The sequence below is a fragment of the Bos indicus genome, chromosome 4 (assembly GCF_029378745.1).
Source record: "Bos indicus isolate NIAB-ARS_2022 breed Sahiwal x Tharparkar chromosome 4, NIAB-ARS_B.indTharparkar_mat_pri_1.0, whole genome shotgun sequence".
Classification (NCBI taxonomy): Eukaryota; Metazoa; Chordata; class Mammalia; order Artiodactyla; family Bovidae; genus Bos; species Bos indicus.
The window spans coordinates 30,244,467-30,305,414 of NC_091763.1; the positions used below are offsets into that span (position 1 = coordinate 30,244,467).

Below are 60,948 nucleotides of genomic sequence, written 5' to 3' on the forward strand. Positions count from 1 at the left end.
TTGTTTAAATGTTAATCTAAGAATATATATTTGACAGCTTCTGGGGTGCTTCTGTCTCTGGTATTATTTAAGCAGACCAAAATAATTCCCTTTCCCTGAATTAAGCAGCACAAAGGCATAAAATATATATAGCTGTTTACTCCAGGAAATGCTTACTCTCAGAAGATAAGCTGATGATCTAACCAAAGCAACTTGCTTCAAGACCCTCTCCTAGGTATAGCCATCAGTCCAAAGTGATTGTGTTATAATCTATTCCCAATGCCAGTGGGGCCTCACTTTGCAAGTTCCACGCGGAAATCACTCAGCTCAGACCCTAAAATCCTGTAAATATCCCTCCTTTAACTTTGCTTGATTAAAACAAATCAGGCCTGGGTGTGCTTTCCTTGTGTTGGAGTAGTGTTCTAGGTTGTAGTTTTAGTTGCTCAGTTGTGTCCTACTCTTTGCAACCTCCACCAGACTCCTCTGTCCATGGGATTTCCCAGGCAAGAATACTGGAGAGGGTAGCCATTCCCTTCTCCAGAGGATCTTCCCGACTGGGAATCAAACCCATATCTCCTGCATTGGTAGGCAGATTCTTCACCGATGAGCCACCGGGGAAGCCCGATAGTCTAGGTTAGAGGGTCAGAAACCGGACAGAACCATGGTACTGACACCTCTGTTGGTGTGACCTTCTATGATCACGGTTTTGAAAGAGGCTGGAACAAAATAGTTACATACATACTTTGTACCTTGAAGACAAGTAACTCTATCTTTACTTTTAATTAGTTTTTAGACTTGCTGGCTATTAGTCACAATTAACATCTGGAGATAGAAAATTTAATCAGGAAAGTTTTGACTTTGTGTCAAACGGGACAGATAGAGGTTGCAGTATGTTTACAAATTGTTCTAGCTGCTAGTACTTTTTCTTTCAAAGGGCTTATGTTTGGACAGTGACCCCCATGATGCAGCTCACACAACTTAAACCCTCTATGGTGAACCTTCTGAGCTTCTACTGATGAAACTATAAATCAAGCTCTGATTATGGGACAAAGGCGTCTACTGACCTCTGAATATACATCTAACAAGCCAGCTGGTTTGGTTAAATCCTTGACATATATTTGTCAAGAGTCATTTTTCTTTGGGTTTGTAGCTATTTTTATGTCAATTCCCTTGAATCATCATGGGGCACCATATGCCTTAGATAGGGCAAAACCTCCTGGAGTTATTTTCCTCTTCAGAAGTTAAAAAGAAAAGTTAACTTCCCAAATTTGAAAGGAAAAATGGTTCAGGCAGGGAAAACAGAAGGTGCTTTTTCATAGTAAAATTGGGAAGCCATACAGAGGATAGCAGGGTGGGGAGCATCAGACAGTCACACAAGTGGCCTGGCCAGCAGGTGATCAGTGTGACTTACCGTGCTAAATTGATAGGAATTATACCTGTTGTTTCCATAGTTTCAGAAACAGTTGACTTTAGAGATATGGGATCTGCATTCATATTACGATAATCCAGTGAGAAACCTGGGGTTGAAACTTTGGCCAAGTGATAGCCACACTTTTCTGCCTTCTGAACTCTTTCCCTGGAGAGTCACAGGAGTGTTAAAGGCACAGACATGAAGACCACAAGTACTCTGTTGTTCAAAAGGAAAAGCCTAACTTCTGCTTTCAAATAAGTGCATCAATGTGAAGGATAATGAGAAACTTTTATGAAAAATAAAGTTAGCTGTATAGCCAGTAACTTACATATCCTTGAGACAAAAGACCTATTCTAAAGCCTCACATAAGACATGGCCCATAGTACTGCATTACTGTTGAATAACACAGTTTGTTTTTGCAACTAGGCTTCCTCTTAGTAGACTGATAAAACTCTCATGGAGAAAAATTATTGTAGTAGAATTACCTGTGACTCAATGGAGGTGTATCTGTCAGACATTGATTGCCTGGAATGTCTTCCATCAGGCTCATTAAGATATAACAGTAACAGAAATGCTCCAGTTAAGGAGTATTAAAAACCCAGGCTATACCAACTGGTAACATCTAGCCTGATCTGGGGGCAGGTGAAAGGTTTATGGAACAGTCAGTTAATCAGAGTCAGATTTCACCTGTCAGTCAACTTTAGGCAAGAGTCCTGTGAGACGTAGGCTATGGTCACAGGCAAGACTGTGAACAGTAGATAACAGACAGACAGAGAACACTGCTTGGCTAGAAGCTACCAAATGAGCATATTCCCCTGTATTGGGTTCTGGATGATGAGGGTAGGCAGGAGCCATGTTTTGTATAGAGTGGGGATGTTTGAATGGTAAATTCAGTGGATTCCATAATCATGACCACAGTTATCCTTTTAAGACTCTTTGTGGGATAACAGTGTTAAGTTTAATTAGAAAGAGCCTCTACTCTTTAACAAGGGCCCAACAAAGGTCCGTCTAGTCAAGGCTATGGTTTTTCCCGTGGTCATGTATGGATGTGAGAGTTGGACTGTGAAGAAGGCTGAGCGCCGAAGAATTGATGCTTTTGAACTGTGGTGTTAGAGAAGACTCTTGAGAGTCCCTTGGACTGCAAAGAGATCCAACCAGTCAATCCTCAAGGAAATCAGTCCTGAATATTCATTGGAGGTACTGATGCTGAAGCTGAAGCTCCAATACTGTGGCCACCTGATGCAAAGAACTGACTCACTGGAAAACACCCTGATGCTGGGAAAGATTGAAGGCGGGAGGAGAAGGGGATGACAGAGAATGAGATGGTTGGATGGCATCACCAACTCGATGGACATGAGTTTGAGTAAGCTCCAGGAATTGGTGATGGACAGGGAAGCCTGGAGTGCTGCAGTCCATGGGGCTGCAAAGTGTCGGACATGACTGAGCAACTGAACTGAACTAACTCTTTAAAATTAAAAACTCAGGACAGAGGAACCAAAAAGACAGGCAGAAGAGTTAAAATAAGACAAACATTAGAAAGCAAGATGTTAAGAACTGCAGGTGTTTAAAGCTGGTAGAAGTTCTACAGATCACCTTAGGTTGAGTCCCTTTGTTGGAGAGTGAACGCAAGCAGAGGTGACTTATCCTCGGTCATCCTGCTTGGTAACATGCAGAGCTGAGAGCTGAGCCACGGGCTCACAGACTAGCAGGTGCTGAAAGAAGGACCTGGAGTACAGTATCTGAGTGGGAAACAGCCATATACACCATGTATACACCAAGTTGAGGTCAACAGGATTTTAAATCTGGAAAAATTCAACTTTTTAGAGTAACCCCTTATCTTCCTGCTTGTTTAAAATATGAGGGCTCTTCTTATACTTGAGTGGTGATTCTGGTGTACCTAACAGTGACCTATTTTACACAATAGATCCTAGAGATAAGAGATGGGTCTATTTGACTTCATGGTCATAGTCTAATCACACCCATGCGAAGTCAGGCTAAAAAACGCTCAGCTGCTGACAACAAAGGCAGCTGATGAGAAAGTTAAAATGAGTATGGTTACAGATATGTGGGAACATTTTGGATGATATTTTTACTTTAAAGCATTTCTCTTGATGAGTTATGAAGAGGTATTAATCTCTCCTGAGCACACAAGACAATGGCCAGCACCGGAGCTCCGCTTTACAAATCATTTTACCATTAGCCTGAGCAGCTCTAACACATCAACAACCAGGGAAAGTGCATTTGCTTTATTTTAAGGTAGAATATTTATTTTGGATAATGGATTATTAAATAGATATGTATCATTTATCTCTGCAAGTCATTTTATTGAGAATGATTTATAGCACATCAACAGCCATTGGAAATGCATTTGCTCTCTTTTGAGGGCCGCTCATTTTATTATGAATGGCTTACTGAGCAGAGAGAAGCCAATTGCAGAGGACTGCTTTCTCAGGGCTGTGATTTTTTTTTTTTTTTTTAATAAGGATTGCCTTATAAATACTTTGTATATTACTTATAAATCTTTTCTTGGCAAAATATCCTGAAGCCCAATTAATATTCCAATTCCATGGAGCCATTCTGAGAAAAGGCATCCCTACGAAAGGGACTCTGAAAACTGGCCTCCTTTACATAAAACAGTAGCTGTGTACTCTGACACAATTATGTCAGGGAGACTTTGATTTCTCATCTGAAATGTCAGTATAAATTAGTCTATGTATTTATTAGAATTTGATAGACATTAGGGAAGTTTCAAGGCTGAGAATGCAAAGAAAAGAACACCTCTAGCTAATCACTAACTTTTCTGCTGCTGCCTGAAGAATTCATATTGCTTGCCATTCAAGTAGAAGATGGTTCATTATTTGCAAAAATTGCAGAAATGGATGTGAAACACAACCTTGGTGATAATAACTTGGGTTGGTTTAAAAAATTGACTATCAAGTGTATCTTTAGTACCTTAAGGTAACTCTAAATGAAAAATACAGATTCTTGGCTACTATAGTATAATATGTCAGATTTTTTAATTTCAGAAAGGGTAAACCACTGCCAAGTTTTGAAGGTCTGCATCAAGGATACTGACATAATTTTCAAAGTCACGGCAATACTGCAGCACCTCCCCTCAACATAAAACCCAGTGGGTTGACACCAGCACATCTCTCCCTAATCTATCCCATGCATAACAATGTTGCCACAGAACCCACCTGAATATTTGCAACTGCAAGGGCAGAGTGGGTCTTGCAAATGAGATAGAGGTGATGTATATTATTGCTGATACTGTTTCACCTGTATTTAGTCCCACTGACATGGCAAACCCTCGGCCAATTGTCCTTATTATAGCCCCTGTGTATTTCTCCCCAGCGCACTTGCACAGGGGGAAGACGTGAGCGTGGAGCATACTTAACTGCCAAGCTGAATGGCTCTGTAATGTAGCTTCAGTATGGCATAAATTAAGCTGTCATTTTTTTGGCAGCAAGTGCAGAGAGGCGATTTTCCTGTACTGTAACATTTGAAACAACAATTTTCTCGCTCTGGTACTGACTGACAGTTCTGTGTGATACATTCTCAACGTGTGTGCTTCAGGGCTGCAGCTAGAAACTGCCTTCAGGGCAAGGTATTGTCTCTATTAGCAAACCCTGGCTGTGCTTGCCCTAACTGTAGACATCTCCCACCTCTTGCTGCCGTCACTCTGCTGGAAGAAGTTGCTACCAGGCCAGCAAAAATGGCCCTGGAGACCTATCAACCTGAACTTAGGCTTGATTCTCCTCTGCAGAAAATGGTCTTTTATCATTAAAATCAGATTGTGTGTTCTTGTGTGCTGGCTTTAACTGTGCAAAGCCTTTTACAAATTAGGAGATTTCCCCAAGCAGGGCTCAAGTTTTGTGAGCAGAAAGGACTGTTGGATGCTCTGAGGGCCTTCCTGGTATGGACTTGGAGAGCAGCTACCAGCGTATTTCCCGTGCTGCAGGTTAGCTGTGGCGCAAAAGCAGAATGTTGATAAAGGTAATGAGGGGAGTCAGCAGGAGGGTCTCCAGAGGGACCACAGCAAACTGCTCTCTCTTTAAATGTCCTCCACCCCACCCCACTGCACTCCCCACAGATGACTGTAAGGCAATATGGGCACCACCACTTGCCAACCCTCCTGAATACTCATAAAGGGCAGAGAAGGTTACCTTGAAAGCAGGCAAAATAAAACTGCAATCACATCAGTCAGGATGCAGCGGGGAGAAATAAGTTACGTTAACCCTGAAACTGCGTGCGAAGTTGCTGCTGGGTTGCTAAAAGAACCTGCATGTGAAGTTGCTACTGGGGTGCCTTTTAAAAGGATGAGGTTGTCCCCCAGATCAGAGCAAAGGTTTTCACCAGTTCAGTTTGGCAAGATTGCACAGAACCGACCCCCAGAATGCGTCTGGACCACATTTTGAGAGATCTCCAAGGAGGAATCAATGACTTTGCTGTTTGCATAGTCAAGCTATTTGGCAAATAACTTGTTCACAGCCAGTAGATTCTTTCTTGCATAAAGCTCGAGTCTTTATCTGTTAGTTTCCCTTATTCTCTTTGGTGCTGTCATTGGGGAAAATAGAGAATTTTCTTCAATGACCTACACATTCTTTATAAAATAATATCTAGAGGCTGGCTGTTCTCAGGTTCAGATATCTAGGTTTGTGAAAGAATCATTAATTTGTCTAAACAACAAGCACACAGTGTTTGCTATGGGTCAAACCCTGTCCTGGGGACAAAATGATAAATTGCAGGTTAAAATTCAAACCGTCCATTTCCTTCCCACCACCATCCAGGCTCACATCCATGATGTTGGTCATACCTACCTCCTCACTAGCTGGAGCAGCCACATTTTCTCTTACATTCTTGTCCTGGCTCAAGTGACTTTATTAATGGGAAATGACCACCCCACCCCTTCTCTTCCTGATTAACTCCTAGTCCAGACAGGAAGTCTTCCCTGACCAAATCCCACAGCCTAGTCAGGGTTAGACATCTCTGCTGTCATTACCTGAATTTATGCTGGGGACTGTACTCTGTAACCCTGCCACAATGCCTGGTATACAATACATATTTAATAAATATCTCAGTAAATGAATGTATGCATTTATGGTTATTACTCTCAAGTTACATCCACAAATCATAAATTCCAAATAATAGAAAAAAATTCTCTGATTATGTTTTTTTTTTAATTGGGGAGAAAAAATTACTATATAGATAATTCCTATTATAGTTCTTTTATGGTATTCTATCAATAGTGTATCATGTTCCTACATTACTAATCCATGTTCAGTTCATGGTCAACTAGCTTCTAAAGATCTTCCTGCTGTGCATAATATTCTACCATTCTCTAGAGCTTATTTCTGCAATTTGCTGAGCTATGATCATCCATATTGAATTTTCATTCTGCTTATTCTAAGTCATATTACAAGCTTGTCAAAACTATTTTAAATTTCCATGCTAGATGTGAACGTTCTGTGTTTTCTCTGCCCATGAGAGGATAAGGGAAGGATAATATATGTAAAATAAGAAGATCCAAAAAAAATGGGTAAAGCATTCCTCAGGCTTTGAAATCAGCCTGTGGCAGCACTGTGTTCTGAGAACTAGCAGTGGGGAGAGAACCGAGACCTAGGCTGTGGTTGGGGGTTTAGCATTTACAAGCTGTGACTTTGAGTAAGTCACGTAACCATTTTATCCTTACTTTACATATATATTTTGTGCAAATGTTACTTCTATGGTGATGCATATAAAAAAAAAAGACCTGAAAGTTAGGAAAGATTGAGAGTATTGTTGTTACTCTTGAATCTTCAACAATCATACAGATGTGTAACCAATGGAAATATAGTCTGCTAATTCTCTACTCTTGTCTCTATATCCTCCTCCTCAAGATCACCTCCATAAAATGTATTAATTGCACACCTACTCTATGAAAATCACTAAATCAAGCTCTATAATAACCTATTAACAAACCAGTCAAACAGTAAAAAAAAAAAAAAAAAAAAACTCCCATTATATATTGCCTTACAAAACTTACAAAACACTGACATAAGAAAAGATAAATTGAAATGAAGGTCTGCAGATAAGCACCAAGAAAGCGTTCCTCAAAATACCTACTATCAGAGGTGGCTGGGAAAGCTTCAGGCAATGTTATTTGAACCTCACCTTTGACATTTTGATTGAAATCTAATTAGTGAAGAGGAAGAAAAGATGTTTCCATAGGGCAGGAGATGGTGTGTGCAAAGGTTCAGATATAGAATTTGTATACCAATGTCCATAGCAGCATTATTCACACTGCCAAAATGTGGAGGTGGCCATTGACAGAAGAATAGATAAACAAAATGTGGCATGTGCATACATGGAATATTATTCATCCTTAAAAAGGAGGAGAACTATGACACATGCTACAGTATGAATGAAACTTGAAGACATTATGCCAAGAGAAATAAGCCTGTCACAAAAAGACCAGGACTAGATGATTCCACTATGTGAAGTGCCTAGGACAGTCAGATTCATACAGACAGAAAGTAGAGTGGTAGTTGCCCGGAGCTGAGGAGAGAAGGGAATGGAGAGTTATTATTTAATGGGTACAGAGTTTTAATTTTTCAAGATGAAAAGAGTTCTGGAAATAGATTGTAGTAATGATAGCACAACAGTGTAAATGTATTTAATTCCACCAAACTGTACACCTAAAAAATGGATAAGAAGGTAAATTATGTAATATGTATTTCAACACAATTTTTAAAAATCTCACAATTAGAAAAGTGTTATTTAGAAAGAAAGAATAATAGATGAATTTGGCAACAGCATCTCATCTTCGACTGGGCCAAGAAAAGTGAATATTGATATCAGAACATACTGGCTATGCTGGGGCCAGACTGTAAGAATTAAGGAAGTGAGTGAATGGTGAGAAAATGGGAAAATACCATCACTTGCTTGAAAAGTTTGACTGTGAATCATATTTCACCTACTTTATGATTAAGTTATTGGAAAGCTTTGGAAAGTATTTTTAGAGGTAAGCAATATTCTTACCAAACTCAGGTCTAGCTGATAGCTGCTCAAAAGCCAGTAGTCAGGAAACAAGTGTTAGTAGAAAGAAAAGATTGCTTTTTTTGAGAAGGCTGGCAACCAGGGTAGAGAATGGACTCATGCCCAAAAGCCAACTCCCCATTGCTGATTGGGGGCAAGAGCTTTTAAAGGGGGAGTTTCAAGGATGTACAGACAAGAGGGGAGGCTACATCCCCCTCTGTCAGTTAGCTCTGACAGTCGTCTTGAAATTAGTCATACAATGATCCACGTCATTTTGATCATTTTAAGTATATTTAGCCTTTAGTTCGAGGGTCAATTTGTCCTCATTTCTTTGAGGCCAGTTCTCAGAATTGTGGAAGCTTATGTCACGGTTACAATCTGGTGATCATCTAGTTAACTTCTTTTACCTGATGGGGGTTCCAGTGTCTACGAAATGGTTCAAAGCATATGGCTTAGAATATTATCTATAGCCCTTAAGGAAGAACTAAATGTCCTTGACTTTGGTTAATGACTCAGCTGTTGTTATTTGGTCTTGTTTGACAGTTTTCCTTTGCTTCTGCCTTTTCTCACTTCTCTGATTAAATTTACTCTTTGGCTAAGCTTTCCTACAGACAAAAGGCAGGTGGATGACATGGTGGGAGATGGAAGGGTGGTCTGTCCCAGAAAGACCCTATAGGGTCCTGGTCTGTTTCAGTACTTTTCAACCAGGATTGAAGCCCAGATTCTAGCTCTGTTTTTGTAAGAAACTTCAGTCAAGAAACTTATGTCTCCTAGGTTTTTATTCCTCCCTCTGAAAGGTCCCCTACTTCTTAACATGAAAATTGTACCCTAGATTTGAAGATTTGGTTTAACATTCTGAATGAATTAAAACTATGACTTTGTTTTTCTAAAACTTCAAAACCAGAGCACTTCTAACCTGCACATGAGAAAATCACACAAGCTAATGCAACTGAGAACTTGTGCTAGTATCTCCGTGAGCACAGTACATGTAGGACATGGCTGAATCATCCCGCAGTCCTGCCAGACAGAGTTTCTTATCAGTCCTTGTTTACAGATGATGGCACGGAAGCAGGGAGGAGTTTACTGTATTCAAATGACTAGTGCCAATCAGAGAGCAGCATCTGCTTAAACACTCACTCAAACTAACTTCCTATAGAGGATCAGCTTTTGTTTCAGGCCAATGGGAGACAGTTAACGCTGTGCCACTGAGAGATGTTGTCTTGATGCTTTTCTGTTGGACTACAAGGCCCCATGTCATAGGGCTGTGAGTCAGGAGCATCCTTGAGTGGAAGCTGTGAGACAGTCTCCCTACCTGCTTGCTTTTAAAATGACTTTGAAAGATGTGACCATTTGATGACGGTTCATATTACTCACAGGTTTCTAGGCTTCATTATATTGTTTTATGAACCAGCTTAGCACATTTATAATATCCGCATCAACTAGCATCGTTATAATTAAGCGCCTGTCACAATTTCCATTACACATCGCTGTTTTAAGGGACCTAACACAGCCATAAACTTTACTTTTGACTGAAATTTGACATGCTTCACTCCATGCCTGATCACACTTTTCATTAAAGGCATAAAATTATATTATGTTTCCCAAATACTAGTTTACTCATAATACTTTTATGTTCAAAAGAACAAAGACGCAACTTCTTCATTTCCAAATGGTCATCAATGTTTATTAAAAGTCCGGATAAATACAGTACCATATGTAAAATAGAAAGCTAGTGGGAATCTGCCGTATGACTCAGGGAACTCAAACCAGGGCTCTAGGGGTAACAACCTAGAGAGGTAGGAAAGGGAGGGAGCTGGGAGGGAGGTTCAAGAGGGAGGGGACATATGTATACTTATGGCTGATGCATGTTGATACATGGCAGAAATCAATCCAATATTGTAAAGCAATTATCCTTCAGTTAAAAATAAATTAATTAAAAAAGCAAAACAAAAAAAAAGCTTAAAAAATCTAGATATGATAAACTGGAAAACAAATTGTTACTGGGCGTAAGAAATTTCACAACATGATTGATTTATAAACCTAATGCTATGTTTTTAAGCATTAGCAGTAATGATTATATTAAATGCAACAAATGATGTGTTTATATAATTGTATGTAAATAACCTAAAGAATTATATACTATTAACACATTTGAGGCAATTATGTCCAACGACCTACCAATATATATGGCCTTTTTTCTCAGTTGTTGTGTGGGGAGGGATAGAGAGATGTCACATGAACATGCCATTTTTGTGGTTGAATTTCTAAATGGGTAAATATAACACAGCCTGAATGTGGAAAAAGCCACCAAGATCCCCATTTATAATGAGAAATACTCCTCAAGATAAAATAATGTGGCCAACTGAATAATAGCCTCCCAATGATGTCCATGTACTAATCCCAGGAACCTGTGAACCTGTTACCTTATGAGGTAAAAGGGATTTTGCAGATGAGATTAAGTGGAGGGTCTCACAATGAGATTGTCCTGGACTAACTGATGGAACCAGTGTAACCAACAAGGTTCTGAACAAGAGCAAGGTGGGAAGGTGGGAGTCAGAGGAGAAGATGAGACAGAAGCAGAGGTCCTAGTGATGTGAGCTTACGAGATGAGGAATATGGATAGCTTCTGCAGGCTGGAAAAGTCATGCAAACGGGTTCTCCCTTAGAACTTCCAGAAAGAAAGGAAGGTCGTGCTTGACCTTAAGGCTTCTGACTCCAGTATATGAGAATAAATTTGTATTGCTTTACACCCCTAATTTTGTGGAAACTTGTGATGGCAACAAGAAGAAACTAACACAAATACTTTAGAAAATTGAAGATCAGGTAAGAAAAACAGATCAAGTTCTTTATCTTTAAACTTTTAAGAGCTGCTAGTGTTTTTCAGAAACATAAAAGGAAATGCTTTAGGAAAGCTATTTATTAAAAATTCGTGAGCTATTCTTCTTTCTCAATGATCAGTGTTTCAGATGCCCTGTAATCGTTACTTGTAAACCGAATCCTAATTGCTCTGGTTCAGGAATAGGGTATTAAATACATGGGATCTTCTTCCCAAAGTAATGGATGATGGATGCTGTTTGTGCATTGTGTTGCTGGGCTGTTCAGGTTGACTTATTGCTCAGTGCAGACTCCTTTATTGGTTAGGAGGATATTGGAAGCATTTTAAAAAGTCGTCAGTAGAAAAAAGTTTGGGCTTTACATTCATGTGAAACTGTGATGTTTAGTTCTCATCATCTTTTAAGTAAGCTACTTCTGAAAGTGCATGATTAGCTAAGCCCAGTTTATCCAACTCTACCTTCCTAACAGGTGCATCTTAGACCTGGAGCCCCAATCCCTGTAACTATCTCCTTCAACCAAGAGGAAATAGCCAGTCCTCTGCTCACCTGTGTGAAAGGATGAGCAACAGGAACAGATGCACCAGCTTCCAACAGGACACTGGTACACAGGCCATCCTGGGAATTAGATCTTGTGCATTTGCTGCCTTCAGTGAATAATGTTAACAGATAATGAATGAGGTGTCCAGCTACATAGATGACAAAATTATAAAATTAGTGAGTCTTCAAACTACCCTAACTTGGCCTAGACCTCCACAACGGCTTTCCCAATTTTGTGTATTGCATTAGCAGTAATACCAGATGTGCTGTGCTTAGTCACTCAGTTGTGTCCAACTCTTGCCACCCCATAGACTATAGCCTGCCAGGTTCCTCTGTCCATGGGATTCTCCAGGCAAAAATACTGGAGTGGGTTGCCATTTCCTTCTTCAATCAGTTCAGTTCAGTTCAGTCACTCAGTTGTGTCTGACTCTTTGCAACCCCATGAATGGCAGCACACCAGGCCTCCCTGTCCATCACCAACTCCCGGAGTTTACTCAAACTCATGTCCATCGAGTTGGTGATGCCATCCAGCCATCTCATCCTCTGTCGTCCCCTTCTCCTCCTGCCTTCAATCTTTCCCAGCATCAGGGTCTTTTCAAATGAGTCAACTCTTCGCATGAGATGGGCAAAGTATTAGAGTTTCAGCTTTAGTCAGTCCTTCCAATGAACAGCCAAGACTGATCTCCTTTAGGATGGACTGGTTGGATCTCCTTGCAGTCCAAGGGACTCTCAAGAGTCTTCTCCAACAACACAGTTCAAAAGCATCCAATTCTTCGGCGCTCAGCCTTCTTCACAGTCCAACTCTCACATCCATACATGACCACTGGAAAAACCAAAGCCTTGACTAGATGGACCTTTGTTGGCAAAGTAATGTCCCTGCTTTTTAATATGCTATCTAGGTTGGTCATAACTTTCCTTCCAAGGAGTAAGCGTCTTTTCATTTCATGGCTGTAATCACCATCTGCAGTGATTTTGGAGCCCCCCAAAATAAAGTCTGACACTGTTTCCCCATCTATTTCCCATGAAGCGATGGGACCAGATGCCATGATCTTCGTTTTCTGAATGTTGAACTTTAAGGCAACTTTTTCACTCTCTTCTTTCACTTTCATCAAGAGGCTTTTTAGTTCCTCTTCATTCTCTGCCATAAGGGTGGTGTCATCACGTATCTGAGGTTATTGATATTTCTCCCAGCAATCTTGATTCCAGCTTGTGCTTCTTCCAGCCCAGCATTTCTCACAATGTACTCTGCATATAAGTTAAATAAGCAGGGTGACAATATGCAGCCTTGACGTACTCCTTTTCCTATTTGGCTCAAACTACCACACAATTGCACTCATCTCACAAGCTAGTGAAGTAATGCTCAAAATTCTCCAAGCCAGGCTTCAGCAATATGTGAACCGTGAACTTCCTGATGTTCAAGCTAGTTTTAGAAAAGGCAGAGGAACCAGAGATCAAATTGCCAACATCCGCTGGATCATCGAAAAAGCAAGAGAGTTCCAGAAAAACATCTATTTCTGCTTTATTCACTATGCCAAAGCCCTTGACTGTGTGGATCACAATACACTGTGGAAAATTCTGAAAGAGATGGGAATACCAGACCACCTGACCTGCCTCTTGAGAAATCTGTATGCAGGTCAGGAAGCAACAGTTAGAACTGGGCATAGAACAACAGACTGGTTCCTTCTCAATAAGTAGCCATAAATTATAACGAATCCCTATACAGCCTGAATGAGTGCCACCCAGGTGCAGAGGGAAGCTACTCTCGCGAGTGCTGATGCTCCCATGACGAGTGCCAGAGATGCTAGAGGGCTGAGATCATCGTGCTGGGCGTGCATCCCTGCAGCCTGACTCCTGAGTCATACACAGCAATGGAGGTACAGACATCAGAATGTGTACACATATGTAACCATGAGAGAATGCCTCTCCCTGAACTGCTGAGAAACAAAAACAACCCCCAAAACATGACATGCTCAAAAAGGAGATCTGCCAATTTTATGGCTTTATTGTGTGTTTTTAAAGTCTATAAGTGACCAAATGGGACTCAACAATTCTTTCAAACCATAATGGGGCCATTAGGTTATTTTTACCTGGCTTTGTACTAAATGGATCCCCAGGTAGCTGAAAAAGAGCTGAAAATTGACCTGAAAGCTTATGGGGGCCTGTATTTGAAAACCTTTGGTACCATTTGCACATTATGTACCAGCCCTTATCCCTTTTGGCCTTGTAATAGGGTTATTTATGTGTGTGTCTAATCTCTACTCCTGGACTGGAAGCATCTAGGATCTGGGTACAACAGGTACCTGGTCACTGCAAAACCAGCATTTATTGGAAGAGAAAGAGATGGAGAGGGAGTTCAGAGAGAAGGTCGGCGCCTTCCATTTGCCTCATATATTCCCACAGTAGATACTAGATAAAACAGGAAATACACATGGCATTTGGCTACAGGGGCCAGCACTCCTGGCTCTTCTGTTTCTGGCTCTGTAGGTCAGGGGGATGTTGTAACAGGAAGTGCCAGATGAGGCTGCAGGAGAAGGAGAAGCCTGGACAGGACTGAGTTTTTTGGTTCATGAGTCATCCTAACAAGAGTGCAGTGGGCCCCCCTCCCCAAACATTCAGAAGCATCTCTCTAAGAGCTTTGCCACCACAAGATGAAGCTGGTACAGACCAAAAGGCCAGTCTTGCCTGCCTCCATGCTTTTCTCACACCCTGCACAGCTTCAGCTATGAGTATTGTTTTTTAATGTAATTGATCTGAAAGCCCAAATTTCAAGCATGTTATATTTCATGTGATAACTGTAGGATTTCTGCTCTTTGTCTTTCAGGGGAACTGTCCCTACTCATTTCAGGGGGGATAACCCTACTCATAATGTCCCTTTTGATTATACAGTGGAAATGACAAACAGATTCAAGGGATTAGATCTGATAGACAGAGTACCTAAAGAACCATGGACAGAGGTTCTTGACATTGTACAGGAGACAGTGATCAAGACCATCCACTAAAAAAAAAGAAATGCAAAAAAGCAAAATGGTTGTCTGAGGAGGCCTTACAAATAGCTTTACAATAGAGAAAAGAAGAGAAGCTAAAGGCAAAGGAGAAAAGAAAATAATACCATCTGAATACAGAATTCCAAAGAAAACCAGGAGAGATAAGAAAGCCTCCCTCAATGATCAATGCAAAATATAGGAAAACAATAGAATGGGAAAGACTAGCGATCTCTTCAAGAAAATTAGAGATATCAAGGGAACATTTCATGCAAAGATGGCCACAATAAAGGACAGAAATGTTATGGACCTAACAAGCAGAAAATATTAAGAAGAGGTGGCAAGAATATCCAGAAGAACTATACAAAAACGATCTTAATGGCCCAGATAACCATGATGGTGTGATCACTCACCTAGAGCCAGATATCCTGGAATGCAAAGTCAAGTGGGCCTTAGGAAGCATCACTATGAACAAAGCTAGTGGAGGTGATGGAATTCCAGTTGAGCTATTCCAAGTCCCTAAAGATGATGTTTTTAAAGTACCGCACTCAATATGCCAGCAAATTTGGAAATCTCAGCAGTGGCCAAAGGACTGGAAAAGGTCAGTTTTCATTCCAATCTCAAAGAAAGGCAATGCCAAAGAATGTTCAAATGACCACACAATTGCCCTCATCTCACATGCTAGCAAAATAATGCTCAAAATTTTCCAAGCCAGGCTTCAACAGTACATGAACTGAGAACTTGCAGATAATTCAAGCTGGATTTAGAAAAGTGAGAGGAAACAGAGATCAAATTGCCAACATCTGAGTCATCGAAAAAGCAAGAGTTCCAGAAAAATATCTGCTTTATTGACTACACCAAAGCCTTTGACTGTGTGGATCGCAACAAACTGGAAAATTCTTAAAGAGATGAGAATGCAGGTCAGGAAGCAACAGTTAGAACTGGACATGGAACAACAAATTGGTTCCAAATTGGGAAAGGAGTGTGTCAAGGCTGTATATTGTCACCCCGCTTATTTAATTTATATGCAGAGTATATCATGTGAAATGCTGGGCTGGATGAAGCACAAGCTGGAATCAAGATTGCCGGGAGAAATATCAATAACCTCAGATACTCAGATGATACCACCCTTATCGCAGAAAGTGAAGAAGAACTAAAGAGCCTCTTGATGAAAGTGAAAGAGAAGAGTGAAAAAGTTGGCTTAAAACTCAACATTCAGAAAACTAAGATCGAGGCATCCGGTCCCATCACTTCATGGGAAATAGATGGGGAAACAATGGAAACAGTGAGAGACTTTATTTTTGGGGGCTCCAAAATCACTGCAGATGGTGACTGCAGCCATGGAATTAAAAGACACTTACTCCTGGGAAGAAAAGCTATGACCAACCTAGGCAGTATATTAAAAAGCAGAGACATTACTTGCCAACAAAGGTCTGTCTAGTCAGAGCTATGGTTTTTTCAGTAGTGGATGTGAGAGTTGGACTATAAAGAAAGCTGAGCACTGAAGAATTGATGCTTTTGAACTGTGGTGATAGAGAAGACTCTTGAGAGTCCCTTGGACTGTAAGGAGATCCAACCAGTCTATCCTAAAGGAAATCAGTCCTGAATATTCATTGGAAGGACTGATGCTGAAGCTGAAGCTCCAATACTGTGGCCACCTGATGCGAAGAATTTACTCATTGGAAAAGTCCTTGATCCTGGGAAAGATTGAAGGCAGGAGGCGAAGGGGACAACAGAGGTGAAGATGGTTGGGTGGCACCACCAACTCGATGGACATGAGTTTGAGCAAGCTCTGGGAGTTAGTGATGGACAGGGAAGCCTGGTGTGCTGCAGTCCATGGGGTCGCAAAGAGCTGGACACAACTGAGCAGCTGAACTGACTGACTGACTGTCCCTACTAGGGAATCCCTGGGCTGTCTTGCATATGCTGATAAATCAGACTGAGCTGAGACTACTTGGAATCAAGGTTCCCCTTGCTTGAGAATTTGATCCCCTCTGGACCAGGGCAGTTCTCTTGGGCTGTCTCTGCCTCTCGCTCTTTCCTGGTCACAGCTCATCCTCTGAGGTGGTCAGGGACCTGGACCAAGTTTCTGCCAACTCCAGGGAATTCTGTCATGGCCCTGGGTAACCTGAGGCTGGCGGCTGCTTTTACCAAGGAAGGTCAGAGATGGAGGTTGACAAGATAGGCAAGCTCATTCCACCGCCCTTACCTCTAGTTACATCTTCTTCTTTCAGTGGACTTCGTGACTGGTCTTTGGGTCCCACAGAGCCAGAGGTGGTGATCCTACCCTTGTTTAGAGTACCCTCCCCCTAGTCTAGTCTTTTATTACAGAAGGCAGAGTATTGAGGCAAAATTCAAGTTTCACCTGAGGTGATAATTTATGATGGTTGCCTGGCCAAGGTGAAACTGGTCCCATTCTCTTCCCTCTTCTTTTGATTTCTGGCCATCCTGAATTTTTCAGATTCTCCTTTGGGAATTTTTTTCCAGATTTACATGAGCTATTTTGGAGGAGATGGTCCTATTTGCATCCTTCACGTCTCCCAGAAAGCCCTGAGGCTAATTCTTGGCAGTGCTTTAGTCCACCAGGAAACTGCTCTCCTAGCTGCAAGAAAAACAAAATGGCAGCAGGCCTGTTTCACTAAGTCCAGCATTTTGCCTTTTGGGGCTGGAAGGTGCTTCCTTTCATTACAGCAGCCTCTAATTGTACTGTACCAGGCTTTGAGAGATGGAGTGGCTGGCTGCTCTGAGCACTGAAGGATGGGCAGGAACTGTTGAGACACTTTCAGACAGATTGTAGTTTTCTCTTAAGCCACCCAACCATGGCCATCCACCCCTCTGAAACCGGAAGCCTGCCCATAGCAGGTACTGAGGCTAGCAGTGGGACTCATTCAAGGCTGGCACCATCTATACTACATCTTGTGGCAGGGCAGAGCCCTTCTGAAACAAGGTTTCTAACCACGGTACTTGGGGAGACTTGCTCCTGCCTGCTGCTAGGTGTTAGGACAACATCTGCAAGGTGGGCCATGCTTCTGAACACCTGACTAACCTGTCCCTTCTCATCTCGTCTGGGTGCTACTCCTGCAGAGGTATCAGGCCCTCCCCTGATCACCTTTTGCTTGCCCCCTCTGAGGCCAGCCATGCTGGCCCCTCTGTGTGACCTGTGCCAGCCAGTGTGCCAGTCCTTTATTCCTCAGTTTGCTGAATGTTATTCCTCTCCACCAAACCCCATGAGAGGGTGCATTTAAGGCTGAGGACACCCCCAAGCTCAAGGTGAGGGCTCTGTCATTACAGACAAGGATGCTAGCTGTACCTGCCACCAGCCGTTTCATCTTTCCCTAGAAAAAGATTTACTCTTGGAAATTCTCTAGCCAATGTAGAGGAATTAAGGATTATTTTCTAGGGACCCTTCTCTTTTCCTTGCATTTTCCTCAGCATAGAATGAAAATCGACACACTCCACAAGCTCTGAAAGGCTGCATTCATATTTTGTTCTCTCCTGAACATTCTGACAAGCACTTTTCTATGCCTGATGAGAAGTTTTAACAAACAAATCAATTAGCTCTAATCTCTGGAGCAATGGTTAATCCCTGGTGCAGAAGTGCATGATCCAGGGTTCAAATAACCCTAGAGAAACCCTACAACATGTAGCTCAAACAACCCTGTACCTCCCAGTGGGGGCTTCCAGTGTAGTCTCATGGTGACTGAACCCCAGATTTCACTAGATCTTTAGCCCACTTGGGTTGTTTTAAAGCTTTGATCCTTCCCACCATCTGAGTTTCCTCTTCCTCTCTGCAATTTTTTTTGAACATTCCAGAGAGAACTTTGCATTTGTGACCCCACTGCCATCTCTAATTAGCACCCCATCCCCCAACCAATTCAATCCATCCTGGTGAAGCCACAACTTGGCCACAGATGGGACATAGTTCATTCCTGTCACTCCTGCTGCTGTCAGAATTCCACCAGGATCCCTCTCTACTTTGTGAATTCATGACAGTGCTCTGCCACTGTAGCCGTTACTGTTACTACTTTGATCCCAAGTGCAGAGAGCTGAAGGCAGCCTTGGCTCAACAGGAAGGGACTTGCTGTTTCCTTTGTGTGCTATGCTTTGCTCTGAGGGGCTCATGGCAGTGAGTCCAGTAGCTCGAAATGTTAAGAAGCCTGATGGGCTTCTATTTACCTATAATCTGCAATAGTAATAACTCCAGAGTAATAGCAATAATAATCACTGACATTTATTTATCATTCACCACTCTGAGCACTTTACATGCATTTACTCATTTCATCTTCACAAAGACCCTGTGAGGTAGCTTCCATTACCACCATCCCCCTGTTACAGATGAGAAAAGCGAGGCACAAACCAGTGAAGAACTGCTGGAAGTAGGCAAGGAGGAAAGGTGGGCTTGGAACATGACTGTGGAACTTGCATCCTTAACGGCCATGCCATTCTGATCCACACGTGCTTGTGCCAGCTGGTTGACGCCTAGAAAGTCTCAGTGAAAAGCAGCATGCTCGCCTCCAGAGCCATGCTCTCCTCAGAGGAATACAAAGGGAAGCCAGGTCACAGCAAACATGCCTGCCCCTACTTTCCCATGTCTGTTTTTTTGAATGGCTCAGAGCCCTCCTTTGCAATTTGATTCAGGTTTCTCCTTCCCACCTTCCACACTTCTCCAGGTAGTGCCTATGTTCTGGAACCTCAAAGATAGGCATAACTTGAGGACTTTTCAGAGAAGGCCCTGTTCTCTTGGTAAATTAGTGGATATGTACAGGTGAGGACAGATAATGTTTGCCTCCCCACTCAGATGTATCTGAATCCTTACCCCAGCCAACCAGGACCTCCTTCATAAAAATATGGAGTATTTCATTACTATTCCCTAAAAGCAGACTGCAAATCTTTAAAGTCAAATTTGTGCTAAGGCTTTATCAGAGTGATTGTTTTTCTTGTTCTGTGAGATATTATTGAGGAAGGAAGTTAAAGAAATTAAGAGCAATCCAGACCGTTTAGAAATAGACCAAAGCAACCCATATTTCCCACTTTTGCGCTATTCTCATCAAACATGATGACAAGATCGAGTAACTCTAAAGGACTTGGCATCATGGTCCTGTGCAGCTGGTTGCACAGAACTGGTCTAAAAATGAAATGATTCTTCTATTGTTTGCTTTTTACTCATGTCACATAGAGAATACAAGAGCAAATGACCTTCTCAGCTTGCAAGAGATTTCACTCACGTGCGGCTCCCAGTGCAGCCTCTTCCCGCCTCCACAGCCATCCCCATCGCTGTCTCCGTTTGCTTTTTCCCTTATACTGTTTTGCATTCAAGCACATTAAATGCAACCCATGTTATACAAGCCATTATTTATTCTCACATCAAAACACTGTAGGTCACCCACTACATGCTAAAGAGAGAAAACCCATCAACAAATAGGCCCTGTCCATTCAGTTTAATTGACATTTCCATTGTCTTTAACCAGGGTCTCTGCATAACACTGTATACCAGGAAGGATGTGGCAAGAGCACCCACTGGCTGCTACCTGGCTTCACTTCTATAATTGAGTGCCATTTGACCAATGCCGAGGGGCTTTCTGGGCGTGTTTCTCTCCTTTGTCAATGTTAATGCAATGCCAAGTGATAAAGATGCCCTTTGGCATTCAACACTCTTAGCCTTTAATAATAAACACTTTCTGCATCTCAAATTGCTGCTATACATGAACAGGTTTTAGTCAACCCCTGAAGTGAATATGTACCTTCTCATTACAGGGCAGCGGTGGTGAGAAAGCAATTCACTAAGCCATAGGGTTGGCAATCACCCATATTTTCTGCTATGAGTAAATAACTTCAATTGATTTAATCATAAAAGAATAACAGGAAAACTACATTGATTTCCAAATCCCTAATGTGAACATCAGACTCTATTGACCAGGCTGCATGCAAGAGGTTGTAGCCATTTGTATGAACTCAAGAAACATCAATACTTGATCATTACTCCAACAACAAAAAAATGACAATTTGGGCCTATTTCAAAATGGATTGAAGTAATATTATGCAGGGTGATCGGGCAATCTAGGGTGATATAAGTGATAATACACTGCAGTGCTCGTTAGGTTAAAAAGAACAAAATCCATAAACTCTGGTGAATGGTTCTCCTGTTAATTGTAACAGGTCATTCACCTTCCATAGTTACGGTAATAACACACTAGACCTCTATTTCTATTAAAGCAACCAAATGGTCTTGTCAAAAATTCATTTGTTGCTCATGTAAATTTAGCAACTCAGAAGAGCCGTACATATAGGAAATTTCTGTGTAAATGGAGAAAAAGTGTTTGTTTTCCTGATATTGACTGATCATTTGGGTTTTAAAGGCAAAGCTCAAAATGTTTAAGAGGAACATTTAAGTATAAAAATGTGCAAAAAAAAAAAATAAGCATGTTCTTTATTTTAATGCAGGAGAAAAAATATTGGACTGAGTAGTTAAGTGGGTGAACATGTTCATATAAGTAGGGAGAGGCTGGGACAAGAGCCCTCAGCCAGGACTATCTCAGGAAAAGTGGGAGCCAGGCTCATTGAGGAATGAAGGAGGCTGACTATAACCTCTGGCACTAAATTGTTTTGGAACTCTGACTACATCACCTTCTAGCTGGGGGTCTCTTCTTCACCTGCAAAATGAGATAAGTTGTAATTTTGAAGTCTTCTCCCATCCATAGAAATCCAACCCTGACCTAGGTGATTGGAGAGTGATTTTAAAGTCTTCATTCTTTTACTCATTATATATTACTGTGAATGCCTCTTGACTGTTGATCTCAGTACAAATGGTTTCTACTTTACTAAGGTATACTGAGGCAAATGATGATTATTTTAATGAAATGAAATAATCTTGCCTCTTGCAGAAAATATAACAGATGGACCCTCTCCCACTGAAAAGACCCAAAGCCCTTGACAGTGTTTAAATATGCAAAGTGTTGGTGATCACCGTTCTGAGAACTTAACCACATGATGAGCATCTTCAGGGACTCAGTGGTTATAAGTTGACTGGGTTTGCACTTTGTGGGTGTCCAGCAAAAAACCAGGTCTACCAGGATATGGAAGTCATAAAAGAAAGATACCAGCCCTCAAGTACTATACATTGTTGTTAGGGAGATAAAATTAACACACAAAAGAATTACCATATCATATGTGAGAGTAGTTAATAGACTCCAAAATTTACTTTGACGAATATGCTATAGACTCTAGAAAAAGCTAGTCATGAGAACTGGATTATTCAGCAAAGCAATGGTAGCAAAAATGAAACCTTACGAATTGCTCTGTGTCTCTAAACATGAGAAGCTTATAACTGTGGCACAGAAGACAAATTTAGGTGTAAGTAGACACTAAGCACTTGGAAATGCTGAATCATTTTATGAGAAAGTTATTCCCCTTTCAGTTCCTTTAGTTACACTAGTAAGACTTTCTATCACATTTTATATACATTTTACATCACCCTAGCTATCACATTTTAATTTTCCTTTGTAGAGAAGAAGAAAATAGACCTTCAGAACAGAAACTCATCCACCTATGAGTTAATAATATGATTGTGTCCCCAGTGTATTAATTTTAGGATTATTTTGTACTTCTAATTCCATTCAGTGATAATGGCTTGCTTTCTATAGTTGTGAGATATATATAAATATATATTCATATATACATATATATATATATATATGATTTTTTTAAAGCAGAACAGTTAAAAATGTGTGAAATAAGAAGTGATACAAGCAGCATCCATGGAGGAGGACATGGCAACCCACTCCAGTATTCTTGCATGGAGAATCCCAGTTGACAGAAGAGCCTGTTGGGCTACAGCCCATGGGGTTGCAAAGAGTCAGACACGACTGAAGCAACTGCGCACACGTGTACAAGCAGCATCCAGATGTGATCCTGAAGGTGGTATGTGAGTGGAATTTTGGAATATACTGTTGAAGTAGAAAGAGCACTGGCCCTCAAGGTAATAACAGCCTGATTTTAAATCCTCCTTCTGGGGTTTATTAGTGGAGACCTTGAGTAACCCCTTACTCTCGCTGAACCTCAGTTTCCTCGTCTATAAAGTGAGGGGTTAAATGAGATAAACTCCAAGGTCACCTTCACTTGTGATTAAAGGGCTATTGAAAGCTTCTCAGCAGACAGTGACAAGATGAAAGTGGCATTTAAAGAAGATTAGTCTGGCAGTGGCATGAACGTGAGTTTGGAGAGGAGAAAGCTTGGGGTCGGGGAGGGCAGATAGGTAGCTGCTTCTGTGATCCAGGAATGAGCTGATATGGCCGTGGCTCAGATGAAGGCAGCAAGAATGTGAGGGGTGAAGACACATGAAGAAAGACATTTCAAAGAAAAATTTGATGGGATTTGGAGACTAAATAGTGAATAGAATCATAAAAGTGATTTGAGGATTTTGAACCTTGAAAAAAGAAACCTTTTGATAGGGTATATATGTTGAAAAGAAGAGCTTGTTTAGTTCTGAAAATCTTGTATTTAAGCTGATTGCAATATACCAATACTGAAATGCTCTTAGGATAGATGAAAATATAGGACTGCATTTAGATGAAAAGATTGATGAAGAACTACAGAGTCTTCTACAATGAAATGATGACCACATAAATTGCTAGAGAGATGAAAAACAGAAAAGCCTCAAATTGAATTTTGGACTATGATGCGTATTGTTAAGTGGGCAGGAGAAGCAGGAAAGACCAAGAAAAGAAATAAATATAGAATGTTTAGAGTATGAGGGAAAAAAACAGAATCGTGTGGTGTTCTGCAAGCCCGGAGATGAGCCCGTTTTCAAAAGATGGGTAGTACTGACAGAAAATTGTCAAGGAGGAGCTCTGAAGCAAAGACAAAGGCCTGGCTGATGTGATTAGTGCCCTTTGCAGAGAAAGCGTGAGTGGTAGCAGCTGACTGAGATTAAGAGTAAGAGTTTGGTGGAGAGAAAAGTGAAGGCAAGAATATGGACATTTAGCTGGAAGTGGAAAGAGAAAAATAAGACACTGGCAAGAGAAACACTACAGTTTCAAGGAAAGTTGATAATATATACATGACAGATATACGGGTAGACCATAATTTTGATAGCAGAGAGGGATTGAAGACTTTTGGGAAAAAAAGACAGAAGTTTCCGGAAAATAGAGATAAATTATGGACCTCATATTGTCAGGTCTAAATTATGAACACGCCATCCTTGAGTCACCAAAAGTGAAAGTGTTAGTTAATTAAAAAACAAAAAGAGGCCTCATGTATGTTTCCCCTTCCCCAGCACATCTTCACCAGGTTCAGGTGCATAAGTCACTAAAAAAAGACTAGCCGGTGTTTCCAGGACAGACTTCAGTGTAGGTTCACTCATCCAAGCACCCCTGATATCAGCTGGCCCCTGGTGTCGGGCTGGCCATGGCTTTTTCCTGTATCACTTCAGGATCAACCTGGCTTTCTTCTTCTGATGCCTCAAGTGTGAAGTCTGGGCACTCACATCAGCAAGTTAGAAATTCTCTTACCACCCAGTATTTTACAAACTGGCTTTTGGCACACAACTTTTAAACACAGAAGGACTTTAAGATCTCATAACTCAGAGAAGAAGTCCATTTGTCCCATATATATTACTAGTCATTACTAGTCTGAGGCCCAGTTCTTTCAACCCTAGGATTTCCCCTGCCCTTAAATCCCCTCCTGAGACTTTGCCCTTCTGTTGGGGACCTGAGATCCAAAATTGCCTTTCACTTGCCACTCATAACCCATCAAGACCCAGTGCTCTTGTGTGGTCTCTGATCTACTGAAAAAGATAGAAAAGATGCTGCTGCTGCTGCTGCTGCTGCTGCTAAGTTGCTTCAGTCCTGTCCGACTCTTTGCTACCCCATACAGAGCAGCCCACCAGGCTCTGCCATCCCTGGGATTCTCCAGGCAAGAACACTGGAGTGGGTTGCCATTTCCTTCTCCATTGCGTGAAAGTGAAGTCGCTCAGTCACAACCAACTTGTAGCGACTCCATGGAATGCCGCCTACCAGGCTCATCCATCCGTGGAATTTTCTAGGCAAGAGTACTGGAGTAGCTTGCCATTGCCTTCTCCAAGAAAAGAGGTTATCTAACTAAAAAATGAGTTACAAAATGAGAGTGCTTTCTAAAAGGATTTGTTTAAAAGAGAGTGAACACTTTTGAGTGGACCTAAATCCACTTTTAAGCAATCTGAGGGAGTGAGATAAAATGTACTGCACAACTTGCCAGGAGATGTTTTGGGGAAAGTCAGGGATCTTTCCTGATCCTCTAAATTGTGCGGGAGTCTAATATCACTAAGGAGCAGGGCAGGATCCACCTCATTCATTCATTCATTTGTTCAGAAAATGTTTGGTCAGCTTATATCACTGGCTAGACACAGAGTGCCATCCAAGTGGTGATGGACAAGCAGGCCCAGCAGGGACCTTGTCCTCAGGGTCATGGCGAGCCTGTTAAAGAAGGCAGACACCTAATTAGGGTATTGTATGACACTGCTGCAGAGCTCCAGCACTGAGGCTCTGCAGCGGAGCTGTAGACCATTGTCCTGCCTTTGTAGTCCTCTGTCTTCCTTTCCTCCACCCTATAGGTCCTCCCTTGCTCCAGGCCCTGCTTCCCCCAGTTCTGAATTCTGCCAGGTGATAGAGTCTTCCTGACCCCATAGCTGGGGTTTCCGAGCAGTCTGGTTTCCACATATTAGTGGATTTAGCAGCTGGGCACCATGGGTCCACTCTTAGCTCCAAACGGCTTTGGCTTCCTCACTGCAGACTGTTTCTTGTGCTGCTCCTGCTCCCAGGAATGGCATTTGCTTAAGCCTTTGCCAGAGCCCTTATGCTGTTTTGCCCTCCTGTTTAGTTGGTTCCATTTCTACATCTGTCATCAACCTGCAAGGTCAGGGGTCATGTCTTTTTAATCTGTGTATCCCCTATAGCGTGTTTGTGTTTTTGGTGCTCAATAAATGGTGATTTAAATGTGTTAAGAGCTCTCCCTCCAGTCTGTGTACCCTTTGATGACCCAGTTAAACGCTGCCTCTGCCAGACAGCCTTCTCTGATTGCCTCAGCCTCGTACTTCCTGCTGAGAGTATCTATAGCCTTGGGTTTGAAATACTCTTGCTGCCAGTCTCACAAGGGGCTTTGTTCTCTAAGTTCTGTACATACGTGCCTCGTCTCTGCCAGGCTGTATTTTTCAGAGGGCATAGGAAATTTCTTCTGAGTCATTCCACCTTGCACATGGTATTGCCTGTAGCTGGATTTCAAGAAGTATGTATTGAATCAGTGTGCTTGAACAAATAAATGAAGAGAACAGAATCTGAAGAGCATAACTGATTCCACCCAAATACTCCCTTCATTTATGCTTAGATCTCAGAGTTTGATACAAGGTTAATTAACATGGGCATTTGTATATCTCTGAGGTGCCTTTTAAAAATAATGATTGTCATTAATTTGATTCTCCAAGTAAGGACCACAAGCAGTCATTGAAGAAAATATATTTTTAAAAAATCGATTTTATTGAAATATAGTTGATTTATGATGTTGTGTTAATTTCTGATGTACAGAAATGTGATTCAAGTATACATATATATACATGCACATATATATTAATATATACATTCTTTTCCATATATTTTCTATTATGGTTTATTACAGAGTATTGAATACAGTTCCCCGTACTATATATAGTAGGACCTTGTTGTTTAATCCATCCTATGTATTCTGGTTTGCATCTGCTAATCCCAAACTCCCAGTCCATCCCTCCATTGTCTGTTCTCTGTCTGTTTCTGTTTTGTAGATTAGTTCATTTGTATCATATTTTAGATTCTACAGATAAGCAATATCATACAGTACTTGTCTTTTTCTGACTTACTTCACTTAGGATGATAGTCTCTAGGTCCATCTATGTAACGGCAAATGGCATTATTTCATTCTTTCTTATGGCTGAACAATATTCCATGAAGAAAAATCTTTGTGATAAGAGATAAAGTTCATTGTAATGTCCAGATTATTATATATTCTCTAAAATATTGGCCCTTTAAGAGTTGGGAGGTTAAGACTCTTTTCCTTGACTGAGTTTAAAGCAAGTAGCTGGACTTTTTCCCCTTATACCTTCTTTTCTCTCTTCTCTTACTTGTTATTTTTAGTGCTATTACTATATCCAGTAGCCGTCTTCCTTCTTCTCTTCTCAGCTTATTAGTCAATAGTTATTTATTAATCACCTACTATATGGCTGTGAATCTGCTCTAGGCTTGAAGAGCTGACAGCTCAGCTGGTTGAACTAAGGTTTAAAGCATGAGACACACCCATGGAGTAAGGAACCATTGATTAGTAAAACACCCACACTTCAGTGCATGGATTTTGCAGACTCTATTTTGGATTCAGAGTGAGCAAGTAGATGTCTGACTCTTCCTGGTGCTCCAGGACAGCTGGTTGAATAATTGAGCAGAGAATGAGCTTGGTACCACTGAACTTACAGCCTCTAGAAGGAAACTGATACCCGGAGCAAGGAAAGGATTTGCTTCAGTCTGCAATGAAATCAAACTGCAATTCAGCATCCTAACTTCTTTTCTCTTGATTTTGCCACTGAAGCTTATTGTCTTCTTATAGTAAATTACTAATGAGGTTACTAAAATCATGGAGGAAAGCAAGATAAGAAAACTACAAAACCATACTCTGCTAGGACTAATGATACAATATTGCCAAGAAATTAACAAAGTCATTTTTCATTCCTTTCTAGCAAGGGAAAACAAAAGGAGTGACTAGCTACATAATCTTTCTGGTGAAAATTTTCATATAGATGATGTATGTAATACCTTCAGTAGTGATGGAATAGTGATTTCTCTTTTCTAAAATATAACAATAACTCACACATCAGTGTATAGGGCAGTAAAAAACTACATTGTTCATCTCTACCTTAGAATCATGAATAATTTCGCTTTCTATCTCTAAAAGCCCATAGACTTTTAACTATTGAAAATGGAAGTGTCTTGCCACTGATTTGAGCAGGCTTTTTGACTACAGGAATAATGATCTGTGGGATTTTTAATTACCTAGACTCCCAGTAAGAGTCCTTGAGAACTTTAAAAAAAAAGAAGAAGAAGAATATGACCCAGTGTATTAATGGTACTTAACAAAATGGGATGTGCTCTGGGGAAATTTAGGTTTTATAGCAAAGAAGCTGTCACAGATGCTAAGAATCAAATCCCTTGTGCGTCGGAGAACGCTGGACAGAGAAACTTTCAAAGAAGGTAGATGAATACTTCTCAGAGGAATTTTTATACGAGTAAATAGTCTTCAGCCATCTTTGTGATTACAATTTTATTATCTACATATGCCTTGAGCATGTTGCAAATCATAAACTCACACTCCAAGTGACACCAGCTACAAGCGTGCACTGGCTGACTTTTCAGCTCGTATCCATTTGTGTGTTAAAGAGCTGATACCATGGGCTCTTTTTCCCTCACACCTATAAGCCAAAGTCATTGTCCTGTCAAGCATATAACGATTTTAGTATTTTTGGAGTACCAGCTATAGGATTTTTCCATTGCATTACGGAGCAGCAGCCCTATCCATAATGTGGGGAGCAGGAGAAAGAAAGGAAGTTGAGTTGAGAAAGATAAAGGAAAGAAAAGAAGAAATTTTCTATTTGAAATACGGGATCTGAGCTGCTCTCAGTGGCCGTCCTGAGTGAGCTATGTGATTTGTCTGCAGTGCTTTCAGTGCCCCAAGGCTCATCAAAATGGCAAATATTTTTAAATGAGCCTCTTGCCCTCAAGTTTCTGAGAGCTGAGCCCCGCAGGAAACTGATATGATGTACACCTACCTTCAAACTCCACTTGCAGTGTTTGCCTAAGCCCACTTTTGTCTGGTTTCTAATCCATTGGGTATTAATGTTAATCTGATATTTCTGAAGTGCTTAACGGTGTTTGTCTCTGAAAGGCGCTGTGGAAAAGTGGACTGATGGATTGTCTGTGGATTTGACAGGAATTCAAATTTTGAAAAACAAACCTACTTATCTGAAAGTGCCAAATAACCATCATATGTTTCCTGAAAATAAGAGCGATACATAAAGAATCTTATGAGACGGTGTCACTAATTTCCATGTTTGCCGCACCATTTTAGCACTCCCATAAACCTGTACTAGCTTTAACAGAAATATGGCCAGATGAGGCATATTTTATTCCTCCACATGCAAGCCTAATGAATAGAAACTTCAAAACATTCTTAAACAGTCCCTGCCTTCAAATTTAGGGGAGCATTTTAACAAGACATACAGTTCACTCTCTGTCTTTAACATGGGGGCAGATAAGCTGGTGTCTGGTTATGATTTACAGGATCAGCACGAAGTCTAATCAGACAAAGTATAATTCTCAGAAGGAAGTTTTCTGCCCAAATTATAGCCCAACCATTGGATCTTAAACAACAGCTGGTCAAATCTGCATAACTCCATATTTTACCAAATTTGATGATTTTACCAGCTCTTTATTTGTTTCCCACACAGTGAACTTCTGGATGGTGGTCCCTACTCAGACCAAGTCTTTGGTAAAACTGTCTTAGGATTCCTCCATGAGGGCCACGTTATAGTTGAGGCTTTGAAGTTCTTCTCAGAAATGAAACTGGTATATTGGGCTCAAAGATGTCCTATATTGAGCTAAATTCTGTGTAAGTAAGGCGGAAGAATACATATTAAAGTAGACAGAGGAAAATATTTTATCCCTGTGCTTAGTCACTCAGTCATGTCCAACTCTGCAACCCTAGGGACTGTAGCCCGCCAGGTTCCTCTGTTCACAGAATTCTCCAGACAAGAATACTGGAGTGGGTCATCATTTCCTCCTCCAGGGGATCTTCCCAACCCAGGGATCAAACCCAGGTCTTCCACAATGCAGGTGGATTCTTTACCATCTGAACCACCAGGCTACCTTTTTAAAACTAGTGTTTTTAACATGAAAGCAATATATCACCTAAAAAAAAAATAGAACATTCAAACAAGCAAAAGGAAGAAATGTAAACATAGTCACATTTAAGCTTTGATGTCTATCCTTTGAGATTTATACTTATGTATAAAAATTTACTATATATATTTTGATTGTAATGAAATATGCTTGAATTTAATTAGCAGTATATATCTAGATAGTGGTATTAGTTACATAAGAATATGAATATATTTACTGCTATTGGGCTGTACACTTAAAAATGGTTAAAATAAATTAATTTAATGTTTATTTTACCACAATAAAAATACATATTTTTTAAATGAGATTCGAAAAAATGTTCTACGCTGTTACTCTTTTTACACTAATGAGAGACAACAATCTCTCCCTGTTAATACAATTCAAGAGCAGAATCTTAGTGTCTGTACTATAGAATATTCCACTTTGTGGAGATGTGCTTTAGATTATTTAAATCAGTGATTCTCACCCTGACTGCACATTATTATCACTTGGAAAGCTTAAGGAAAAAACAGATTACCAATTGGGAGAATGGCATTGAAACATGTATAATATCATATGTGAAACGAATTGCCAATCCAGGTTCGATGCATGATACAGGATGCTTGAGGCTGGTGCACTGGGATGACCCAGAGGGATGGTATGTGGAGGGAGGTGGGAGGGGGGTCCAGAATGGGGAACAGATATACACCCATGGCGGATTCATATTAATATGGCAAAACCAATACAATATTGTAAAGTAATTAGCCTCCAATTAAAATTTAAAAAAAATAAATAAAAATACTAATAAATTGGGGGAAAAAAAGATTACCAATCCTTAACTTATCAGGTTCTGATTTATCCAGTCTGAGGAGGTATGTGGGTAGGTGTGCTAAGTCACCTCAGTCATGGCCAACTCTGAGTGACCCTATGGGCCATAGCCTGCCAGACTCTTCTGTCCATGGGATTCTCCAGGCAAGAATACTGGAGTGGGTTGCCATGTCCTTCTCCAGGGGATCATCCCAACCCAGGGATCGAACACATATTTCTTATTTCGCCTACATTTGGAGGAGGGTCCTTTACCACTAGCACCACCTCGGAAGCCGAAAACTTGGGTAAAGTAGTGATTTAAAGCGGAGAAGGCAATGGCACCCCACTCCAGTACTCTTGCCTGGAAAATCCCATGGATGGAGGAGCCTGGATGGCTGCAGTCCATGGGGTCGCTAAGAGTAAGACATGACTGAAGAACTTCACTTTCACTTTTCACTTTCATGCATTGGAGAAGGAAATGGCAACCCACTCCAGTGTTCTTGCCTGGAAAATCCCAGGGACAGGGGAGCCTGGTGGGCTGCCATCTATGGGGTTGCACAGAGTTGGACATGACTGAAGTGACTTAACAGCAGCAGTGTTTTAAAGACGAAAGCGTCCCAGGTTATTCTAATATTCAGTCAGTGATGACAAATGCTGATTAAAATGATCTTTTTTCTTAGACAGTTAAGTCACTTCCTGTTTTTTAAATAATTATATAAAACTGAAAAGATTAAGTTCAAAAAGACTTTGTAATACACATCCATAATTATGTATCTAATTGCTGAGATAGATTAATTATGTTCTTTGCAGCCAAAGACGGAGAAGCTCTATACAGTCAACAAAAACAAGACTGGGAGCTGACTGTGGCTCAGATCATGAACTCCTTATTACCAAATTCAGACTTAAATTGAAGAAAGTAGTGAAAACCACTAGACCATTCAGGTATGACCTAAATCAAATCCCTTATGATTATACAGTGGAAGTGAGAAATAGATTTAAGGGCCTAGATCTGATAGATAGAGTGCCTGATGAACTATGGAATGAGGTTCATGACATTGTACAGGAGACAGGGATCAAGACCATCCCCATGGAAAAGAAATGCAGAAAAGCAAAATGGCTGTCTGGGGAGGCCTTACACATAGCTGTGAAAAGAAGAAAAGTGAAAAGCAAAGGAGAAAAGGAAAAATAAAAGCATCTGAATGCAGAGTTCCAAAGAATAGCAAGAAGAGATAAGAAAGCCTTCTTCAGCGATCAGTGCAAAGAAATAGAGGAAAATAATAGAATGGGAAAGACTGGGGATCTCTTCAAGAAAATTAGAGATACTAAGGGAACATTTCATGCAAAGATGGGCTCGATAAAGGACAGAAATGGTATGGACCTAACAGAAGCAGAAGATATTAAGAAGAGGTGGCAAGAATATACAAGAAGAACTGTACAAAAAAGATCTTCACGACCCAGATAATCACGATGGTATGATCACTCACCTAGAGCCAGACATCCTGGAATGTGAAGTCAAGTTGGCCTTAGAAAGCATCACTACGAACAAAGCTAGTGGAGGTGATGGAATTCCAGTTGAGCTATTCCAAATCCTGAAAGATGATGCTGTGAAAGTGCTGCACTCAATTTGCCAGCAAATTTGGAAAACTCAGCAGTGGCCACAGGACTGGAAAAGGTTAGTTTTCATTCCAATCCCAAAGAAAGGCAATGCCAAAGAATGCTCAAACTACCGCACAATTTCACTCATCTCACATGCTAGTAAAGTAATGCTCAGAATTCTCCAAGCCAGGCTTCAGCAATACGTGAACCATGAACTTCCTGATGTTTAAGCTGGTTTTAGAAAAGGCAGAGGAACCAGAGATCAAATTGCCAACATCTGCTGGATCATGGAAAAACCAAGAGAGTTCCAGAAAAGCATGTATTTCTGCTTTATTGACTATACCAAAGCCTTTGACTGTGTGATTCACAATAAACTGTGGAAAATTCTTCAAGAGATGGGAATACCAGACCACCTGATCTGCCTCTTGAGAAATTTGTATGCAGGTCAGGAAGCAACAGTTAGAACTGGACATGGAACAACAGACTGGTTCCACATAGGAAAAGGAGTACGTCAAGGCTGTATATTGTCACCCTGCTTATTTAACTTATATGCAGAGTACATCATGATAAACGCTGGACTGGAAGAACACAAGCTGGAATCCATATTGCCGGGAGAAATAGCAATAACCTCAGATATGCAGATGACACCACCCTTATGGCAGAAAGTGAAGAGAAAATAAAAAGCCTCTTGATGAAAGTGAAAGTGGAGAGTGAAAAAGTTGTCTTAAAGCTCAACATTCAGAAAACGAAGATCATGGCATCTGGTCCCGTCACTTCATGGGAAATAGATGGGGAAACAGTGGAAACAGTGTCAGACTTTATTTTGGGGGGCTCCAAAATCACTGCAGATGGTGACTGCAGCCATGAAATTAAAAGACGCTTACTCCTTGGAAGGAAAGTTATGACCAACCTGGATAGCATATTCAAAAGCAGAGACATTACTTTGCCAACAAAGGTCCGTCTAGTCAAGGCTATGGTTTTTCCTGTGGTCATGTATGGATGTGAGAGTTGGACTGTGAAGAAGGCTGAGCGCCGAAGAATTGATGCTTTTGAACTGTGTTGTTGGAGAAGACTCTTGAGAGTCCCTTGGACTGCAAGGAGATCCAACCAGTCCATTCTGAAGGAGATCAGCCCTGGGATTTCTTTGGAGGGAATGATGCTGAAGCTGAAATTCCAGTACTTTGGCCACCTCATGCGAAGAGCTGACCCATTGGAAAAGACTCTGATGCTGGGAGGGATTGGGGGCAGGAGGAGAAGGGGACGACAGAGGATGAGATGGCTGTATGGCATCACTGACTCGATGGACTTGAGTCTGGGTGAGCTCTGGGAGTTTGTGATGGACAGGGAGGCCTGGCGTGCTGCGATTCATGGGGTCGCAAAGAGTCAGACACGACTGAGCAACTGAACGGAACTGAACTGAATCTCAGGACCTCTGAGAGTGAATGCGGTGCTATTATTCACTACACATACCAGGATAATAGGTGTGTATGCCAGGCCTATTTGGCAGATCTTGTCATTTATGGTTGCACTATTCAAAACATATACAAACTTTAAGACATTTGGTAGTTTTTATCAAAATGCCATCCCAAAATACTGTATTAATTATATCAAGAGTTTTTGAAAGAATTTGTTTCCTGAAACCCACAAAGGCGTTAAAAAGCATTCATTCATTCACTTGAATAAATATTGGTTTAACTATTGCTATATGCAAGCTTATGCTAGACATAGGGTTAGCTGTTATGAGCAGTATCCATTCATAAGTCTATCAGGAACAGTAGATATTCTACAAATGCATGAGGCTACAAATATTATCATTTTATTTAAACTTAATGTATTAGTCAAACAGGTATCTTGTTTTAATTTGTATTTATTTGCTCACTAGTGAAATTGAACATGTTGTTTATGACTATTTGTATTTCTTCTTTTGTAAACTATTTATTACATCTTTGTGCATTTTGCTATAGTACATGGTTTCAAGTACTTTCCATTTTTATTTTCTTTTAATTGAAGGACAATTGCTTCACAATGTTGTGTTGGTTTCTACTGTACAACATGAATCAGCCATAAGTGTGTGTGTGTGTGTGTGTGTGTGCAATCCCCCCTCTCTTGAGCCTCTCTCCCCCCACCCCCCATCCGACCCCTCTAGGTCATCACAGAGCCGGGCTGGGCCCCCTGTGTTCCGGAGCCGCTCCCTCCTGTCTGTTACACACGGGTAGTGTATATATGTCAACGCTTCCCTCTCAGTGTGTCCCTCCCTCTTCTTCCTCCGCTGTCCACACTCTGTTCTCTATGTCTGCATCTCTGCTCCTGACGTGCAAATAAGTTCATCAGTACCGTTTTTCTAGATTCCACATACATGCGTTAGTATATGATATCTGATTTTCTCTTTCGGACTTACTTTACTCTATAACACCAGCTTACTTTTTTTCTGTCAAACTTTTGTATATGGTGGGTTTTGAATGAAGATTAAAAGTTTTGTGTAGTCATACCATCTATAGATTGTTTAATAATTTCTGACTTTGGTATTAATACCATAATTTGTCTATAATTTATAATGAACACATCTGTTGTAGAAAGAAATACGAGTCTTACATTAATGATTCCAGTTAAACAATTACTCAATAACATTTATTTTAAAAAATTATTTCCCCCTTAAGAAGGAAGGAGGAGAGACAATATAAGGATAGGGGACTAAGAGGTACAAACTATTATGTTTAAAATAAGCTACAAGGATATATTGTACAACACAGGGAATATAAGGTAAGGTAAGTCACTTCAGTCGTGTCCGACTCTGTGTGACCCCATAGAAGGCAGCCCACCAGGCTCCCCCGTCCCTGGGATTCTCCAGGCAAGAACACTGGAGTGGGTTGCCATTTCCTTCTCCAATGAATGAAAGTGAAAAGTGAAAGTAAAGTTGCTCAGTCATGTCCGACTCTTAGCAACCCCATGGACTGCAGCCGTCCAGGCTCCTCCATCCATGGGATTTTCCAGGCAAGAGTACTGGAGTGGGGTGCCATTGCCTTCTCCACAGGGAATATAACCAATATTTTATAATAACTATAAATGGAGCATAACCTTTAAAAATTGTGAATCACCACATTATACACCTGTAACTTTTATAATATCATACATCAACTACACTTCAATTAAAAAAAACATTTTCCCCGCTAATTTGAATTGTCATCTTCAGCACACAATAAGATCCCATATATATTTGCAGATCTGTTTCAAGGATTTCTCTTATATTCCTTGATCTATCTGTTGGTACTCATAATATCTCACCATTTTAATTATTTGGTGTTGGACTACGTTTTAGTATCCGATTATGCAAGTACTCCCTGGAGAAGAAAATGGCAACCTACTCCAGTATTCTTGCCTGGAAAATCCCATGGATGGAGGTACCTGGCAGGCTACAGTCCATGGGGTCGCAAAGAGTCAGATACGACTGAGCAACTTCACTTTACTATGCAAGTACTTACTCCTGCCATATTGTATTTCTTTAATATTTTATTGTTTATTCTCCTTGTACAGTTCTTCCAGATAAATTTTATAGGATTCCCCTACAGAAGTCATTGATCTGATGGGAATATACAGAGAGAGAGAATCAACAATTTTACAGGATTGATGTCTAACCAGGAACTTGGTATGTCTCTCTACTCATTCAAATATTCTTATATGTCCTATATTTTTCTGATTTATTTCAGGGTTTTTAAAACCACAGATTTTGCATATTTCTTATTAGATATGCATTTCTAAGTGTTTCATTGCTTTGCTCTGTATGTATGCGTGCATGTGCGGAGGGGACTTTTTTAATCCATTTATGTTTTCTAAATGGTTATTTCAACCTAGTGGTTTCCCCAGTTCTAGCTAATAGCATGCTACCATGTTACATCAGATAATAACATACACTGATGACTTGCATAAATATATCCCTTTAATTTGAGTTACTTTTCCCTACTTTAAATATATTACATAGCAATCGTCTGGCTTACTCTGGGCCCAGCCTACGATTATTTGCACTTTCATTCACCAAATGTCATTAAGACTCTTCAAGGGCTGCACGCTGAGTTGGGTATGAGGATGTGATGGTAACAAGAGTTCTGAAGAAGAATAAACAGATCTAATTTAGCTCAAGTCCTCATCAGGCAAGGCTGCCCTGAGAAAAATGATATTTAGGCTGAAACTTGTAGGGTGCTCAGGATTTGACTAGACAAAGAGGTGGAAGACAGCATGTGCAGCTTAGGGAGCAGCATGGAAGCGCCAGTCCAAAGAGTAGGCAAGAGAGGGGCCCTGAGTAGGGCTTATATCAGGGACGGCTCATGCTGCAGGACCTCTGACACTGAGGCTCCTGTCCTTCACCTTAGGAGCAGTGGAGAGCAATGAAGAGCTTCAAAAGGGAAGTGGCTTCAACATATCTGCATTTTAGAAAGATAACTGGATGCCACGTAGAGATGAAATTCAAGGAAGGCAAGAGAATTTTCAGGGAAAATAACAAGCAGAGTTTTGGAGTGGTCCACGTGAAATAACCACCTCTACCTGAATATGATAGGGTTAAGCAAGGGGTTAACCCTACTGATGGAAACAAAGTGATGGATTAAGAAGGGATATACGAGCAACAAGAGCAGGATTTGGGCATTGATTTGATGTGGACTGTGAGGAGAGGGAGCAGTTAGGAATGACCTCCAGGATTCTAGGCTTGAGTCATGTGTTTCTCACAGGTGCCATCTATGAGCTAGAAACATAGGAGGGCAGATTTGGGGCGTGAGACGAGACGCTAAGTTCCCGGTTTGGAGGTTTGGAGGTTGGCGTGCCTGTGAAACATCTAAGTGGAGACATCAAGTAGATTGTTAATACATGAGGAGGAACTCATAGGAGGAGTTTGAGCAGAGAATATAAATTTAAAAGTCACCAACATGTAGATGGTGGTTGAAATTAAACAAGTGAGGACTTCCCTGATGGCTCAGTGGTAAAGAATCTGCCTACTAATGCAGGAAACATGGGTTCTATCCCTGGTCTGGTAAGATCCCACATGCCACAGAGCAACTGAGCCCGTGCACCAACTCGAGCCTGTGCTCTAGAACCCAGGAACTGCAACAAGAGAAGCCACCGCAGTGAGAAGCCCAGGCTCTGCAACTACAGAGTAGCCCCTGCTTGCCACAACTAGAGAAAAGCCCGTGCAGCAGTGAAGACCCAGCACAGCCAAAAATAAATAAGTAATTTAAAAACATATACAAGTGAATACAATTGCCTTAAAGTGAGTGAAAATAAGCATTAAAGGGACCAGGTCCTAAGGAATTTCAATATGTAACAGTCAGGCTCAAGTTAGGTTAAAAGGGGAAGAAACTGACCTAGGGATGATTAAATATTTAATGGCATTTGAGAATAGAAACGGGAAAGGAGGTAAAGGCTTATAGGACTAATTTGGTGATCTTTACCCACTGTTAAAACCTTGAGCATTTGATTACATTTCTAATGTATTCTCATGGAAACAGCTTTTTCCTTGCAATGCTGGGTTGTTGTTTTTTTTTTTTCCTTCCTTTCAATACACTGCTCTAATTCCCATTCACAGAACACAGTTCTAGCCCAAAATGGTTATAGACTCGCTTGCTATATCTTATGGTTAAGCTCCCCTCTGAGGCTGAGTTAACTGCTCAGAAGCCCTGGGACCAAGCAAGGGCCCTTCATTGTTGGAAACTGCCCTCCATCTTCCAGAATCCTCTCCTCCTAGGGGAGGGTGAGAATGGATGTGCTTCCTCAGATTCACCATCCTAGGCAAAATTTAGGAACATTCCCAGATCAGCCACCTGGAGCCAAGCAGGCTCTTCATTTTAAATCATCAAGGTGCATCCCTAAATTTCAAGGATTAATGTCATTACCTAGGGAGTCTTGTTCAGCACAGCTAGTTAGATAGGTACAAAATGGTGCTGCTTTGGGGTAGTTTGCAAAAGCATTCAGTTCAGTTCAGTTCAGTCACTCAGTCGTGTCTGGCCCTTTGCGACCCCATGAATTGCAGCATGCCAGGCCCATGAACAGCATGAAAAGGCAAAAGCATTAGTAGGAAGTAAATGGTGTTAAAGTCAAACTAGTAGTAAAAGGATGCATAGCACACTCTGAGATATGACCTGCTATGACTGATGACACACAGAAGGACAAGGAGACTTGATGAATACAGTGACAGCTCATGAACCGTTCACTGTGGTGAGTGCAGTTTCTTGATATCATCCGATCATTCATTTACTCAACAAGTAGTGAGTGAGTGGCCACGGTGTTCCAGGCAATGTTCTGGGCATGAGGGTGCAGCAGCAGGAAACTGAAGACCAAGTTTACACTTCAGTGGTAGGGAAATAAGAAACAAGGAACACATTGTACTGTGCCGTGCTAAGTCATTTCAGTCATGTCCAGCTCTTTGCAGTCCTATGGACTGTAGCCCCACAGGCTCCTCTGTGCATGGAATTCTCCAGGCAAGTATACTGGAGTGGGTTGCCATGCCCTCCTCCAGAGGATCTTCCCAACCCAGGGATCGAACCTGACTCTTTTACATATCCTGCATTGGCAGGCCGGTTCTTTACCATAAGTGCCACCTAGGAAGCCTAAGGGACACTTTAGGCAAAAATAAAATACAGTTCAGTGATGGAATTGTGATTGACTAAGGGATATGTCAGTTTGGGTGAACAAGTATCACAAATGTGGTGAGATAATTTACTTGGTTAAGTAAATTGGTAAAGGTATTCCTATGGAGAGAGGAGCCTGATGGGTTATAAAGTCCATGGGGTTGCAGAATAGTTGGACATGACTTAGTGACTTAAACAACAAAAATTTACCAAGTTAAGATGCTATTTTAGTGGCAGAGTTCTATCACAGAGTGTGTCTTGGTCCGTTTGGGCTGCTATAAAAAAAAGTACTGTAGAGTAGGTGGCTTATAAACAACAGAAATGTATTCCTCACAGTTCTGGAGGCTGGAAGTCCAAGATCAGGATGACACATGGTTTGGTGAGAGCCATCTGGTTCACAGATGGCACATCTTCTTGCTGCTACCTCACAGGCTGAAGGATAAGGGAGCTCTCTGGGGTCTCTTTTATAAGGGCACTAATTCCACTCATGAGAGTTCCACCCTCAGGACCTAATCACCCCCAGAAGCCTCACCTGCAGTCACGTTAGGGGTTAGGATTTCGATATATGACTTTGGGACAGACACAAATATATAGTCTACAGCAGAGTAGATCTGAATTTCAGTCTGGCTACTTGCTAGATGTGATCTCGGAAAAATTGTTTCAGATCTTTGAGCTTGTTCTAGCTGTTCAGTTCTCTGGGCTTTAGCTGCTTCATGTGGAAAGTAGAGCCAGGGAACCTACTGCGATGATCCAGTAGACCTCATCAAGAGTCAAGCACAGGCTACTAAACTGTCTCCCTCCCAGTCCTTTCCCATGTGAAAGGCTTAGCCTAGCCTAAGTTTAGAGCTAGTCGAGAGCCTATGACTTCTCACTCACAGTACACCTTCATCATTTCTAAAATAACAATCCCAGGCACATGACAGCCTCTTTCAGTTGAAAAAAAAATTGTGACCTTGTAGATATATTTTGAAATATGAGAGAAAAAGTTTCAGCTTACATAAAAAGCTGATAGCAGAGTCCCCCACATGACAAGAAAATAGCAGTTGGTTCCAACTGTTACAGAGATGTCACCAAACATCTCTAGTTGTCTTGATTATTTCATATACTCTTGTTCAATCTACTGCTATTTATTGATATAGATTCAGTTTTCTGTAAGAGAAACTCAAAATGCAGGGACAAACTGCAGAAGTTGACTTCTCCTTTGTGAAGCTATCTCGGAGTTGGTATTCCAGGACTGGGATGGCAGCTCCTCAGTTTCAGACCTAGGCTTCATGCACACTGCCTGTCACCCTTGGATTATTGCCCCATCTCCACAGCACAGAGATGACCCATCACCACCACATGGGCATTCCAGCTAGCGGGAAAGGGACGAGGAAGGGGATGGCAAACTGGAGACAGCACAGATCACCGCCCTTCACACTCCATCGGGCAGAACTTAGTCACAGGGTCCACATAACCTGCAATTGCTATTTGAGCACAGGAGGGAAGACAGATTATGAGGACCACTTAGCCTCAGCCTTAATTTACAAAGGTGCCACCCATTTACGGAGAAGGCGATGGCAGCCCACTCCAGTAACTCTTGCCTGGAAAATCCCATGGACAGAGGAGCCTAATAGGCTGCAGTCCATGCAGTTGCTAGAAGTCGGAGACGACTGAGCGACTTCATTTTCACTTTTCCCTTCCATGCATTGGAGAAGGAAATGGCAACCCACTCCAGTGTTCTTGCCTGGAGAATCCCAGGGACAGGGGAGCCTGCTGGGCTGCCGTCTATGGGGTCGCACAGAGTCGGACACGACTGAAGCGACTTAGCAGCAGCAGCAGCAGCAACCCATTTAAGGGAAGGGTATAACCTATGCCCTAAAACATACCAGTGTGTGACTTAAAGTATAAGAAACATATTTTAAAGAAATATAATTGATTTTTTTTTCATACAAATCTATTTACTTTTAAACTAGTTACTTTTGGAAGTTACTCTGAAAATTATTGTTCCAAATATTTCTTGCCACTGCCTTTTTAGAAACAGTTCTTATACCACATGAGAATATCTGACTTACTGGTTTATAGTAAACAGCTCAGTTTTTCTTCAAAATCAAAATTATTTTCAAAATATAGAAAATTCACTATTGAGGAGTTTTAAAAAATGTTAGATAGCTCTAAAAGCAATTCCAAAAACCTTCACAGAAGACATTTTGTGTGAATCAAAAAGTTCTAGAATACTTGCTCAAACAATGAATGACTTTTACCTTATGTCCTACTTCACACAGTTTTTAGGGCAGTGTTAACTGGCCGTTTGTGAGAATGGATGTGCAGAGCAGGACTCACCTGTAACATGCAATGACTGCCATATACCAGGGGGAGCTTTATCCCCAGGCTTTTTCTTGTGACTTCCCTCAAGATATCCTATAAACTATTGATATACATTTTTGCAAACAGTTTGAACTCTTTTGTGTCTTTGAATCTTTGATTGTTCAAAATCACCTCCTCTGTGAACCTGTCAGTAGCTTCCCTGTTAGAGCCAGCTACTCTTCCTTCTGTGTTCCTGTCACCTTCTATGTACAGCAGACTTTTAGTGCTTAATATATCACCCACTAATTGTCCGTTTACCTGATATCCCTACATTGTGCACATGGATGTGTGCATGCATGTTTGCGCACACACCCCTGTGTCCCTACGAGGGAGGGACTTCTTAGGCCTCCTTCTGACTGCCTTGTTCATCCTTGCATGCCCCCTAGTGCCTTCTGCACAGTGGCACTCAGCAGTGCTGGAGCAATGAATGGGCAAACAAATGTAATCTATTCTTAGAAAATAACTCGCTTTCTGTCTCTGGCTCTCTGGCTCTCAGCTTCTCATCTTTATTTATAGTTTCCTTATAAAACCTGGGGAGTGGCACAAGTGTTCTCTGAAATCTTTTGATTCTAAGCAATATTGGGCCAAGATGGTGATTTTGACGGAGGTACTGGCAAATTCTAGGGATAAAGTCTGCTCAAAGAAGGTGGAGGAAATGCTGGGACTTTCAAAGACACACCTTTGTTAGGAGCCCACCTTTCAGACAGACTGGGCTAGATTTGTCTCAAGTGGTAAATGCTGTCTCTACACACAGGCACTTCCATTTCATTGGTGAAGAGTTAGGTAAAGAAAAGAAAGCTTTAACCTTTCTGTGTCTGGAAGCACAGTGAAGAAGGAATTACCCAATTCCCAAGAAACTAAATTATTGACTGCAATGTCTACTAAGATTATTGAGAATGATTAAAGTTAGCACTGCAGAGCCCTTGAAACTGTTAAACCAAAATAGAAATAATAAAAGGAAAGCTTAAACTCTTAATTTTTGGTTTACAATCTGATTGGATAACAGAGAATATTATCACAAGCACATATGTAAAATAAGAAAACAAAGGAAATGCGATCACCAAATAACATCATTTAATGCAACTTTAAAATTTCCTCAATGTGCCATTTCCCAAAAAGAGTGTCCTAGAATACTTCCTTGGTAAGAAAATTATTTATGTATTCAAGTTGGAAGAGTTAAAAAAAAAAAATCCCACGTGATATATGTTCTTAGAAAAACAGAACTAACTTAACAAGGACTTGCCAAACACCAAAACAAAACAAAAAATGTTTAAAATATCCCAGCACCTGTAACAGCCTGTGGACCATTACCTGCATTGTGACAATAACCGAAGTTTTCTCAGTGAAGCTGCCTCCTGATTGTTCATCAGTCTTTGACCTGGAGAGGAGGTGGGGACTGGGTGAGGGGCAGGGGGGAAATCAACCTCAAAGGAAGCAAAAGGAGAAATACTGGAATGACCTTTATTTCTTTTTCATTTCTCTTTAGTTGTCGGTGAATATCAATGAAGTGTTTCCATCTCAATCAGGAGCACCGATTTGATGCCCCAGGCCTGAGCACTGCTTCTTTTGAGCACAAGATGGAGGAGTTCATTCATTGTTTACTCATTCGAGATTCTTCCCTACTACGTTAGCAATAGTTAAAAAAAAAAAAAAAAAAAAGACATCATGTGGCAGCAGGGAACTCAAGGTTTTACCTGTCTTGAATTCATGGAGCATTTTCAAATGGTGCCATCCCGGCAGGTGTGACCGCGCTTTTGCGGAGCCTCGGTGCTGTTTTACCTGCTTGAGTCTGTCAGAAACCCATTTGTATGCGCCCGGCTAATGTGCTAGAAATAAAAGCCCCAAACTGTCAAGTAAACTGCACCTGTACGAAGCAGTTAAATGGTTCCATCTGCTATTATCCCGGGAGATCAAAGGCCATCCCCGGGAGGGGTGCCCAAGGACCAAAGCAAAGGGTAGAGCGCCTTGTCTTGGAGTTTAAAAAGAAGAGGACAACGAAGAGGAGAGCGGTGAGGGGGGTGAAAACCGGGGAGAAAAAGATCCCGAGGCTCGGGCCGGGCTGGACTACCTGAAGGAGCTTTTGTCTGATCCAGGCGCGCTGGGAGCACATTCTTTCACATTAAGAACCGCAGGGGAAGACATTCATTCACTCCCCTTTTTTTGGTGACGTAGCTGGGGCATTCATGTGTTTTTAACCTTGAATAATTTTTGTCTCTAAGCTCCAAACAAGTTTTATCCTGTCCACAGGTCAGTTTTGTTACAGAGGCCAATTAGCAGTGCTACCTTCGCCTGCGGCAAAAAGCCAAGTAATGGCGGGGCAAGCCCTCCGGAGAGGTGATGAATAACTCTGGAGAGCTGTAATTTGAAAGGGGGGCCTTTGAAGCATTTACCTTACATGGGACGCTATTGTCACTGCAGGGTGTTTGATCTTAAAATAATTTACTTAATGATCTCACCATGGGAGCAATTGGCAGAGCAAGATTAGGCTGTAAGGCCTAATGGACATGGGAAAAGTTAAAATTGCTCGGAGAAAGGTATGTACAGCTCTGAGATCTGTCCGTGTTGTGTGTTCATTACTTGGGCGCTTGGGGGAGTGGGGGGAGGTGGGAGGCGGGGAGCCTGACCGCGATCAGCTTTGCATAGCTCATCAGAGAAAATCTTCCGATGCCCGCCTCTCATGGCATGCGGCTGAGCATTTTTTCTCTTGCCTGCATTTCAGAGTTCCTGGGAATTAATGATCTGATTTTTACAGTCAATAATTTTATCCCCCCGCTTTTTTTTCTGCAAGCAAGGAGCCACTGTATAAGGAAGGCACAGGGGAGGAGGGTGGCACCCCCAGTGCAGGCTTCTGAGTTGGCAAACTCGGTAGACACAGGCCAGTTATTCGGGCAGTTGTTATCTGAGGCCCAAATATGGCTTTGTCCTCTAGAAAGGAAATTTCTTCTAATGTGAACCCTGATTCAATGTATTTATAACACATGTTTGCTTGTGTTTTCTTACATGCACATTAATTACTTATATGGCAATTGGAAGAACTATCTTAATGTTGGGTTCAACCTGTTTGACATCAAGAGAGCACTTTGGGGTTTAAATTTCTTCTTAATTTTGCTCTTTCAACCATTCAGTTTGCTTACAGCCAAGCCGCTTGGGACTTCCTGATGCTTCAGACAGTAAAGTGTCCGCTTACAATGCGGGAGACCCAGGTTCAATCCCTGAGCTAGGAAGATCTCCTGGAGAAGGAAATTGCAACCCACTCCAGTATTCCTGCCTGGAAAATCCCATGGACGGTGGAACCTGGTAGGCCACAGTCCATGGAGTCCCAAAGAGTTGGACATGACTGAGGGACTTCACTTTCACTTTAAGCCCCTTGTAAAAAGATATCCTATTTTCTCAATTATGGACTTGGAAAAGATACCTTAAATGAATATCTAACCAGAAAAAAAGCAACCTAAGAACCGCTATTGCTGTTTTTTGTATTTGATGCTAAACCTAAGGAAATGTGATGCGATAGAACATGAATAAATAACAAATGAATTCACTTCCTTTCTAGTGCAGATTCTAGCTAAGCAATATCATAAAGGCCTGTCCATGCAGTCCAATGTCTTGTGTATTCTTCCATTGGGAAGCAGTACCCAGAGAATGTATCTACACACATCCTCTGGGAAGTTTGACTTCATGTTATTTGTGCAAAATAACAAGCTCAACTTTGAGCTCAAATTAGGTGAGTCTGATTTCCCAACTTTTGCCTGTGTCTGGTAGGACAGTGCAATAAAATATTTTTAGTTCATGCAAATCAAATAATTATGAACACAAGAACCAGCTTTACGCCAGCAAATACCAGTTGCATGTGCCAATTTAGGATAGCACAAATTTCCCCACAAGTCTGAAACTTTTCTGAAATTTAGCTTTTGGAGTCCATTTCTGGTGAATCTATTGAGATATGCCTGAGAATCTTCATCTACCAAAATAGACTCCTTTTGAGTTTGTCTTTTTATCACTAATCTGTATTGAAAATTAGCAACTTATTAATTTGCTTCAATAATTTCTTCTCTGATGGGTGGAAATAACTATCTGAGGCTGAACTAAAGGTTATTTAAAGATTATTTATGCTTTGCTCATAGATTCTCCTTGTTAAATTACTTGGTAAGTGGGCCTGGCCCTCATTCTCAAACCTGGACTGGTAATGCAAAGAATGGCAGCAAGTAAGGATACGCATCTGTGTGTCTTACCCTTTTTCAGTCAGCTAGGAGATGCCAGGCCCACACAGGTAACATGGGGATTTAAGTGACATAATATAGTGAAGCACATGGGGATGATGCAGCAAACAGAAGATGCTCAATAGAAGTTCTTTCCCACCCTGTGCTCTGGCAACAGCTTTAAATACCCCTGGTCAGAGTTAAGCTGGCATCACCTTCCTCCTCCACATGTAGCATTTCCCTCCTTTTCCACTCACAGTCCAGTAGAGGTTACAAGTGAAGCTGTTTTCTGTGGGTGAGTCAAGCTAAGATTGTTTGTGAATATCTGTGAACTATTCAGGGAGAAATTAGGTTAGTCATCTCTAGGCCATGTCAAAGCTGCAAGTACTAACGTAGATTTTCAGCCTCTGGTGCTGGGTACTCAGTGAGATTTTTCTCTCTTTCATCTTTCCTTCTTCTCTGTTTCCATTTTTCCCAATGCTACCATTAAATTATTCTCAATCTTAAAGTAATTCTAGTTGCATTTGTTGTCTTAAGAGGTGAATGTAACTTGAAACCAAGAGAAGAGACAAACTAACATGGATTAGAAAAGAATAAGAAAAGATAACTAGGAAAGAAAGGAAGTTATGCCTATTTCAACATGTAAGTTACCATTTGAGTAACGGCATGATTATACCTTCATTAAGTCCCTCTATGGTTTTTTCTTTCTTTCGTGTGCATCTCCCCTCCCTCTCTGATCTCTCTCTCCATCTCCCTTCATCTATGTGTCTCCATTTCTCTTTCTCCTCTTCCCTTTCCTCCTGGCCATAATACTTTCATATTATATGAAAATATTCTTATTTCATAGTATATGAGATGTTATATGAAAATATATTCGTGAATATTATATGAAAATATTCTTCTCTGCCCCATCCCTCTCCCCGCTTCTGAGTTTCTGAGTACATGTCTCCATCTCTGTCTCCTACTGTGCATGTTCTTCTGTGTCTGCCAGCTCTCTCTCTCTCTCTTTCTCTCTCTCTCTCTGAAAACCCAGGATGTAAATTAAAAGGTCAAAGCTGAGTATGTGAATATTAGATAAATTTTTCTTTATCATCATCTGTAATGATTTGCTTTTCCAAGTAAAAGCTATGAATTCACAAGCTCACTCTTAGAACCTTCCAATCTACCAGTGACCTGGATGTCAAGAAGCACTTGACCTTCACAGGCAGCAGGTGCTGAGCCATCTCCTGAGCCCACACAGCAAGGAGGCAACTGCCCTGCCAGTCCCAGCATTCATGCTACAGGAGGAGTCATAAGAGTGGGCTGAAAAAGAACAAAGTCAAGGTCAAGCCACTCGCCTACCTCTCCCCGCCAGCTCCCTCCCACCTTGCACTGATTACTGTCCTGTGTTTCAGAGGTATTCCCGCTGGCCTAGAACCATCATCTCATCCAGAAGACACATAAATTCCACCCAGGTAGTTCTAAAATCACCCAGCTGATCATTCAATTTATGTACAGTATCAAGTATTCATTTCATAGCTGCTATTTCAGTCCCACTGACCTATGGGTCCTTGACATGTGTTCCGCTAGGTCCCTCCAGTGATGTAAAAGTAAATTTTTAGTACTCGCAGAAAAAGCAATGCAGTTCATTTGTCACAGACTGCCAGGCCCCATCAGACATGAAGATACTGTAAAGTAGGCATCAGACAGTTTTCCAGTGTCCATCACTATCAGGGGAAAGAGCCGGCTACGGTGGCCAGGGGCTCAGACTAAGTCTCCTTGCTCAGAATGCTCTGCGACTCGGCATTAGGCTTCCTGAGAGCACACTGACTCCAGCACGGTGCCCGAAGGAGGTATCTGGATGTAACTCCATAGGATTTTCTCATTTCTATCTGTGGGCACCATCTGTACTGGCCTATGACAGAAGCATCTTTCTCTTATTTTAAGATGAGCTGCAGGAGAGGAGCTGGGGCAAGGGAGACAGTTGTCTCTCTCAGGACTCTGCTTTATGATCACTGCAGACCGTGCCACTTCCGAGCTGTGCCCCTTCCTTTACCCCATATCCCCTGGATATTCCCACAGATCCTTGTTTCCTAATCCCCCACTGTCTGTTCTTTGCTTCATCACTTCTGCTTAATTCCCCCACTGTTCTCTCTGAATCAAAATCATGTGACTTTCTGTTTGGGAACTTGAAAAATGCATACTGGCCATTGGCCCAATTTCAACTTTAAGACAATAAGTACGTTATTGTTAAAGTACAGTAACCAGTAGTTTCAGAAATTTCTTCCCCCCAAATGGAAGAGTAGTTTCTGGAGTAGCCAGTTTGCCTAGAAATTCAAAACAACAGTGTTCAGAGACTGAGAGAGGCAGATGTGGAGAATTTGACCACAGATTTGAAAGGATGAAAATAAGATTTGTTGTGATGTGGATTGTGTGTGTGTGTGTGTTTACTGTTAGAAAATAAAAGCCCCAGTTCTTACGGATTGTTGGAAATTTGATTTATTTAGTGATTTTTTTTTTCTTAAGTAAAATGACTTCTCAGGACAACTTCAGAATTTTCAAATTCTGAAGATCTTACCCTGACTGTTGCAATCACAAGCCCTACTAATGAATGATCTTACATCTTTCCTTCAGCTGTCATTTCTCTCATACTTCCCAAGGACAGATATTTGTGTCTAGAGTTAAAATGGAAAAACAAAACCTCAAAATCTCTAACTTGTCTCTAGTAAATGTTTTCGGTAGATATTAAGTTGAAGCGTCGAGCATGGACTACTCACAAGACTTTCTGAAAAATATATAGTAGTGTGACTCCTCATACGATTTCTGCTAAGTCAGCTGTGGGTGACATAAGGAAAAGAGAACTGATATTCATTTGCCCTTAGAGCATCACATGTGATGACTTACAGCAACTTGCTGTATAGCCAAGGAAACTGGGACCTGGACAGATCAAGTGGAAGATCTGGGATTTGAAAGCCAGTTCCTCTTTGTGGGCAGCTGGTGGTTCTAATGCTTCCATCCTCCAGGTATAAAACATTCTTAGCAGTGGTAATGCTAGTGCCTTCTCCTGGTGGATACTCTGGTGCACTCTCCAGATACTTGTCCTCCCAGCTCCTGTGTCTGCTGCTACAGCTCTCAGCTCTCAGCTGAGTCTGTCTCCCAGTTTTGTCTCTGGCTTAAGAGAAAGACCTCTGTCAAGATGAGGCTCCCTCCCTGTGGGGAGCCTGCATCCAGAGTCTGATTGATCCCTGGGAGTACAATGTATAAAGAGGTGGCTCTTTTTACGATGGCAAGAGGTGTGGTTCTCTTTCCTTGTCCCCTGTTCCTCTAGGGCAGGAGAGAGAGGTAAGGGAGGGAGTAGGTGCTAGGGGGAATAAAGGCAGGATGAGGGGTTGAGAGAAGAGAAAGCAGCTGGAAGGGGAAGAGCCAAGTTTAAATGAGGTGACCTCCAAACATCGCCAGGAGAGGGGTTAGGGTTGCTAGTGCTCATAAAGGTCAAGGGCTTAGGATCAGGATTAAACTCATCCGTAGCACACCAGCCTTGATCTCCCCAGATACCTGGCCCTCTCTCATCCCTTCCTGACTTGGGCCCTACTGAAGGGCCATCTCAGTTCCAGAACTCCAGTGGGACTGACCGAGGCCTTTCTCTCATCTGTGTCACAGTTCAGGTCCTTCCTCTTTGAGATCTTATTTTCTTCTCATCCCCAAAGGTATTGATCCTGAGAGATGATAATAAACTTCCTGCTTGTAAACTTCCATACAAAATCTGTTTCCCAGAACCTGACCTATTATACTAGTTAAAAAAACAACAAAATTCTGTAAAGCAATTATCCTTCAATTTAAAAATTAATTAATTAAAAAAATAAAACAACAACAAAACACACATGTCATCATTTTCAAATGCTGCTCTGTGCTGTCACTATGATGTTCATGACACACTGAGACTCAGAAGAGGGAAGAAACTTTCTCAGGGTTGCACAGCAAAGTGCTCGAACTAAGACAGAATGAATTTTCAATTTCTGGTCCAAAAGCATGTGTGAGCATCATAAAGGTGTTCATACTGAACTATCCCTAAAAGTGTTTCTCCTGAGACTATGATTCTTCACGATTTCACCCTCCACCATGCATTTCTATTTCCTTAGTTGTTCACCTTATCCCCTTCCCAAACTTGCTTTTTTCCAGTCCTACCAACTCCCTTCTGCAAGGCTTTCTTTACAACAGCAGTGAGGGAGGGAAGTACAGGGACTCCATAGGGCAGTAATACTTTGGCACTAGAAACCTCATAGGGATTGGAATGAAAACTGACCTTTCCCAGTCCTGTGGCCGCTGCTGAGTTTTCCAGATTTGCTGGCATATTGAGTGCAACACTTTCACAGCATCATCTTTCAGGATTTGAAATAGCTCCACTGGAATTCCATCACCTCCACTAGTGTGGGGAGCTGCCCGTGAGAACGGGGTCCTTTGTCTAAAGGACACAGCCCTGGGAGCTGCCTCAGTCCTTGAGGGTTTGCTTGCAAACATAGCTCTCTGTCCCGCCACCCCAGAGATTAGGTGATTATTTACTGCAGACACCTGGAGTTCTGGACAAACTTCTCACACACAGGGAAATGTTATCTGGTGTAAGAAATAATAACAGGGTGCCATTCCCATGCTCTCAAGATTTCTTGTGGCCTTTTGTAAGATGTATACGTCAACCAAGAAAAATGTTAACTGTCTTGTTTTTCTCTTGCTCTCCTATATAAATATAAGATGCTGAATAAAGTCGTAGTCAGACCGCTTCCCTTTGTGGAGACGTGTCTGATCCTCTCGACCCCATCTTTGCTGTAGTATTCTTTTGCTGTAGTATTCTTTCTCAGCCGCATCGTGCACGTTCTCGGGACCTGATCGACTTTGCCGGCTGGCTCCGGCACACTAGCTTTGTTCGTAGTGATGCTTTCTAAGGCCCACTTGACTTCATATTCCAGGATGTCTGGCTCTAGGTCAGTGATCACACCATCGTGATTATCTGGGTCGTGAAGATCTTTTTTGTACAGTTCTTCTGTGTATTCCTGGCACCTCTTCTTAATATCTTCTGCTTCTGTTAGATCCCTACCATTTCTGTCCTTTATCGAGCCCATCTTTGCAAGAAATGTTCTCTTGGTAGCTCTAATTTTCTTGAAGAGATCTCTAGTCCTACCCATTCTGTTGTTTTCCTCTATTTCTTTGCATTAGTCGCTGAGGAAGGCTTTCTTATGTCTCCTTGCTATTCTTTGGAACTCTGCATTCAGATGCTTATATCTTTCCTTTTCTCTTTTGTTTTTCGCTTCTCTTCCTTTCACAGCTATTTGTAAGGCCTCCTCAGACAGCCATTTTGCTTTTTTGCATTTCTTTTTCTTGGGGATGGTCTTGCTCCCTGTCTCCTGTACAATGTCAGGAACCTCCATCCATAGTTCATCAGGCACTCTTTCAGACCTAGGCCCTTAAATCTATTTCTCACTTCCACTGTATAATCATAAGGGATTTGATTTAGGTCATACCTGATTACTTGCAGATATCAAGACTGCTGGGAGAAATATCAAAAATCTCAGATATGCAGATAACACCACCCTTAGGGCAGAAATTGAAGAAGAACTAAAGAGCCTCTTGATGAAAGTGAAAGAGGAGAGTGAAAAAGTTGGCTTAAAGCTCAACATTCAGAAAACAAAGATTATGGCATCTGGTCCCATCACTTCATGGCAAATAGATGGAGAAACAGTGGAAACAGTGGCAGACTATTTTTTGGGCTCCTAAATCACTGCAGATGGTGACTGCAGCCATGAAATTAAAAGACGCTTGCTCCTTGGAAGAAAAGCTATGACCAACCTAGACAGCATATTAAAAAGCAGAGACATTACTTTGCCAACAAAGGTCTGTCTAGTCAAGGCTATGGTTTTTCCAGTAGTCACATATGGATGTGAGAGTTGGACTATAAAGAAAGCTGATCACCGAAGAACTGATGCTTTTGAACTGTGGTGTTGGAGAAGACTCTTGAGAGTCCCTTGGACTGCAAGGAGATCCAACCAGTCCATCCTAAAGGAAATCAGTCCTGAATGTTCATTGGAAGGACTGATGTTGAAGCTGAAACTCCAATCCTTTGGCCACCTGATGCGAAGAGCTGACTCATTTGAAAAGACTCTGATGCTGGGAAAGATTGAAGGCGGGAGGAGAAGGGGACGACAGAGGATGAGATGGTTGGATGGCATCAGTGACTCAATGGACATGAGTTTGAGTAAACTCTGAGAGTTGGTGATGGATAGGGAGGCCTGGTATGCTGCAGTCCATGGGGTCGCAAAGAGTCGGACACGACCAAGCGACTGAACGGAACTGAACTGAGAGACCTCTTTGCCCAGAAGAAAGTGGTGACAGGGGAAGGCATCTAGTGCCCTGGCAATGCATTACTGACCCTGTGTTCTAGGTAACTGGTTCTTCTAATGCTTTACACTCCTGACTTTAAAGTAGAATTTCAACAGAGCCAGTGCTCCAATCTTGATTGCAGAGAGAGGGAATTTCTCAAGCTAAAGCTATGTAAGTATAGAAGCAATTGGGATGCCCGATAATTCCGTGCAACTGTTTTAATGTTCTTGGGTCCATTCACCAAGTTTACAATACCCTCTGGTATCCCTGGGGATGCTCAGTCATTTGGTTCAGCTCAACACTGGCTGTAGGAGGAATCCTTTCCGCTCCTTAAAGAAAAGCCTCAGAATCTATTCATTGTCCTGGTGTTCTGGAGCTCCGTAGGCCTCAGGGGATTTCCACCTCTTCCTGCAAATCCTCTCAGACTGATTGGCAAGCATAGCTCATACCAATTAGCTTCTTGCTTAGCCTCAGGACAGGTGTTTGGGGAATCAAGGGTTCATAGGTACTATGTTTCATTTTATTTTTGATCCTTGATTTTTCCTCTCTTTCTCTCTCTTTTGACAAGGTTTTGGGACACAGAGTGAAGTCTGCTCAGATCCATCTGTCTCCTTACTATTTCAACCAATATACTCCCTCCTACAAAAAGTATGTCTTCAGAAAGTGCACTCAGGTTGGAAAAGTGTGGAAAGAGCAGATGAACTTACTGTCAGTGGCCATATGATCCCTCACTGTTCATTGTCTTCATCACTAAGTAAGACCCACCAGGTAAGGCACTCACTCACACACTTTGGCTTCTCCTGGGCCAAGGTAACAATATAGCCTGGGGGAAAGTCCTAGTCTGACTGATGTGCAGTGTATAGGTATGTGGTAGTTTGTTGAATTTTAGGTATTCTAAGCTTGACTCTAAATGACCTTTTTAAAAAAGAAAACAAAAGGCTTACACTTATCTGTTTCATGAAATTTGTTATTTATGGGGCGGGGTGGAGGGCAGGTTCCAAAACACCTATATATCATAGAATTTGTTTTAGATGTGTCTTTTCTGTGTTATACCAACCCTCAGGAGTTCAAGAGTGTCCTTCTCAAACCATCTGTCTTCCTAAAAGGCTGGGATTAAAAGTGTGGAACCCAGGTTTCCCAGGTTCAGATCTTCCCTCTTATAGTCTCTGTGACCTTGAGCAAGTAACTGAGCTTCTCTGCTCCTCAGTTTCTTCGTCCGCAAAATAGGGGTCCTAATGGTAGTATTATTGTCAAGATGAAGTAAAATAGTTTATTTTGAAGTCTTTGCAACAGTCTTTGGCATAGAAAACATGCTTATGTGTTATATGTTATTTTCCTATTATTGTTGCTGTCTTTCCCAAGTCAGTTACAGCTGGAGATTTTAAAACAACTGTCCTTTGTGTTGCCTGACTGCATTTGTGGCACAGAGAGAAAAGAGAGAGACCCTTTAAAACACTTAAATATCATTCATCCGTTTGTTTCACAGGCAAATCTTTTTGTGTATTAAGGAAGGAAATCGGAAGGTAAGTGCCCACTGTTTTTAAACTTGGGATGAGGTATTTTTAAACAGTTTTCAATTTACTTAAGACTTTTAACACAGCTAATATTAGTCAGAACTGAATGTCTGAGAATGAGGTTAGTGTTCTGCATAAACCCTGCTTTTAAAAAGCTCACACGAAGGGTCAAAGACCAGGAAATGCTCTCACTATAATTCTCATTTTCAGCTGAATTGGACATGGCAACAAGAATGCAGGCTTGAATCACATTATGTTCCAGGAACCTTTAACTTTGCATCATAATGACCTGCAGCCTAACAGAAGCAAATTGCGAGTGGTTTCAAAAGGAGAAACTCTAATTTATATTAAACTAGTATTATAACTTAAGCAGCTCGTTTTGAAAGCAAAACGAAAAACCTCATCATTCATGTGATGGCTCCTAAATGCATCCTTTACATTTTACCTGTAAAATGCTCTGTGTTTGCTGACAGGTTAAATGTACACTATACACAGAGAGCCAACATTTCTCTTTGTAACACCGCAGCAATCTTACTAGTTTTAGCAGCATTCTTATTTTCAGCTGTCTCCATTGTCTTCTAAACACCATAATTAGAAGCTTGAAAAGCTTACAACAACCAAACCCAATAAAGTCTCATTATGAACAAAATATTCTACTGTGGCTCAACAAGTGACCTTGTGTAGTCCAACGTGATGAAGCCTTCAGACTTCCTGCCCCATTAGGGCTTCAGGTACATATAAAAGTTTCCCTTCCAGTTTGATTTAGCAACTCCATGCAAGTTTAGTTTCTTGGTCATAATTAATTTCTTACTGGTCTCTTTGTTTCGTTTTGTGCACAGAAAAGAAAACCTGTGTGTTGGAAGGGGTTCAGAGTATCTCCTCTTGGTGGAGTGGTGATTTATAAATGAGTTGAATGAGGGAATCAATGAGTAGAGAGCTGAAATAATTAAACAGTGTGACTCAAGTAAATAGAAAGGGGGGTGATTCTAGGGCCCAAGATAATAGGGCCTATTTAGGGCCCAGTGACTTTTTAATTTGATGCTTAGCATATTTTCCCATTCGATTCAAGTCTTCTTGAACTGTATCCAAAAGTGAACCCTTATGTGAGATATGATAAATATTATCGGTCATATACATATGAGTATAAATGAGTACATACTTTTTTTCTTTCATAAGGAGATAGAGAAAGCAGAGTGTTCTAGGTATCTAATGAGGGTTGAAGTAAGAAAAACTAAGTTAGGAAGATTAGAAAATGCCTCTTCTAGTCTCCTGTTTTACCTGAGATTGTTGCTAATTTGAATACTTTGCTTCACTATGTTGCCATGTCTTTTCATGTTGCCTCTAAGCCTGGAAATATTAGGTGGGGGAGAAGTGGATATGTTCTGGCATTCTATGTCTGTCTTAGGGAACACTTTCCCATAGCCAGGAAGACACAGAACTACTTGGTTATGAAATATTCACCTTTAAACCAAGCATGTGAAATGTGAAAATACATCTTTTATTTATTTTTTCTTTCTTTCCTATTTTACTGGTGAAACACTGAACTCTGAAAAATGGGTATGTCATGATTGATTTTAATAAATCCACTTATCTATCACATGTTTTCAATGTTTCCTGACTGTTTGCTAATTATCAAGCTTTATATCTCTTACTTCTCTGATCTTTAGTACCCATTGAAGTGTATCAGTCAGCACAAACCTCATGGAAGCTGCTAATCTCTGAAATCTCATCTCAAATTGGTCTCCCAACCAAGACCAGCCCCCAGTGACAACATTGCTTTTTCTCTCTTCACTTTTAGACTGAGCATAGAGGCAGATTCTCTTTTTCCTTTTCTCTCTCTTCTCTGCTACCTTTTCCCCAGAAAACACACAGCTGCACATGAAACCTGCAACTGACACTCATCCAAACAAGCGGAAAGTGACTTTTAGAGTAACTCTCCTCTGTAAGGCAGTGAGGTTCAAAATACAGTTCGAGAACTGTCCCCATGTCAGGTTCGTATCAGGGAAGTAGAAAAATGATCCACTGACTTGAAAACCTCTGGACGTTGCCAGGATTCTGCCTTTATAACAGGCTCACCAAGCATCTTGTAAGTTATTTAACCAGAGAGCCACTGCCTTGGGGATCTCATTCTCTACCAAACACTTATTCCAAAATAACATAATTAGTTAATCCAAAATTCTCTCTCAAAAGACAGGCACGTTATCACTTAAGTTCCTGAGTCTGGCACAGAGAGAAGGTGGAGAAAGGAGATTTTACTTCCACTGTACATGTAATTTTCACACCCACTTTCATTGTTATAGTTCCTGAGGAGAGATGTCAACATAGCGAGCTCTGAGGATGCAGGATGGCGACCCAGCTGATGCAGAATGGTGACCCAGCTGACCAAGGGGCACTGTCCTCCACCGGCTCACTGTGATGGCGGGGGGGGGGGGGGGGGGGGGGGGGGTGGGGGGGGGGCGGATGGAGGGGACTGCACCTTCCTGTCTGTCTACCTTGCTTGGCTTGGCTTTGGGACATTGCTTCCCAGGACAGTTCCCAATGTGAAATTCTCCCTGATTATAAAAATAAAAAGGAATCAGAACTGCTGCATCCCACTGACTTTATTTTTAAAAATCAAATAAAAGGTAAATGCCTGCTAAATGCAACTTCCCCATATTCAAATCTTTAAAATTGTGCTTTGGGCACCTATATTTTTCCAGATGGTTATTTTATCCTCATGCCTGTTTCAGATGATCCTTAGTAGCAAGGCTGGGTCTTTAGAAAACACTTTTTAAAAATATTTTTGTCTTCTTCTAACTGGATGTAGCCTGTAATCTGAAGATTCAGGACTTCTAATCAGTGTGAGATCCAGCAGAGAATGAAACGGAAAAGGTTCCTTGTTTTTGTCAATAACTTAAAAATTCAACAAAATCCTAACAACACGCTCCTGGCGACTGCAGAATCATTCCAGTGTGTGTGATGCTGTATTTAATTTGCCTTGTTTGGCAGGAACTCTTGAAGGACTTTGACTTTGACCTTCCTGGTGAGAAAAGCAGGGAAGGAGAAATTTTTAAAGAACAACTAAAATCAACCTCTAGGAAGGGATTTGAGAATGCAGCTAAATGTGGGTAGCGATGAACTTGATTGGATGAGTTAATGAAACTGAATGAGTTAATGGTCCCAAATTCTCCGCTGGTAAAGCCTCTGGATCTCATTTTTTGGAGATAGTTTTTCTATTAAAAAAATAATCCAGCCTTTCAGCATGACTTCTCAGGGCCTTAGAATTGAGGCACGGCGTGCCGTTTTAGTCTCGCAGCTCCACCAATCCCACACCTACATGATCTAGTCTTCGTTAATGATTTTGTTTATAGAACATGCCACATTCTCTAATGCCTTATTGTCTTTGCATCTGCTGCTTTTTTTTCCTCTGGAAGATGTTTCCTCTCTGCCACTCTCCTCACAACTGCTTCTCTTTACCATGTTTTGAATGAACAAATAAATCTCACGTGATGGACAGCTAAGAGCCATGCCAAGGGAAATTAGTTCTACCCCTGAAATATGATTGCATAAATAATAATTTTTTGTAGAAATAGATTGCCTAAAAATAAGCACTGATAGTTTTTACCTGTAAAGAACATGTATCCCAGATATCCTTGATTGCCATAGTTGTAAACAGTGCAGAAGGATGAGAACCAACAGATGAAACAAGGAGAATAGAGCAGGAGCCATAAACACCCACGGAGGCTCTGAGGGAAAAAAAAGTCCCCCTAAACTTTTGTGTCATCGCTTCACTGTTAAGGAAGTGGGGTGTTGGTCAGTGAACCTGGATAAAAGGCCCAGATTTCTATTCATGGTCACAAGAAACAGCAGGCAATTACGAGGACTATAGGTCTGTATAGATTTTAAAATACCTTCTCAAATTATTGAACATAGACTGGTCCACCCCTCTTTTTCCTCCTAAGGCTTTGACCTCTTTGAACCCATCAGATTTTTTTCCAGTCCTGACATCATGTGATTTTGAAATCTACTCTAATTCAAAGGCCCAAAGTGCATTTTTAAAGATTTGAATATGGGATTCAGCTGCTAAAGCCGCCTCTGCCTCCAGGTGTTGCTATTTTGAGAAGGTAAGGGTGAGGTGTGCTAGGCTTTTGTTCCCTCCACTCCACCAAGGCTGCTGCTGTCCAGGAGACAGAGCCAAACCCAGTGACCTATTTTAGGTCCTCTTCTTAGTTGGCCCATCAGTGTGTTGATTACTGAAGCCCTTTCTTGGTTTTCTTCTGATATCCTCTTTTTGATTCCTCATCATTTTCCAAACTCTTAACATTGGAGTGCCTACAGCTCAGTTTGTTAATATCGTCTCTTTATCTGTATTCACTCCCTAAGTGCCATCATTCAGTCTCATGGCTTTCATACTTGTGGATGGGGTCGCAAGAGTCGGACACGACTGAAGCGACTTAGCAGCAGCAGCAGCAGATGACTCCTAAATATGTGTCTCTGGTCCCAGTGAGGCACCTAAACCAGCTTGCCTGTGCACAAGAGCACATTTCTTTCTTACTCTGTATTCAATCACAGTGACCTCACCTTGGTAACTAGAAGTCAGCTATGAAAGGTATTTATACCAAAGAAATTGGCAATCTCTGCTACATATTGGACTTCTTTCTTTTCCTAGAAAGATAGTTGTTAAGCACTTTCCAGCCCACCATTTTTCCTGAACTTCCGATCCATGTACAGCAGTGTGTCTAGCTGCCTCCTGGATATATTCCTTTGCAGATCAAACATGTCTCAAACTGAATTCCTCTCTGCCAACTCTGTCATTCCCCCCTCAGCTTCCCCCTCAGTAAGTAGCAACTCCATCTTTTTAGCTGCTCAATTCAAAAATATTTTAGTCATCTTTGACACCTCTTTTTCTATCATATCTTATTGTCAAGTGCTTAGTAAATCCTATTGGATTTACCTTCAAAATATATCTAGCATATTCAAAATACTTACTCAGATGACCTCCATGGGATGCATGGATTAGATTCCAGAGGGAGGGAAAGAAGAGTTGTGTTTCTTGATAGAGCTGACTTGACTTCTTGCTGCCCTTCTCTGCTGCTGTGCTCCTCTCCTAGTTGACTAAACACTGAGTCTTCTTTGCTTCACTTTATAGCAGACTCCATTCACGTATCCTCTTACGTGCTTGTTTCAAAGAGAAATCAACAGCATGGACTATTTTTATCTGTATCACTCCTACATACAATCAACCACATGGGCGGTGTATGTGGATTCTCTATTTCTACCATTATTCTAGTTTATGCAACAAAAGGCAACAAGTCAAAGGTGGACTTCCCAGGAAGCTAATGAAGCGTAAGCTTCAGGATCACTTGCCTGGACTCATGTGAGGTCTGGGAATGGCAGGGAGGCCTAGAGTGTTCTAGGTGGGGAGGAAAAGCCAAGCTGCCACTTGAAAAGCAAGTCAAAGGTGCCAGTTATTGAAATCTAATTTGCTGATTATATAATACATGAAAAGAAAGTTAACACACAGTCTATCTAAATATATTTGAAATATTTAGGAGAGTTTTTTTAAAAAGCTGCTCAAGCCATCTTCCTGATTTCTGATCAAAAGAATTTAATCCTGATTTGATTTGAATCTTCCAAAGAGTTTATACTACACTGTTACATGATCTACATGTGTAACGGCAACTTTGACAACTCCCTGTTGAAATAAACTCAAAGCAATAATACAGCAATTATTATCCCAGAATATACTAATGGCATATAATGGGATTTCAGAAACATCAACCATTAACCTCTGCTCAACAATATTATCTTCTGAAGTATTACTTTCTTTTTTTCTCCTCTGGCACTAGCATTTTGGAAAGTTGTACTGACTCCATCCACCCAGAAAAGTACAGAGCAGGGAACAGGGGTTTTCAGACTGAGAATACAGAAAAACCACACTAACAGCCCAAGAGAATAATGTCCCTTTTTTTTTTTTTTTTTAAGTTTTCCAACTTTTACACTTCTCATTGGCTAGCCTTTGAATGGTTGAAGTGCAGATGGGTCATCTCCCTTAAATGTCACCCACTATCCTGTTAACAGCCAACAACAAAACAAACAGATGGCTAGAGAATGGGGTGGGGTGGAGGGCAGATGGAGAAGGCGGGAAGGCCTACTGGAAATAACTCAATTCTTGATTTAGCAAGTTGTGTGTATAGAACTCTGCTGGAAAAGTTCACAGGAGTTATACTTCTGGAAAGTCAGGAAGATTGGATTACATCTTTAAAATAATTGTTCAAATAAATGGACCAAAACACAGGAGAAGCCTGTATTGACTTTCTGTTTACCCAGAAGGGGGAGAAAAGTACAAAACAAGCTTTTCTTTAACTACAGTGGCAATCTTCTAATAGCAGCACTGACTGGCTCCAAAATACAGGACTCAGAGGTTGATAATCATCTTTCAGCTTGGGTTATTGCATGCAATTTTTCACATTCATTCAGCTTTCTTCATATAGCTCTTAGTAAAGTAACTCTGTTAACAATAAAAGCTTTTATGGAGCCCATTACATTGGAGAGCTAACCACTCCTGTTTTTTTTTCTCCTTCTTCTTCATCTTCTTTTTATTGGCTCCTTGGAATATTTATAGCTGCCTTTGTTCTCACTGCAAAGTTGTACATCTGGCTGCGTGTGGCCATTTTCGTTTTTTTGTTGTTGTTATGATTGGGTGTGAAATGGCTAAGCATGTGTGTATGTTTGAGTGGCTTCGTTTTTCCACACATGTATCTGTCTTTATCATCCTGTCATTGCAACTGTTCGTTGTATAGCTGTGGATTGTCCACCCCTGGACTCCTTCCACTGTGAGTTTCTTGACATAAAACTTTATGTGCTGCCATGCTACTTCTTCCTGATAAACAGGTTCTGTAGTGGAGGGAGCCTTGACTGAGATTGGGCTTCAGGAACAAGAGCTTGGCTCCCTGAATGAGCCAATCACACTAAATGAGCAGATCAGATTCCCTGGTTAAGAGTTTCACAGGAACTGACTTACATAAGTGGAGCAGGCACAGTCTGACCCGGAGGGAGAAAGAACAAGGGAGCTTATTCTGTATCCCAGCCTCATTGACACGAGCACAGCATGTGTGAGAAGACAGCCATCTTTACTGCTCCATTAAATGCATTTAGGCATTACAACATCAGCACCAAAGTCTCCAAACTCATACCGAACAACTCAGCCTTGTCATCCTCATGCCTCCGGCTATTAAGTCCATCCTCTTATCTGAAAGATGAGAGAGTGGTAGAGATGGCTGATCTAGAGCCAGGGTGTCTGGCTGAGTTATTTAACTCACCGAGTCTCAGTTTCCACACCTGCAAAATGGGAATAATAAAAATATTTACCTTATAGAGTGATAGAACTGAGCTAATACTAGTAAAGTGGGTAAAAGAATACCCGGCCCACAGTAAGATCTTAAAACACTGGATTTTATTAACCCTTTAGTTAGAATGTAAGTTCCGTGAGGATAAATTTGGTCTGTTTTTTCACTGCTTTATCTCTAGCACCTAGGACTTAGTAGGTGCCAATAGATCCTTGCTGAGGGGATTCCTCACCAGGTTAACTTAAGAACTTGTTCCTGGAGAGAATCAGGGAAAGGAGTTTCCTAAACATCATATATCAGGAAGCCATGGGCCTGGTTCCTGTTAAGTGCCTGCCCATTTAAGGAAAACTGGGTTGAAAGGGGTTCGGAGGTGCTCCACCTCTCGATATTGCTTCTAGGTCAGTAACTCTCAAACCAATCCAGAAGGCAATACAGGTAATTCCCAAATCCACAAAAATCCACTTCTATTTTTCTGGCTTCCTTACAGTAGAAGAACAGGAAACTGCCTTTCCCTCCCCAGCA

General features: G+C 41.3%; 1 long non-coding RNA gene across 1 annotated transcript; it reads left to right on the forward strand.

The window, feature by feature from the left end:
* Nucleotides 1-34,961: 34,961 nt before the first annotated feature.
* Nucleotides 34,962-51,251, forward strand: LOC139182677 (uncharacterized). The gene is made up of 3 exons (XR_011566192.1): nucleotides 34,962-35,726; nucleotides 42,527-43,574; nucleotides 50,743-51,251. It is a non-coding gene; the product is annotated as an uncharacterized lncRNA (long non-coding RNA).
* Nucleotides 51,252-60,948: the final 9,697 nt, after the last annotated feature.